Source organism: Balearica regulorum, chromosome 6 (genome assembly GCF_011004875.1).
Source record: "Balearica regulorum gibbericeps isolate bBalReg1 chromosome 6, bBalReg1.pri, whole genome shotgun sequence".
Lineage (NCBI taxonomy): Eukaryota > Metazoa > Chordata > Aves > Gruiformes > Gruidae > Balearica > Balearica regulorum.
The window spans coordinates 18,538,542-18,599,489 of NC_046189.1; the positions used below are offsets into that span (position 1 = coordinate 18,538,542).

Here is a 60,948-nt window from a genome sequence, read left to right on the forward strand (position 1 = left end):
TATTCTGCAACCACCTTGTGAGCTTCTTTTGAAGCAACGTATTGATTTTAAAATTGCTCTCTTGACTTCATCATCATTGTCCATTTTTATTTAATTGATTTTCTTTCTACATAAGCTTCTGGAGGTTCTGTGAAGTAAGAGGGGGAAAAAAGGCAAACAACAAACAGCTGGTTTCTTACTTCTGGTTAAAGATCCCATGGCATTTCTCAAGGATAAGCTGATAGTGCTAATTTTCTAATCAAATTCAGTTCAGTTAATACAGTTTTTATCTCCTGTATCTAAACTATGACTGGATCCATAGCATCAGTATTCTCCTGTGTCTTTATGGCGTATTGTATGATGCTGCTGTGTGTTGTTAAAACCTTTTATTGCTGTCCTCTTAGGGATTGTTTATGCCAGGCAGAAGGGCTAACATGCACATGTTTGTGTGTACAGCACCTACACATATTCTCACTCATACATAGTCAGTAGTCAGTAATAAAAGCACTTTGCTGTTAAATAAATTGAAAATAGTATTAATGCAATAAATGTCCAAGCAGGATTGATTCTGTGTATTTTATAGCATCTGCTATTGCTCTGTTTTCAAGCTACTAATATGTTCAAGTCTGCATAATATTGTTATTTCCAGATGCAATACTGGAGTTTGTCTGAGAGTGCCAATATTGGCTTGTTTTATTTAGTATTAAGTTTAGGCAGAGATTAACCACTCAGTATGTGAACAATATCTTGTAGTCTACGTTTCTAATGTATGTGTTATTTTCAGTCACTTGTATCCATTTTCTGTCAACTGCAGAAAAGGTCTGTTCCTTGAGTTTTGTAAAAACTACTGAAGCTCAACATCAAATATAAATGTAGGCGTTATGAGGACAGTGATGACTTTAAAATTATGAAAACCTACTAAACTAACTCTGTAGTAGGAGAAACACCTTCTTGTCTCTTTGATTTCTGTTACATTAGAGAAGCATAACATGCCATTATTCTGTGTTTACTCTTTGTATCTAGTTCATTTACAAACATAAGGCACAAAAAAGCAGTGATTAGCATCTATAGGTATGGAAAGACGTGTTACCAGTTAATGTAATGAAGCAGCATAATTCATTCCTTGCTGTCTACATTATGTAGAGGGAAGCAAATGTGCATTAATCATGCAGAAAGCAGGAAATTGAGATGTATGGAAGGGAAGAGTGATATGATACATGAACCCATCCCCCAGCCTCACAGAGCTGGCAACAGGTTCATTTTTGAATAATGTATACTTTGACAGACATGTCATTTGACAGGCAGGGCTGACCAGAAGGGATGTAAGGAAGCAGGTACTTATTAGCAAGAAAAAGGAGGGGACAAAGCATTATTACATCTAACACTAAGTAATACTGACCCAGTTAGCATCCACTAATGTGGAGGTGCTGCCTAACTGACAGGTTTCAGAGAGCAGCCATCCATGGGGAGTTGTCACTGAGAACCAACATTTCTGGTGAGCGGTACATCCCACAGGCTTTGCTACCAAGGCTAATGCTGCTCAACATAGTTCAGTCCCATCTTCCTGACAGCTCTGCTTCTGCACAATTCCAGCACAGAGAGACAGGGACGGGGAAAAGCGGAGGGGATCACCTGTCCCTTGAGAGAAGTGCGAGTCCCAGACTTGTAGCCTGCTTGCCATCTCAGGAGAAGCTGTTTGCAGGTTGTCCTGGGGCAGAAGCAAGGTTCAGCCAGCAAGATGCGACCTGTGTAAAAAGCAAGGGTGCAGGCTCAACAGCCTGTTCCTGCTGGGGCAGGGGCAGCCAAGGACAAAACTCATGCTGAGTGTAGAGAAGCACAGAGAGCTCCCAGCTCCTCCACTTGCTGTGCATGATGTGCACCCATGCTGCGCAAGCTCACAGAGGGAGACAAATTCATTTGAAATCAGCTGTGCCAAGCAGAACAGCACTTGCGTGTTTCTCCCTAAAACTCCTGCTCCTGGGGTGTAGGACCAGCTTGGCACTTGCTGTGCCAAGGCAAGCGAGACAAAAACCTGGAGTCTGTTCCACTGGTCCCCAGCAGAGCTGTATCTTGGCATCTTTCTTGTCACCCTTTCCCCAAGGCACAGCATCATGGCAAGGCCAGAGAGGCAGTATCTGGAGTGCTGCTCCCCTGCTGCACTCCAGGCTTCTCCAAGCAGGGGTGGCACATCCCGGAGAGCATTAGTGCTGCTTTGACAGGCCTGAACTCTCAATTCCTGAGATCTTTTGCAGGGCTGCAGTCCCTTCACTACACACTGCTTTGCAGAGGGAAAAGAGGAACTGAGTGGGAGCTGGTTCCCACCCTGGTATAGCTTCATTTTAACCCCTCTCTGGTTGCCAGTGGTGCAGGTTGGTGAAGGTGGGACATGGGAGCGACCTTTGCAATCACCGCACTGATTCATTGGCTCTGTTATTCTGCACTGGCCAAGGCAGATGTTGCTGAAGGGGCCCACCATATGCTCCTGCTTGATTAAATTTCAGTTCACAAAAATGCTGCATATGACATTTATACATACTTTTATATACTTATATACATACTTTGAATTGAATAAGGTCATAAAAATGATGAAGATTGAACATAAAAGGAAAATCACAGAAAATGCAACTCCATCTGATGTTCACCAGCCTAGCATGCTGAATGCTACTTTTTTAGCTGCTTCCTATTTTCCCACTAGTTGTCACTTAAGGAAAGTTAAAATAATTTTTCTTTACTATGAGTCTCATAAAAAATGATCCCTGTTTATTTCATTGCTGGTTTATTTCCTTTTCTCCTCTCAGCTCTGTTTTTTTATACTTGTCTTGATTTTAGATTTAGTTTGTGGGGATTTATCTTGCTTTCCTATTTCCCCAAATTCCAAGGTGCTTTATACTTAAAAGAAACTAGATAGATGCTTCCAAGGTAAAAGATACTTATCTTGCCTAGGTAGTCTTATACTCAGGCAAATAACGTGTAATAAAAATAAAGCCATATGGAGGAAAATTATGCTTATGAAATCGTAGGCATAAGTATTGGGTAGCTCTAAGCCCTTTTACTGGCTGTAGGTAACAGATTTTACATTTACTTTGTTATTAATTATTTTGGAGCTGTTAACTGAGAACACAAGACTAGGCTCTGTTACTTTCCTTGATTTTGATTGTTCTGCTCTCCTTTCTTTTTTCCCGTTCTCCCCATAGGTTCCCTCACACCAGGACAAAATCTGCAGGTCTGTAGTGTTTTGCTATGGAAAAAATATTTTTCAAGAGCCCTTGGATGATATTTCCAGTCACATTTTTGCCACGTCATTTTGTCTCCAGCTGCCAGAAGAAATTTGAAATGCATCATAGTCACTACTCAAACTGATAACATGTGAGAGGTCCAGAAAAAATTGTTTATAAAATTTCTGACACAGTATGTCTTGTAATGCTGCTCTGTGTCATGTTCCATAGTTTAATGTCCTAATCTGACATTATGAGATTACATAATGCATTCGATCTTTAAACACATATTCCTTTGAAATGTTTGACAGAGTTATGGCACTTCAGGTATTATTTCTTATTATGGACTGATAGGTCAAATCTGCAAACAATTTAATGGCCATACATCGCTACCCTTGTCAAATCAATCCTCCTAGCACATGTGCTATCGGCGGTAGGAACATTTAGAAGCCTAATCCTTCAAGGTGCTAAACATACTGGTCCTCTTAACTCCATGTGGAGCTGAAGGCTCTCAGCACCTCGCTAGAGAAGGGCTCCAATTAGCCTACCTTTATAGTAATCCTGAATGCATGGACTTCCTGCGTGTATATTAGGGTTCAAACTGCCCTTCAAATGTATTTCATTGAAACCTGAGAAGCAGCTATGCAACCATGGACTAAAATGGCTCCATATGCTTCTTGGCTCCAGTATGTGCTGAGGATTTCTTTTTTTCTTTCTCTCAGCTGAGAATGCTGCTGAGCTTCAGAGAAATGTGGTGTCCTCATTAACACTTTAACCCTGATCCCAAATAAATTACCTCACGCCACCATTTAGCTTAGTAGCAGCAGGCAAATTGAAAGGATTTCAGATGCCAAAAGGAGACCAAACTTGACCTCTGAATCCTAGGAAAGAAGTGTTTCCTTGTTTAAAGAGCTGGAGGAGAGAACAGTGTCTGAAGTGCACACAACCTCGTAGAGCAAACATTGATATGATTAATTCCTCAGACACGTTGTCCGAAGAAGGCTTGACAGATACGCTAGCTTCCTTTGTTGGAGCACTGACCTTGTGCATGTGTACATTAGCTGAAGTGCTATCTGTACAGGGAGACCAGTGGTCTCTCATTTTATCTGACTTGCTGTGTGGCTCAAGGGGACTTCCTCTCTGACTCATCCAAACAGACAAAAATCCTAAGGAAGAAAAGAAAGATTGCACTAAGAGCCAGATGCTGGACCTGTAAGATTTCCAGGGGGCACTTCTTCCACTTTTTTGAATGTATCATGGAAAGAGCAGCTTTCATTTCAGGGAACAGTAATGACTGCCGTATTCCTGCTTCTCCCCAAAGCTGCCACTTTTATATCTCCTCCCCGAAGACCTATCACAATATCTATCTTCTGATGTGCCATGAAAGTCATAAGGCACTTTCACCCCCTCTCTTCATAGTGCCCAGGCCAGGAAAGCACACCAAGGGGACAGCCAATGCAAATGGCAGCAGATTTCACCAGACCCAGCACAGGCATCCTTGCCCCATTTCCCCAGTGCTTAACTAACACCCTTTGGACATGTTTCTCCGTAAAACATTTCAGATATGCAATGCAGGGCTGATAGAGAAGGAGACAGGGTCACGACCAAGATGTCTGAGAGGGAATGTGTGCGCCTGGGAGGCAATGGGTGGTGCAGTATGTTCCCTCTAGCCTCATGCAGGTGCACTGAATAAATCAGCCCCAGATTGCTTTAAAATATGCACGAAATTTTTTGTAGCTAGGGGAGCCTGTAGTAAGGGTGTGAGGGAATGGAAGGAGGGTCAGCACCAGCTCTGTATCATTACGGAAATTAACAGTCTAAATCAGGGAGTATACAGTGAATGTAGAGAGTCTCAGATGGTCTTGGAGCACCAGCTGAAAGAGGAAGATGATCGAAATGCAGCTCTGGAATTGGACCTTCTTCTTAAGCCAGAGTTAATAGGAATAAGACCTCTGAATATGCTGGCTGCAAATGATGATTTGTTTCTGACTCTGCAGAGCCCTGCTGTGAAGAGCCCTGGAGCCACGACATATAAAAAAAAGGAAAAAAAGACTTTTAAATTGTCACAGAGAAAATAAATTCCATGCCCTAATGCTGACAGTTTAAATATGTAAATTGTTTTTCCAGAAGCCACTAAAGTAAATGCTGTAAATAAATAGTTTTAAATATTTTTTCACTGTAATATGGTGTCCCCACTTGCTAGGAAGGCATTTGTGTTCATGGAAGAGTCAAATCAATATGCACTTAATGCAATATAAATATTCTAATATTCTAATATAAAAGTTCATTTTATAATAACAGATTGCTGGTGAAGTAGCATTTAGCTGTAATACCACACTGGTGTTGAGTAGTGATGTCCAAGCTGATTTTACCATTTAATGAGAATGAATCAGCACTAAGTGAATAATGGGAAAATACCTTTTGTAGCACATTACATTTATGTAATTCCTCCCTATTTACCTCTTTGTTCTGAAATATTGTTCATTGTGTTTTCTTCTTGCTATTCTAGTTTATTACAGCAGTATGAACTCCTCATATATTGACAGAGTCTGTGTACAAACATGCATGTACACACATACTATCCTTAAGCTGATTTAAATAACTTTGGTTAATAAGTATCTCAGGAATGCTCAGTAAGTTTCAGTAAAGCACACTATAAAAACAGAGGAAGTTTCTTATTAAATATTTCCTAATTTGTTAAATAATTCTGGGTTCTTTTAGGAAGTTCATAAGAAGGAACATTTCAGAAATTAATGTAGTCAAATTAGAGCATTTTGATACTGTTTCTAATATACAGAAAGATATATCATCTTATTTCTGCTTTTCTCATATAGGTGTTGGCATGGTTAAAATCACCTCACATTTGTAATTATGAGACCGTGGTTTCAATTGTTTATTGTTCTCTAAAATCTTAATCAGAACAGCTGAGATTTGCTGTGTCTCAACAATACGTTCTTAATCAAATAAAAAATGTTTAATCATTTCTGATAACAAGTTGAGAGAAAAATAGGATGGTTTGTTCCTGTTAAAAATTATTAAGCAGATGTTGAAAAACTTTTCCGTGCATTGTCACATTGTCAGGATACTTGTTCTGCTGTTCTGCTAGTCTGTCTGCTTCTATTCTCATGAAAAAAATTTACTACACTCAGCAAAGCCTCCAGCAAAAGCAGGGTAGAGCAAACCACCACAGTAAACCAGTAAAGAAATTCAGTTTGTATAAGCTTAGAGATTCAGTAGTGTTTAGTAATGCAATCTCTGCAGATGCCGCTCCACTCACGGTACCTGTGTCTTGGCAAAAGCATCAACTCCACGACGCAAGCGAGCGCCTCTTGCACAGTGGCCACAGGGCCCAGACCCTGTGGTGCACCTGCATTTTATACAAGCTATAAATTATTTAGAAGAGTATACATTTTAATAAATAAATTGACTTGTTACAATAATTGGGGGATTTTTAATTTTTATTCTCAAAACTGAGGAACATGATATCATACTGTTTAAGGTTTAATCCTGTATAAATAGTACTCAAAACTGTGTGTACATATCATCTTCAACTAGCCGAGTGCTATAGCGTGTGCTTAATTTTAAGTGTGTAAGTAACTTCCATGGAAGTTAAAGGAAATTTTAAAAAGCGTACTTTGAATGTTTTGCCAAATATGAATAGATATCCAAGGAGTACCTCAGTCAAATTTACTTGCATTCCCTTAAATATAAACAAAGCGATTACTTTAAAGTTATGTACACAGGTACCATTTCTGCAATTGCAATGACCCATAACAGCAAGGTTATATCACTACAGGCTTGAGAAAATGTTTGGCAGTTGAGATTCTCTGCACATTACACAGTCAGACAGATTATTTTTGGCTATACAAATCACTGAGTCCTAAGCCTATGATGACTGTAAATGAGAAACAATTAAGTAAATGCTTTTCCACTCACAAATAACCAGAAATACCACTTCACAGATACTGAACCATGTGATTAAACTTTATCTTTCCTTTTTCTTTATATGATCTACTGGTTTAAATATTTAAATGACTGCTAACAGTTTAATATAGGTTATCTTGATCACACAGAAACGTGATATCATTAAGTTCCTCAGTGTACTTGTCTGTATGAGCTCTCACATATCCACTTACAAAGGCTATTGTCTGAATTCCTGAAAACAAGATCTCAATGAGGGGTTTGTATTGTTGGCTAAGTAGCTGTGTCTCTTCCTGGGGAAGTGTGGAAGTGCATGTGTATCCTAGGGAGAATTTCATGACTAAGAAGTTTGCCTTCTAAATTTCCAGATAGCTGAAGCAAAGAAGGACCAACAGAGAGTCCCAGCCTCAGAGCTGCTGGTAGGAGGCAACCACTGGGATCTCTAGTCCAGCCTCCTTCCAGATCAGGACTATTGCCATCTCCAGATCAGGCCAGCCATGGCTTTGTGTAAGTCAAGTTGCAAGACCTCCAAGGATAAAGATTTGACAACCTCCCTGGATGACCTGCTGTGGTGCCACACCACCTCCAGGGGCAATGTAATGGTGCTGGTATTCAGCAATGTGCTCAGCTACAGCCAAAGGCCCAAGGAGATCACTGCCAGGTGGTTTAATGGAGGGTTGTAATTTATTTATATTCGAATTGTCTACTGGCTCCCAAAGAGCAGTAGCAAATCGGAAACCAGGAACCAGGCTGGCTTGTCATTTTTGTTGCCTTAGTTTTGCCTTTTCTGAGACTTTCACTTACCTGTGGAGGTCTCCCAAAAGCAGAAAAGTTTGCCACAGAAGCAAACCTGGACAACTGCACTTAGAACAAGGTGAGACTGATGAGTTTCGCTTGTATTAGAGGGTCACACTGAAGTATCTCTACGGCTAGATCCAGCATTGCCTGGCAAGAGCTGATGTGAGCCACGTAGAGCAAATTGTAGTCTGGACTTAATTCCATTTAGCTAGAACTCTATTGTGATCCTGAAGAGCTTAGAAATGTAAGCATTACATTCAAATGTGATGTTGGAAGCAGGTTGTTGCTTGCAAATTTGTTACAGCCTGCAAGCTTGCTACAGCTTGTGAATTTAATTTTAGCTCTGGAACTTGCTCCAGTTTTGTAAGGTTACTGAAATCCTGAGAGAAGCCAGATTTCTTACACACAGCAAGAATAGCACGACAGTAGTTTTTTTAAGAAATAAGCCTGCCCCCCCCCCCCCAAAAAAAAAGTGCACCAAGGACTTGAACCAGGTTTTCCCACTTGTCAAACACATGCTGGACCATTACTATTTGATAGCAATTAGTCCCCACCCCTTTCCTCCCAGCAACTCCAGCTCAGCTGCAAGGATTTAATTAGTGAGTTTTTCCCAGCACCAGAAACCAGGAGACACAGACGACCAGGAGCCAAAGTTGCTTGGTGCTGTGGTTTATACTGTGCCCTGCTTTGCTTTGTCTTTGCCTCCTGTGTTGTCAGTAGAACAAAAAAACTGTTTTAAAAGTTAGAGCAGCATTGGTTTGACTAACAGCCTACTCCTTGCAAAGTATTTGTATTTGAGCTTATTGAACATTCATTATGTATCAGACATTCAGCCTTGTAAAATTGATCCAGGAGAGGCTCTCCGCATGAGCCAGGCTCCTGCCTTGCTGGTTGTGTGTTGAGGAGTGCATTGCTTTTGCTTCCACACTCAAGCAGATAGCATAGCAAAAGCTCTCTGAAGCAGCCTACCAGCACGGGCAAAATAATAGCTCTTTTCCTGGCCATTAATTCAGACATCATGCAATCAGTCAAATGAACCTGTCCTCCTTTGCGGCTCTTGTGGAGATTGCTGTCCTCTCAGCTCAATGAAAGGGACCCAGACTCGGTAGCCTGTGTCTTCCTTTAATTAGAGCCGGTGATAACCCACGGACGGGCTCATTTTGCCAATGGCCATATATCACACAGCCATTGCTGCCTGGCACCAACAGATTGCTGTCTATAAACTGAGCACCTTTGATATGAAGACAGCGAGCATGGGAACACCCCGTGAGACCACAAATACAGCTCTCATAGCCTTCCTCTCTGAGGCTGTCCCATTCAGTCTGGCTGCATTTTCATGTGACTCCCAAGCTTTAATTCTGGTCCCATGTCGGAGCTGAAAGTGGCACATCGGCCTTGAAAGAGCCCTTTGAAAATGCCTGTTGTAGGCAGTCTTGTCTCAGCGCCGATCTTAACTGCTCCAGAGCAATCTGTATTTTAAGGAGAAACAGCTTTGGCAGTCCATCAACTTTCCTCTGTTTGTTGCTGCTGCATATTTTATGTCACCACCATATTACAAAATGAATACTTCATATTACAAAATTAATATTGGAAATATTTCCTCTGAATTTTATGGACTTTATTTGTACTTTGTTTTCACATGATTGTCTTTCTTAGATCTCTAGAGAGTTAACAGTATTATTATCAAGGGCAAACAAGCCTGGAATTAATCTGATTTAATGTTTAATTATTACTTATGATGCTTTTTAGATTACATACCAGCATTGTAGAATGTCATTTTACAAGCTAGACCAGAGAGATGCACAGCAAGCTGGGACACTGGGATTACTCTGAGACCTCATCGGTGAGGTTTTTCAGCAGTAGCATCAACCATTGCATGGTGTGAGGTTTAGTTTAAATTGCCATTGCTCTAATCAAGGGAGCAGGCACAACACTTGGACAGGAAGCTGAAAAAATAATAAAAATTTTAAAGCTGAGCTGAGAGCACCCACCTGGATAATTTAGTATCGAGCACAGCTCAGGCGGCTCAGCCTTCCTCTTTGGCAGCAGCTGTTGTCTGGAAGGTTACACAGAGCGACTGCTATGAAAAGGAATAAAAAGGGAGCTGAAAGAAGATTACTGCACATGTGTTTAGTATCATCTATGTAAAGGCAATGGAGTATTTCTGTGGCTTCTTTTGAAAGCTGATAGGGTTGAGTTTCCCCTTGAGCGTACCTGGCTGCTTTGCCTGCAGAAATCCTGAACAATGCAGATGAAATTTTGGCCTCTCTGAAGTTCATGGATAAATTGCAGTTGGCGTCAGCAAGAGGGAGGGGGTGACACTCCGATTTTCCCCTAGTCTTTACTTTCTGCCTGCCCTGGGAGCACGGGCAGGGATCTGGCTATGTCAGAAATCCCCTTGGCAGGGGGCACCCACGCAGGCTTGGCAGCTACAACCCTGATGCCTGCCCTGCTCTGCAGCCGTGAATTTAGGAAAAGGCTGTGCTGAGGAGCCCTGTGTCAGCAAGATGGAGCCAGGGTGGCACACGGCAGTGCTGAGGTCTGCTCTGAACGCTGAGGATGACCTGAAGATGTTCAGTGCAGGCCTGTGAGCAATCCGTTCCTAGGACAGTAATAGTGTGAAGGAAGGCTGTCTTCATGGTGTAAGGCTCTGCAGTAGGGGAGTGGACACATGATACTCTTTTGAGATCATTTCCAGGCTTCCTAATTTGTCTGTGTGGTGAAACCCTGATGCTTACGCTGTGTAGGCATTAAAATCAATAGCAGGGCAGCACCATCCTGTTAAAGATAGGCTTGCAGGCCCTGGGGTAGTGCTGTCCTCAGTGGGGTTAAGTTGCCTGCGTTATTCCAGAGTGGGGAGGGAGCTGGAGCTGTGTCCTCAGGTCTAGCAGGGTTGGAAATACTCAGTTGCTACTCCCTTTATTTGGAAGAAAAAAAATTACTTTTATATTTCTCTTTTTCTCTTCTTCTTTGTGTAACTCGACGAGTAAGATGGTAGTAGTGGAGCTAAAGGGTGACTAAACATTGAATGCAAATTGTTTCATTTAAAATAGCGCTTATAACCTTCCAGCAAGTTCCAGACAAATTGCTCCTAAAACCTCCTTATTAAACATTGCTTATTGTTGTCCACATTTGAACTTTAGTTTACATAAAGATTTAGGGGTAGTGCTAAATAATTACATGGCAGGATAATCTGTACTTCTTATATATGGTTATAATAATTTAAAAAATCCATCCATGGAATAGTTCAGGAACAACTATTCTTCAGCAGCTATTTTGGGCCAACTCAGTGCATAGTCTATTAGAGGTATTACTTCTGCTGCAGAGTAATGAATCATATTTGCAGTCAGGAAGTCACTTGTGTAATTGTCACTAAATATAACGAATACAGGGCTATTTAAAGGATTTGGGGACTGTCTGATTTTCTGGAAGATGTTGTATCTCTGGAGAAGAAGGGTAGAAGCCCCTTATTCCAGCTGCTCTTAGTGGTTTAATGCGGAAGAAAGGGAGCTATCAGGATTTGGGCAATGGGATATTGTCATGCTTTTGCAATTCCTATATAAAGTGAAAAAGGAAGCTTCTTAATTTGGAAAAATGACTTGTAAGGTATAAAAGTATAGGAGAATTCCTCTGCATATTAAAGCCTAGCTTATCAGTTTTAAAACTGTTCCCTTTGATTATTTATTCTGAGTCCTGTGTTAACACAGGACTAAACCCCATATTGCAAATCAAAGCAGAGACTCTGAAAATACTCTGATTGTTGCAGACAAATTCCCTGGTGCTTCATTTGACAAAAAGATGGATTAGAACAAATTCTGGAGTGTTATTATTACCACCTACATGAAAGATTGTTTCTTTTATTTGTATTAATTACTGATTAGTGCTTTCTGTATCTTCAGCTCTTTCAGATGTTTTGAATGAGATGTATTGCTCTCCATAATTTCTTATCTAAAGGGAACCCTGACAGAAAACTGATATCTCAGCCACCGTGCACAAGAAGTCATTGATGTGCTCAGATGCTGTACTTCAGGGAAAACCCTGGGTGAGATTCTTGGAGAGGTAAAAATAAGTTCACGGATAATATTGCAGACAGCTAATTTTCTACCCAATGATAATGTCATGAGTAAATATACTAATTTATTTTAAATTGGAGCGCAGAAGGAAAAAGGACCTGAGTGTGCAGGCCATGCGGTGGTTGGGGAGCAGCCTGGAGCTTCAGCAGTCCCAGGCGTGGGAGGAGAGCAGGGCAGCCCCTCGCTGGTCAGGTGTCCTGCCCGGTGGGGCTGCCTGGACAGCACCTCCCAGCAAGCTGGCATCGCTGACATCCTCTGCCTGTGGTGATAGTCAGGGGCTTGTGTTTATTTGGAAAGAAACACAATGGAGTGGCTCCTACACCAGTGACTGCATGCTGACAGGGACAGAGAGGGTGTGGGACATGTCCTAGCTGAGAGCGTTGTAGACAGTGTGGCTTCCTACTGCCCAGTCAAACATTATGGGTCAGACAGCAACCCTTGGGCTTGCAGCTGCTAATATGGCTCTCGGTCGTTAACAGCCTGGTCATTGCAACAATCTCAGCCAGGAGGGCCTTCTCATACAAATCCTCTTGGTCTCACTGTTCAAGATGAGCAAAGGCCTTTTTCTGCCTGGGAAAAGGCACTAGAAGAAGCAGCAGTTAGGTAGGTGGAGGAGGTTGTGCTTAAGAACCTTAAAATGTTACTGAGCCCTCATTTAGCCTGTGAAGATCTCAAAACGGAAAAATCCAAGGCAGGTTGCCTAGAGTTGCACTTCAGCATCCTACCTGAGAATAAATAAAGAGGCTTCCTGAGGTTCAGGGGGTCTCACTTTCATACCTTTTGTACATAAAAATGATCACAACATCCTGGATGCGAGGAAGCGAGGCAGTTATTTAAGATATCAATTAACATGAGACCAATATTTTGTCAGGTGACCACATGAAATTCAGTGGTAAGCCTTTCATCGGCCAGGTTTTGTTAAAAAAGGTAGTTTTAAAATAGCATGTTGTACGTCATCAGCTGATCTATCATTTTCCATAATTCATGAGCACTGGGGCAAGATTAGACAATGGAGTCTTGGGTGAGAACTCATTAATTTCCTCCATGTTTTTAGAAATGTCAGAGGTGTAAAGCTGAGAATAATAAAAGTCAAACTCCTTAGATATATCTACTGTGCTAGGAAGAATATTACCCTGAGCATCTCTGATAGTATACAGTGTCTTAGTGTGCATGTGTCTTTAATTGGTATGCAAGGAGTTTATCTGCTTTACTGCCTGCACTTATCAGAAAAGATATAAAATGGGATGGTGATAATGGCTGCCTTCAAAGAAAAAGATATGTTCTTTCAAGGGTGTAAGTGCAATAAATCTTTCTAGTTTAAGGGCTCACTGGAAGCCAAAAGATTCTGTTCTGCTGACAACTGAATGTGGGGAACTTTCCCAGGGGAAAACAAATCATGTTTCTCTATTCAAAATACAGTAAAAAGTCACTGACATGTGATACTCCAGAATGCACATTACAATATTTCCTACTGACTCCTTTACCAATTAAGACACACTTACATACTAATACATTTCTCGAATAGTTATTATAAGGTATCTGGCACTGAATACACTTAGAATACACTTGTGAATGACTACTGCAGTAATCTGCAGTTCAAATTAAAAGAAAAAAAAAGACTAAATATAAGCAGGTGGCTTTAGGTCTTTTTTTAAACTATACCGCAGGAATTAATTTGCCTGGAGTAAAAAAAGACAGTGCTGAGTTCATTGCTCTTCCAGAATCATTCTGCATATCTATGAAAAGTAGAGTTAATACTACAGGCACCTACTGGGTCTTGAAGGGATCTTTTGTGAGTTGAAAAAAAAAAATAAGTGTATTTGCTTTAGAAAAACCCACATTATTCATAAGAGTCAAATGTTGTGCCTGACTGTTACGGAGAAACAAACCAGACAAGGGTGTGTTAAATTGATCTGTGAGTATGGTGCTTTCCAGTGCTCACTTTGTTCATGCAGCCAGCAATTGATGTTAGCATGAATTTAAATAATTCCTCTTGCCTTGAATAATGACCACGAAAGTTGAGTAATGGTATCTAGGAAATATCCTAAGTTTTGAGGAGCTGCCTCTTATCTAGGACTGTGTTTGCTCCTCATCCCCCCCCCCACCCCCACCCCTAATTGCAGGGAGATGCTCCGCACAGCATATGACTAAACATAATACAATTTGATTTGTGTTGCAGTGTTCCCCAAAGAACAAATCTGTAAAATTACAACATGTGAAAGCTTAACACAATGATATAAAATGGCAGTGGCATGGTTCATATCTTAAACTGACAGACTGATGGTGATTATTGCAAGGACAATGCCCTGCATATGTCAAACGATTTGCAAATAATTTATGTCACCTTATCCTCCATTATTGTTTTTGCAGAGGACATAAACTGTGTCACTAATATTAAACTGTCGGGGAAAAAAAGCCTACCTCAGCTTTTTCCTAGCTGAGAATGCAAAGACATCTGCACAGAGACAAACATGCATATGGCCATCATTTGTCCAACATCTTACACATTGTGAAGGTTTTTTACTTGAAATGCCAACCTATGTGGCAGATGATGTATGTGTTTCTTCAGTCCTGTGATTACCAGCACAGAGCTGCTCTGCAGTGCTCTTCACCTCATCAGTTCCACAAGCTGCACTCCAAGGTGTGTGAAACATTTGCAGGGAGATGGCATCTGACGTGCAGCAAGGCAAAAGCATTCTGGTGTGAATATTTGACTCCAGATTTTGTTCAAATCAGGGTCAGATTCTGACCTGGAGAAATTAGTGTGGGTAGAGATTTAGCACTACAAAATAGCAATTTGAAAACTGGAATGAATATATTTTAAAGATGGGGAAGCAGAGGAAAGTGGTGCTGTCTCCTGGGTGACTCCCAAGGGGCTGTAAAGGAGAGGGGAAGGGGGAAGGCTTTATAAATGACTTGGGCTTTATTCTTTTGGAAATAAGCAGAGGACGAGGCAATCTTAGTCATTTCTATTTGTTAAGTTGCATCATCTCAGCTGCTGGGTTCTTTGTTTAGGTTTTGATGGTTCATTTATTACTACCAAGAAATGCCTTTGAAGGGTGATTTTCAGAGGCCGTTGTGGTTAAAAAAGCAGCAAAGAATGTGGTGCAGTGGTTGGAGCATGGAGCTGGGAAACCAGCCTCCAGCCTCCTGCTCTAGATTTTGCCCAGCTCACATTTGGGACAAATTACTTGCAACTGCTGTGGTTTGACTTTTCTGTCAGGCAGGTTTTTCTGTCTGACTCATCCACTTGGCTACATTTGCCAAGTATTTCGTAATCTTTGGCTAGAAATCACTCATTTGATTGCAGATCAGTGACGTTTCAAATGGGATGCATCAAACAACGTCTGTTGGCTTCAGTGCAAGAGATGGCTCCAGTTCACTGCGGTGAGGAGGACAATATACTGAGAAACTCATTGAGCTGATTTAAGGATTGAAAGGGAACTCCATTCTCTTATTGCTACCAGTTTTTCTTCTTGTCGAAGCATCATTTAAGCATTTTGCACTTTTAACCCCCTCAGGAGTGACGAACCTGCTCCTTGCCCTTCCAAGCTTTTCCCAGCCTACTTCTCAGTAAATTACAGTTTATGACTACATTGATAAATTTTTGTTATTATAATACAAAAATGCCAAAGAAATTTGAGAGAACTGCATTATCGAAATGAGTTTTAATATTACTTTCCATTTTTCCAATGTTGAATTTGGTCAAACTTTAAAAAAAAAAAAACAACACCAATTACCTTGGTATTGGAATTGTTTGTGATTAGTGAGTTAGAAAAGCAGATTTTAGGCATCATAGTATGTGGAAACACAATGTGTTTCCTGTGGCAGTAGCATTTGGACTCACTACAGATACAGGGAGCAGAAGGTGGTAGGCTTGCAGGATGCTTCTCTCTGCCTGAACAAATCCTAGAAAGCATGCTGGTTTCTCTATTCATGCTAAGGTGATTTTACTGGCACGAGGAATCTCTTTCACAGCAGAAGGAGGAATGCAGTCCAGAGGCATGAGAAACTTTCCGAAGGGTGAGCCCCTTCCTTTTCCCCGTGCAGGAAGACCCTGAAGCGGCAGCAAAGGCAGGGGGACCACGAAAGGTTGTCAGGTAGAAGGGGCAGCAGGACGGGCCCCAGGAAGATGCACTGAACCAAATGAAAGCGCCTCCATAGAAACAGGTCCTATGTGTGTCAAACGCATTTCCATCAGACAACGGGCAGCGTTTTACACAGCAGTGTTTTCAGGCTTTGCTACAAGCGTGCTTTGGCACAACAGCAAGACTTTTGCACTCACACTTGCATGTAATACACGAGTCACAGTCAGGTCTGTGATCTTTACACACACATGCAGAAACCTACCTGCCTTTTACAAAACATTATAACCTACAACAAAATATGCTGGAGAGAAGTTTATTTTAGGTAAAAATGAACCTTTCCCATAATGCCCCCAAACTACTGATCTCCATCAACTGGTTCCTTAAACATGCCACAACACAGATTTAAAGCTGCAAATGAAAGAGATCTTGGAGATAGTCAGTAATCTCGGCTATATACTTCTTGGCTAGGAGGCACGGTAGATCAAGATGCTACACACTTCTGAGGGAAGAAGCTGACAAAAACTGCAAAGGAATTTTAGAGAGGAATTTACAGGAATCAAGCTAGAAACAGCAGTGGACATAAAGAGAAGTTTTTATTGTCTTGACAAGAAAAGAAAGTTGGCAGCTCTTAATCTAACAGTCCAAGTGATAACATCTGATGGATGAAGGATAAATTTCACAAAATATTCTCAAGCAATAATCCTATGCATCAGTGACAAAACTGTTGATCTCGCCAGTGAGAGAATGGTGTGACCAGCAACAAAGAGTTTCAAAGTCAGGAAAACATGGCCAAAATTGTACTTTCTAGCTAAAAGTAGAGAGGGAAGAGATGTCACCAGCCATGGGAGGATGGCAGAGACAACCTGAGACATATGACTAGGGAGGTGGACTTGCTGCTGACAAATCTTTGGCAGGAAAAAGTGGTAGAAAGTGTAAATTCATGCTGAGAGAAGACAAATTTAAAGAGGAAGATGCTCTGGGGACTGGGTCATGCCATAGTTTGACCAGACCAGCTGGGTGATGGTTGGTCGTCTTTCCAGCTCCACAGAATTTGTCATGGCTAAGCTGCACTCGTTCCTCCCCACAGTGTCTGCAACAAGGTTCGTTCAGATACTTTCTGCTGGCTGCCTGCTTAGCCTAGGAAAATGGTCTTCTGTTTTCAGCAAGCCCTTTGCTGCTGCTTTTACTTTCTATGAACAATCATCCTTTTTATTTCTTTTTTTCTTTTGTCACTGAACTGAGGTCACAAACCCTGGAAGACTGACGATTTGAGCAGTGCTTGTAGGGAAGGTGACAATCATGCTCTACATCCTCAAGATCTCTAATTTTCTTCTTAAATGCAGGATAAACTTTTAGGTTAAAAAAAAAGTATCTAGATGAGAGAGCATTTATGTGACATAAAGCTTGCTTACAAAAATGTCTTTATTGACAAACAGGGTTACTGTCAACATTAAGCCAAATAGGAGAGGCATGGGTTCATGTTCATCCTGCATGTCAGCTCACAATTGCAAGTCAGGCTCTGGGCACACTTAGTAGAGAGGAGTTACTTTGGCTGCCCCAGGTGTCAGCAGGGGCAGCCCATCTGTGTCAAGTTCTTCACCTCAAATAGTACCAAACTTGAAGTCTGCAGCAATAGACAGGAATGGTTGATGCTCTCTGTGGGAAAAGCCTGTGCCTGCTTTCCAGCAAATGAATTAGCTGGAGCCAGAAAGGGTCTCTCAAACTCTATTTTTCTTTTTTTTTTTTTTTTTTTTTTTTGGTAAGCCTCAGCAATAAAACAAAATTGCACCCAAAGTTTCTGCTTGCTTTCAGTGGTGGCAGTTCTCTCCTGGACTGAGTTCTTCAACCATAGTCAAGGCTAACAGTTTTTACATGTCATTTATGAATCCAGAAAATAGTGTTTCTGTGGGCATTGCTGTGTGGTCAGCTCCTCAGCTCCTCACAATGGTCTTGCAGGGAGAGGACATGGTGTGGCACGGTGACGTCATGGCTTAGGGTTCTAACAATACACACAGACCCCATTTCAACATATCCACTTCTGCATAGGCCAATGCTTTTTGTATTTATGTGTGAAATACTTCTGATCAGGCAGCTGGAATTTGTGGGCTCTTTTAATCCCATAGGTGACTAATGGCCCCAGTATGGATACAGTTACCTGGGTGTAAACTTCATTCTGCTGCCGCTGATTTTGTTTCCTGCACCCCTATTACTGCCTTCACACAATGGTGTTTTGCCAGGCTGGTAACTGTTCCTATGGCAAAACCTTCCAGCCTAGACAAGCCCTGGAAGGTTAAAGTCATTTCAACGTTTCTTTCCAGGCGCTTACACAATGCGCCTTGAGCTCCCTGACAAATGCCACTTTTTTTACAAAGTTGGCTATGGCGATGTGAGCCAAGCGTTGCAAACCTGTGAGGCAGATGAGCACATATTAGCAGTTAGTGAATGACAAAAGAGAGATCAGCCAGGAAAGTTTCAAACTACATCAGGGTATAGCCTGACTTTGCTAATGCTTTCTACTTCGAACTCCTACTTTTATCCTAAGATCAGATAACGAGTAGCACTTTTTCTTTGTAACAATTCATTAATCAGAGAAATGATCCTTGCTAGTGTTTAGATGTTTTACTTAATTTGGTACTTCTGGCCTGCTGCCCCAGTAGTGCCAAAATTATTATTTCTCACCCAGCAGGTGATAAATAACAACTTCAGTGATGATTAATACCATGAATTTCTCAACCTGACTAATGCAAAAAACTTTAAACCTGCAGAACAAGTGGGTGCTAATTGTTGTGAGAGCCATTGGAGCTGCACTCTGCTTGTAAAGCAAGCAAGCCACAGGAAATGAAGCGTTTTCTAGCAGCACAGCTGATCCTAAGAGGCATCATTAAGTGCATCTCAGCAGCATTCTCCATGTGCAGGGCTGTGCTAGGCTCTTTCTTTCCACAACACTGAGCTTTAAGTACATTTGAGAAGCAGGAGATTGCCAGGTTATTTTTCTTTCCTTGGGGAGGAGGAGGAGAAATATAATAAAAGGCAGAGAAAATAGCAGATTAATATCTCATTAACACCACTCAATACTATAATTTTTACTAACTGATATGTGAAGAGTGATGGATCCTAGCAAGGGCTGTGACCACCGAAGCGCCTTCACATAACGTCTGTCTTGAAATCTCATCAGAACATCATAAAATGTAGCATCAGACTCCCAGTCAAGGAGAGCTTTCTTCGGGGAGGGACAGGAGAACCAGGAGCTCAGGAAGGGCTGTCAGCTGGAAACAATGATCCAATAGAATAAATTAGCCTGTGGCTGAAGTCCTGGCTACTGTCAAATCACAAGGTGGTTTGCCACAGCCTGTGGTGGAGCAGGACAGTTGCTCCATTTTCCATGCTGTATGTGTGGTGGTGCAGGGTACGCAGGATCCATGGTTTTGCTACGCGTACAGTGCCGTGCTGGCCAGGCAAATGAGACCTTTGCAACATCTGGAACTGGCACCAGGTGTTTCTGATCAGAGCAGACACCAGAATCCAGCAAGGACACAAGCAGGTAACTGTCCTGAGTGGGGGGGTCTGTGCTGAGCACGATTAGTCCCTTCCGCAACCCCAAAAAAGCATCTTGGGAATGGAGGAGCAGTCCTGTTTTCACCAGGACTTTCCCGATTGTTTTAACTCCATCAGGCAAGGAAAGCATCTGCTACTTTCCAACTAGCATTTAGCTCAACTTGAGCATCTCCACATGAAGCTATTAATTCGTGGAACAAAAAGACTGCAAAGCAAACCACCATAGGCAAGTGATTTATACATTGCTCAGACTCAGTAATGTCTATTCACTTGTGGTTCTGAGTGCTTTCATGACTTTGGGTACTGTTCAGTTGAGTGACCCCTGCAGTGCCCGGTGGGGTGTGTTCAGAGTACGTATGTTAAGCCATGGTGCAGCTGCTCCTGACATTCTTTCTGTTAGAAATCTAATTTTTGTCTTAATTTTGAGAAACTTAAGGAGTTCCAGCTGTCTGCTTTCTTCACCCACAATAGCCTCTGGGAGCTTGGGATTTTTGTGCTTGAGAAGCTAGGAAAGAAAATCATCACCCACACTGTGCTGCTACATGAGACGGTCCATGGGCCTTCCTGGCCTGATTCCTGCCTCTGGTGCAGAAGTTGTACTTCAGTCATGGGAGATCTAGAAAAACACGAAACCTCAGAGTAGAATCCTCACAGACTGCACTTGCACAGCCTTTTCTACTAGAGGACTGCTCGGAGTAATAGAAATTCCTCTTTCCTTGGCCTTGGATAAGGTGGGTTGGTTGACTTGCTCAACTCCCTTGCTAGAAAGGTTATTGGGTTGGGGCTGGGGTTGATTTTTCCACCCTTAACTGGTTTTATTGCTGGTCTTGTTTCAATTTTTCATTTTTTTCTCTTGAGCTGTGCACAGCATTTCAGGCGCAATCAGCATCAGCATCCGTTATAGGACTGCAGCTTCGCAGAGTTAAAGCATGGCTTACAAGCCTTGAAACTCAGCACTCAGCTCGGTCTGCTCTGTAGCACTAGTCATGCTAGCAATGTAATTTAAAAGAAGCATAATGGTTTCTTGTATTTATGAAGCACAATGTCCTTTGCCTAGGATTGTATTAGCTATTTACAGCACTGGTAGCAAAGCCAAGATTTTCCTTGTAGTTTTAAGTTTAGATACCACCTAGAATGAGGTGCAGCCCGAACTACAAACCAGCCCTGTGGGAAACTCAACATGTAGAAAGTACACTTTTTAAAACTCCTTTAAATTTTTCCCATTTAAATTTTGTTTTACTAATTGAGTCACACAAGGAATGAGGGGTGGTTAAACTTTCAGAAATTATTCGGTTTAGCTTCCAGAGCTCAGTCTCTCCTTGTCCTCTCACTTCGGTATTGAAAACTCTGTGTAATTTGCCTCTGTATCATTAAGTGCAGTCTGAGCAGCTAAGATGGATTTACACAAACTTTGTTTGTAAGAGATCAGTGTCTTCTACCCAACCACTTCCACAGCATTTGAGTATATTTTTCTAGACGGAGACATTTAAAGTGGGTTAATGCATGTGGCTACCTCAGTGGGGTTTTTTTTATTCCCTGATGTTATAAAGTTTGCTGTATGTTACCACACAACATTTCCAGTAACTATCTGTTCAGCATTCAAAGTGTATTACCAGTGCTTGCTCCAGCTCATGAAAACCTTGCCAAAAATCTAAAGATATGGTTTAATTCAATGCTTTTTCAAAGCAATTGCTAAAATTTGGTTACAAGTCGGCTAATGGGCACTGCAGCCTTGAAAGAGGTGGCATACATACACGCCCACTTGCACTGCATATAAGTTAATGCCTGTGCATAGGTGGGTTTGGAAATCCATTAAGTAAATTACTCCTGTAGTTCAGTCTGCTGGTAGCAGAGGCACTGCCGAAACCTAGGTTAAAATCTTCACTCATGAATGGTGCTCTGTAAATAGCAGGAGGTAAAAGGCAAGTTCAATTGCTCTGGATTAAGATACTTCCGTTTTCACACAGGATTTCCCCATTGCTGTGGCACTGCTAGCTTTAGAGACTGTTAGTGTTTTTCAAAGTAGTGTATATCATCATATTCTCTCCAAACTAAGAAAAACTGCACAAACTCTTTTCCAGACTTTCCAGAAGCTTTAATGCAGAAAACGAGGGTCAAAAGAAAGATCTGGGTTCTCAGCTACTGACTACTTTGATGGCAGAAACCGTCACTAAGTAGTCAAGAGTGGATGGGGTTTAGTTTGACAAGGCAGTTACTCAACATACACGTGTGAAACGTTAAGACTGAAATGCAGGACGAGCAGTTTTCCTCTCCTGGCAAGAGTGATTTGACAAAAGGCCAAGACCCTCTTATGAATTGATACTTCTGTCAGTTTGACTCCAGTAGGACTCAGGTATCAAAAAGCAGGCAGTAAGAATTCAGCTCTGTTTTCCAGTTGAGCTGACACACTGGTGCCCCGCAGGGAATGAGTAAGCAGCAGTGGTTCATGAGCCACAGAGGCAAGAGAGGCCAGGCCCCGCCCGGCCAAGGTACGTAGCTGCCTTCTGCTTAGTTTTTAAGAGAGACAGAAATGGCAGCCAAAAATCTCATGACCACTGTGTAACCAGTTCCAGCCATTAAGTATTCCGACACTGCGGAGTATAGTCAAAAGAATGTCTTTTATAGTAAGAAAACACAATGGTTCCAACTAGCCAAATAGCCTGAGCTGGTTCCCAGTCATGCCCAGGACTTCCTGAGCACACGAGGACTGGTTTTGCACGTTCCTGGGGCTGTTGGCACTTTCTAAAAGTTCTAAAATGGACTAAGCAGAACAGCGTGGTGCCACTCAATGTGTTCAATGCAATACTACTCAGAGTCCTCGCCTACACACAGGAACTCTCTCCTGAAAAGTTCCACACTGCCAAGATTTTTGGAGCACCACGATGGTATTTGTTTACTGCTGTATTACTGTGCCTACACGCACCGTAGGATAATATGGAGGCAGAAGGACCAAGGCGTGTCAGCCACAGGCTCATACCACGTCCTTTTGCTACAAGAACCACCCCAGCAAGTATGTCAAAGTTCCGAAGCAACTTACCATACTAGCAGTGGAAATGGTGAGACAGATGCCTACCTAGACAAGCTGAGGATTAAAAGTAGGAAATCATAGGAAGGGAAAAAAAAAATTCAAATACTAAAGGTGAAGAAGAAATAAAAGCAGAGGCAGGACACACATAGGAAGAAGTAATGACAGCCAGGAGCTACTTTGACACAAAATGAGAAACAACTAAATAAAATCACACCATTTGTGTGCCGCAGAGCTCCGAGGCATTTTTGTCACCCGGTTCCTGAATGAATTTTGGCTGAGGCAGGCAAACTTAAGATCTGTAATGAGTCCTTTCATTCCCAGCTTAGTAATTCTAACTAGTTTACCATACAACTGTCTTCCAGGTGTCCTGTCAACAGGATCCCACTCATTAACTACACAGACATTAATTACATAGACATAAAACTTAGTAAGAAAGACATTTAGAAAGATCAGAGAGAAACCTTTTAAAGGATTTTATTTTTTTTTAATACAGATACAGTATTTTTACAAGGTCACTTTAGAGTAAATGGCATACAGGCTATTGAAATGGAAGTGCCCACACAGTCATTTCAGTCAAATGTGCACAGTATATGCTACAACACAAAAACTGCATTTAGAGATATTTTTTTTTTTTTCCAGAATCATTTGGCAGCTTCAAAAAGCTAACACATACTTCCATTCTCAAAATCAATTCATCAAACAACAAAACCCCAAACTGAAAAAGCCACTCCAACCACCATGCTTATCTCAGTAAGGACCTCTTAGCAGATCGGGCTGCAACAGTTGCAGAGCTGTCTTTATCATGACCCTCAAAGTACTGCTGCTCTATTCGCCGACAAAAGGCTGTGAGATTACTGTAGTTCTTCACTTTTTCAGAGAGTTCATCAGTGATTAGTTGAGTAGTAAGGATTGTGAACAGATGTCCAAACACCAGAGCATCTAATTCAGTTGGTCTGTAAAACAGAAAACAGGACAGGTATTTTGTCAGTCTAGTCCTGATCAAGAAAAAAAACCTGTTCTGAGTGTCTTTTAAATAGCCATGCAATCTAAGAATTGGGAAGAAATCAGGTAATGCTGAACTTACCAAATGCATGAAAACTGTGTATACGGTACATATAAGCATACTGCTAGTTCTCAGTGTAGCACCTTTCTTTACTTTTGGTAGCTTGGAAATGTGGAAATAACACTTAAGAGTTACTGATCCAATATCAAACCATGCTCCACTTTTTAGTTCTGTAACAAGGGCAAATGTTTATCAGGTCTTTTGGGGGTTTTTCTTTTTCCTCTACAGATGTATTTTTAAAAACAAAATCAACAGCTACTATGTCACAAATAAAAATTAAAAAAAAAAAGAGGAGGAGAGGAAAAAAGGCATAAACCCCCTATTCCCTTTTTGTCCTTTTCAATAGTCAGAAGCTATTCAACCAATAAGAAAAGGAGCTCTGGGGTGACAGCACCTGGAAACATCTCTTCTTTGAAAGGGGACTACACAGAAGAAAACAGGTATTTTGGGAAACAGTGGTCTATTGAATGTTTTCAGTCCCACCTTATAGGTACAAGCCTTCTGAATTGTCATCTTGGACCTTTGTATGCAAGTAGCCCATGTGCAAATAATTTATTTTTTTTCAAATATATTAATAACTTAAGAGTCCTCCTTTACTAGCATTCAAGGTAAGCAGCATGAGGGTTTTCTATTTGTGGATCTCCAGCAGAACTCTCCAGCAGAGATGTGGGCCCTTGTGTAATAAACTTAAATCTGTCAGCAACAGGCTGCTTTTCTTATTTACCTCCTACAGACTCCCAGAAGTAACAGACTGAAAAATACCGGACTACGAACACACACTTTCTTAGTAATATTTCGGACAGCTAAAAAGCTTAAAGGTTGAAACTGTACCAAGAAAGCCTGGTAACATAAAACGAAATCCCCAAACTACAATTCTTTACAAATACAGAAAGAAAATTTAGGAGATACTATGTTTAAGAATGATTTGAGAAGATGCAATTCAAACTTGTCTTCTATAAAGCTTACTTCTGTATCCACTCAATTCACACTACCCACCTAGTCTCAACTTGGAAAAGATTAAGGAGCAAAGACACACACAGAAAAGTAACCAAGACCATATGCTGCCATTTCAAGACATCTCTCTGTCCGCATGTAATTAACTGTAGCCCAGACCTGAGCATTTCTAGTCTGGTCTATGCACAGGAGACAAGAGGGAGCTAATGTGATGTTATTTAAATCTGTAACATTTCAAAAATATTGAATGATTGGAAAGAAAAAAAAAAAACAACAAATGTGTTTTGCAGTTGGAAGAAACAGGTGAAAGCAGAGGACATCCCGTGAAGGCCAGGTTGTTCCTTTTTTCTCCCTTGGGAATATGGATCTTAGTTGTCACTTTGCAACTGATCCTTTGTTGATGCAAGGCAAGCTTCTCCCCCAGTTCTTACGACTCACAGGCACCCTCACGCTAATTCAGTTCATTCAGAGCTGCCCCCAGCGTTAGGGCAAGAGAAGCTGTCCTGGTCAGCACAGCGTGATGTACACACACTTCCCTGTACCCAATAGAGAATGTTACCCAAGAAATACAAGTAAAGCTTTAAATGTATCATTTTTAATAAGAAACTAACTGCATAAAGGTGTATATTTGTAGCCTACGTAAGTTATGGAAGACTCTGTAGAGAAGACAAACAGAGTAAAACTAAATAATAAATAGAAAAAGAAAAACTTTCCTTTTAAGACCTTTAATTACTTATTTATGAAATTTCATGTTTATATTCCAGTCACACATTTGTATTTCCTCAACTAATTATGTAGCATTAAAATAAAACAGGAGTTTTCCATATATATATGTATATATGTGGATGTATATCTATATCTCACATTTCTAGACATAATATTTCAGTAAAGAGTAACTTACTGCTTATTGAAGAAATATGGTTGTGTTCCTAATCTCTGGGAGAGAGCCTGACAACATTGATCTACGTCTTCCAGCACCTATCAAACCACACAAAAGATCCGTGTTGTCAGAAAATACTAGCATTGCAAAAAATAATCAGCGCTGCAAAAAAATAACCTCCTTACTGTATTTGCACTGACAGTGGGAACAAGGAACATACAATGCTGGAACATCAGAAGCTGTTAAAGTCAAACCTATGCAGTAGGCAGGTAGCTAAGTGTTACTTAATCTAACATTGGATGTAAAGCAATTCTGATTAAGTGTTCCCATAACATTTATAACTCAGCTTAATTAAAGGTACTAACTTATAGTTCAAAACTGCTTTTTTTTTTTTTTTTTAAGACCTCTGACAAGGGAAGCTGCAACCCTGCAAAGCTTGCCTATTAACGCCGTGCAGGAAGTGGGGGCTGTAACTTACAACCTATTTGCAGGACTATGGCCTAAGCTAACACCACCAGAGATGCACACTCATGGTAAAACATCCTTCCTCCCACTCCATCGGCTTCCACATAATTTGAGATTTATTGGTGCTGAAGGCAAATACCTGACTCGAGATAACGTTTTAAGTACAGAATATATTTTTTTACTACATCTGTTTCAAGGAAGTGTTACTCTCCAAAGCCTTTAAATTTAAAAAAAAAAAAAAAGGGGGTGGAAGAAGGTAAAGAAATAAGCTTCACTTATCATGCTGACCTGTTCAAGTGTCTTGCCAGCCCATCCAATGGCTTTCATCTTTCGCCTTACCTCCCACTGCTTCTGATAGGACAAAATGCGGTTAAGAGGCCACGGGTAAGGGGAGCCATACCTCGGGTGAGTAATCTTTGTTTAGAAACAGAAAGGTTCTGTGTTATAAGAAAATACAGATACTTCAATGCACAAAATAGCTAATATTCACACATTTCTATCAGAAAGGGAGCTGTAAAAGAGACTGCGAGTTGTGTGATACGCTGTAATTATTTGCGCCGAATTTATAGTTTGCGCAATATATAACCATTTGAAACTATTACTTCAGAAACATATACAAAACCCGCATCTATTTTGCAGTCAGCTACCTCCAGTAATGACACAACTTCCCTAAAATGTATATGCAAGCGAAATTAAAGTGAAAAGACTGTATCATTAATGGTATAAACCTCAATGTTTCATTTATGAGTAGGGACTTGCGATTGTGAGCAAAAGTGTTTTCTCATTAAATTTTAATTAAGATAAATGCTGCAGAACCACTCACCTCCTCTACTGTAACATCATCACACCACTGGAGATAGAGCTAGGAACAAAAAGAACAGTTACTAAAACTTCCTAATAAAGGAGAATACAGAGACAATCATTTCTCACCAGTAGAATTTTCTTTTCTATATTAGATTAAATTTCTATTTCATTCCTTCTTTTAGACCTCTGAATGTAGAAAAGAAATTAAAACTGGAAGACAAAAGCCCAGTGGCTAGTCCTTACTTTGCCAGCACCAGGACCAAGCTGGGACCGAAGGCGCACGCTGCACAGGTCGCCAGCCCTCAGCCGAGGGCTTGCCAGCATTTCTAACACCGTTCCTACACCGGGGTTATATCATGTTAACTGGCAACAGACACGAACCACAGGATCCCAGCCTCCTACCAGGCGCATGAGCACGCACGCTGCGGAAGGTGCCAGCAGGGTGCCTGGCCAGCTCTGGGGTGGGGTAGGATCTCAGGAGCTGCTGACATTTTCCATCAGCGGAAATCGGTCACTTCTACAGCTACGTGACACACTTCAGGTAGGCTGGGGAACCATACCTGTTGCTTGTGTCTACAGGAACAATTCAGCAAGCTATCTCTAGGGTACAGAGAATTTATTCCTGCCTTTCACCTCAAAAGTTGGTGACCTAATCTATGAACGAGCAGTATTTCCAATACAGGGACAAATCCTGAAGCTTTCTTGCCTCTAGTCACTTATATAGGTGTGTGGAGTTACAATGGTTTGCTGTACCTCTGCTGTCAAGAGCATATTATTGACTAATTCCATGTAGGCTTTCATCTCAGCTTTTTGGACTTCATCCAACCCATCACTGAGAGAATGGCCCTAATGGGGAAAGGAAAAGAAGAAAAAAAAAGAAAAAAAAAAGGGAAAAAAGAGACACATATGTAAGAAAGGATATTGCAATATTCAGCAATGCCTGACCCAAGGACCTCTAAAGTCAATGAGCTTTGGCTCAGATCCTAATCTCTTACATAGTTCAATAACAAATTACATGTGCAATTTTTACATACAGTGTCCTTTAGAATTAAAAAAAAAATAATTATTATTATGTAAAAAGGCTAATCCACAAGAAATATGGACTATTATCAGTTATTGGTGAACACTGTTTGAGTACACAGCATCCTGGTTACTGTTATCTCTGTGGCAAGAAGTAAACAGAAATTTACATCTGTGACACAGCTTTATCAACTGCTCAGTGAAAAAACAATGTTTTTAAAAATTGGGGATGGGAGGAGCAAAGGCAAATTTAAACAGTATCTGAGACTTCAAGATTTAAACCAGTCAGTTCTGGGTTTCAGAGCTCTGAGACCCAGAGACAGGGCACGTAGAAAAACAGTCTCAGAACCTGGCACTGCTCTGCAGCTATCCTACACAGAAGTTACTTCCAGAATTTGAGTAAATGTCAAAGAAAAACATTTCCACCTCAACAAACTCCGATTTCAAAATATCTTTCTTTTAAAATGGAATTAGATTTCTACATTGCTTTAACAAATTAAGTAACATTCCAGAAGAGCATACCAAATCAACACAGTGCTAAGCAGAATTAACATGCTATTCAGTAATTATGAAAACAATGTCCTGTTATTACCTTGGCTTTTACAAACTGGACTATGGGCCCAAGTTCAGATACTACTTGATTTCCCACATGAATAAAGGGTACTTTGCCTGTAAAATGAGAAATGTATTTGAGTAAGAGGTTTTCATACATGTAAAACATAATTTCCAATTTTCAAAGCAATTAGATATTGCAGGTAGACCTGAACATCAGTGGATTTTTTCAAATGAGCACAGGTAACACACAGCTCACCCACCGAACGTTTGTACTAAGAAACGTCTTCTTCCTCCTGAACCTCTTCTACATGCAATCCTTGCAATTGTGTATTTCAAATTTATTGAGATCTATTGACTTGTATTTTAATAATGGATTTTGCTTTGCTTGAAAGACTTAATTCAATATTTCTCTGAAGTACAGCTGGGAAATCCCAGGAAAGCAGACAGAGCCCTTGGCTAGTTTTACGACACAACGCATTCCCACCCTCCCTTCTAACCCACTGGCAGGGAAAGGGCTGCTGAAAGGACGATGGGAGATGTGGCCCTGTGCCCAGAAAAGCAAGCAGGGGGAAGTGCAAACGCACACTCAGCAAGGCAGGGTCTTGACTCTCCCTCCTCCAGTCCTTCAGAGTTCCAACGACTGGGCCAGCCGGCTCCTGTTGGCTGCCCCAGTCGTCACCCCTCTAGTCACGAGCTGGCATTTTCGAGCCCCCGTGGTCCTGGGGTAAGGAACAGGTTCTCAGTATGAAACCCACAGCTTCAGGATCTGGGGGGCTGGCAGGGAGAAGGAGCTGCTTCATCATCATGGAAGCAAAATGGGGTTAAAGCTTAACACTACAAAAGCTCGACATTTAGTCTATGAAGCTGAGCCCTGAGGGCCCACCATGGAGTAGGGTTAAAAATGGCCAGTCCTCAAAAGGAAACTGGGAAATGACTGTGTCACTGGTGGAACTTGTGGGGGTGTGAAGGGCTCCCGAGTCCATACGCACCGCATTCTCTGCTTGGTCACTTTTCTTACATGCAGAACTGAGCCAAAGCTCTAAGGCAGGCAGAGATACAAGAGGAAGCCCTGTTACACACAGCAAGCCACAAAGAATGACAGAATTTGCCTTCTATCCCTTTTTCCCTGTTCTCAACATGTGAAGCTGAGGGCTCCTGCTCGAATCCACCCTAACCACATTGGTCATTCTGAAAATCATCATCCAAAAGCAACTGACAAACATCAACCTCAAATTTAAGAGTGAATCCTTTAAGATTACTTACATGACTGAAAACGTCCATCAAATGGAGATAAATGCTGGATGTTTTGTATTACTGAGCACATCCTCATACCCAAAGGCAGTAAATGAGCCTGCCCAGTGTAGGGGGCACAGCACTCTTACATTCACGCCTCTCGCAGTGGGCAAACTCTGCTCTCGATAGACAGCCCAAAGAGCACGATCAGTACCTGCCCAATTCCAAATTATTAGCAATACATTCACCCTTTTCACTGAAACACAAAAACCTACTGTTCAGTCTAGCTCAAACACAGATCATGCTAACAGTAGATTCCGTCATGTTTTTTATCATGAAATTCACTTCTCACTGGCTTGATCAGCCTAAGAGTAATAAATGAAGTGCATCACACCAACAAAGGCTTCATCTGCATCCATACGCTGCAGGCTGCAGAAGGAAACGCAGCCACAGAATTCAGCAGTTTCAGTCAGACACACACCAAGACAATCCTTTGGTATTCCGCTTTTGACTCCCTCAGAACAGGTTTCATCATTATGATGACTATGAGATAAATAACCATCCCCCAAAAACGATGCCTGCTGCTGCTGTGAGACAGGGGGAGGTGGGGAGGGAGAAGGGAGCAAATGAAAACCTTCTCTGAATTATCATTAAACATTGAAATATTATAAAGAAAGGAAATGGGGAAAGTAAATAAAAATAACAAGGACTCCAGGAGTAAGGGCAAAAAGAACACGTGTATTTCCACCTATATTTAAAACTGAAGCAGTATCATTTTTCCTCTTGTGCTCCTTGTTTTCAGCAGAAGGAAAGAAGGGTTCAGATCCACATTATCACATCAGATGCCAGCAAGTATGGACATAGCGTGCTGGTGGCAGCGAATAGAGTATGCAGCTGTCACCAGCCCTACTCCTGGGTGCGCAAGATGCTCCTCTGTGCAAGGATCCAGCATCTCAAAGTTACCTTTATTTACTAAGGAATAATTTATATACCTTCGTATTTTGCTGTATTTTCACTGCTGCCCAGCAACTGGTTCTTTGTGTTGGGTTTGCTTTTTTTTTTAATAGCATAATTCCAGCTGCTTTGACCAATATAGCAGCAGCAGAATCCATGCAGTTGGCAGACATATACTCACAAGCACTTCCATGTGGCAGGCATCAGCCAAAGCCAAGTAATTGGTAAATAAGTATCTTCTCACACAACAAAAATCTGAGGAGTGCAAGGATTACCAGACTTTTATGCCCTGCATCCAGCAATTCTTTCTGATTTTTAGACAACCTTCTGGAGCCAGCCTCTGGAGGTTTTTGGGCAACCAGTCACCTCCAGCAGAAGGCAGACTCTGTACCCTTCCAATACTTAATTATTGGTGGGTTTGGACTTTTTTCCAGACAGTCTCGTGGATCAGAGGAAAATTTAAAACCACCTGTCACCCTTACAGTGACAATGCACCCTTCAATCTTCTCCTGTATCAACATCCTGGCAATCATCTTCCAGACAGGGTAACAAAAGATACTCCACCAGTGTTGTCTCAGCCCAGCAATGGGAAACATAACAGCATTCACTGGAATATTCCCTGGATGTGGCATAAAGCCACTTTTGGAAACATAAGTCTTTCTGCTTCAAGACACAACTGAGGCAGTTTAGAGATTTCCGCCAGACATTTGAACTCTCTGAACGCTATATGTAGGTACTGCAGTCATGGTTACACATTGTGCCAATGTTACTTTGCATCTGACTGTTTTAATTGTTTACAGAGGAGAAATTGCACTGGAGAGGAGGGGGGAAGGCAACCCACACACAGTAGCACTGACTGACTGTTATCAGCAAGACAAGGCGCAGTTGCCATGGTATCGAAATGGAGGTATAACGTAGTAATCTAAATGAAGGCCACACTTACCAGATGGGGACATGTACTCGGCATTTGCCCTGCAAACCACCCGGATTGGCAGATTGCACATTTGCAAAAAGGCCTGGAAACAAAGAGTCACATTTAAAAAGCATTAATACACCAGTGACAAATAAGCGTGTTCTTCTCAATACATTTGACTATGTTTTAGCTAGTTTTTAGCACACGATTATGAAGTATAACTCCTTGCATACGGCTTTTAGGAAGAAAGAAGGGTAGGTTAAAGAAAAACAAGGTTTTCTTACTTCCTTAGATCATCCAGTCATTGACTGGAATTCTTCTAATGAAATTTCATCTACTTTTACTGGTTTCCTTCAAGATGAGCAAAGAAGTATCTGACAGACACAATTAGTGCTGTGGCTGTACAAAATTAAGTGACATTTTGCCCCTCCTGAAAATCATAGTACTTACTTCTGGCTAAAGCTGGTTAACCAAGTTCACGCTGTGTAACACAACACACACATATAGCACCTTCCCACACCGTATTTACAATACCTGACCGAAGTTTTGCTCTGTGATACTGTCAGAGCACAAGTCTGCTTTGGGATGAAGTATTTATTATCTGTAATTTATGTGAATCGTGGAGAACGTAAGTGATCAATTTACTGTTTCTTTCTACCCGTAACCTTAGATTCAAAGCATTCTCAGTAGGATACTGATTTTTGTCAGCACCTGTCATCACCACAATATCCTTAGTGTGTTTCTGTTGAAATAGCAAAGTATCAAGAAAAATACTTGCAATCTGGACAGAGCATGGCAAATAAGGAACTTCTTAAACCTCTAGAGTCTCTCACAACTGAGCTGAAGTCCTATTATTCATTTTGTCTTTGCAATTAGACAGGTCAGAATTCCAGATTCCAACATTACATCTATTTATTATTTTACCACGCAGTGGCTTGAGGTTAAGAAAGCCTACATCAAGAAGGCTACCACCATGAACAAAAATGCTGCTGTAACTTGGCACTTTCTACATGAGCCTCCTCCTAGCTCTTCAGATTGCTGGATCTGGCGGTAAGCTGCACACTCACAGCCTTACGTGCTCAAACCCTAATCGTAGACATCAAAGTAATGCAAACCTTAACCTTGAGATTGCTCTTCTCTGCACTAAATGAGAGCATAAGGCATGAACTAACGCTGGCCATCAGCCCTGCTCCTAATTTTGTGGCTTCTGTAGTACCCATCAAGCAAACAAAAATAAGCCAAACAGCCCCTCTCCTTTCCAAACCCTAATCCAAGTGCTGATACAAACTGTATCTAGGGGAAAAAAAGCCAAAAACTTTGGTCCTTTTCCAACCAAATCCAAGAACTGCACAGTCCATTACACCACTTGGCTCTTGCAGGTTTAGACGACCTAACTAAATCCCAAATCCCAATTTAAAGCAAGGAACTATGGTCACAAGCTGCTAGGCAAGACATTGATTACAGCTGATGAGAGCCTGCCACATTTGACACCACCCCACTTTCTACGTCTATGCGTCCACCAGAGTCCACCAAAAATCAATGCTCTTGTCATAGCATCCAAACGCCATGCAAACAGTAATACCCAAAGGACTAACTATCAAACAGGAATTTAAGACATTTGTCTACCTCGGTCCTGGATCTCTTCCTTTGGCTGCTGGCTCTGTGGGATCTAGCAATGTCCAGGCTTTTCCAACTACTGCTATATGCATCATGCCTTCTGCCCAAACTGAGGCATCATATGCAACTTTTTTAGAAATAGCTAAGAGACAAGAATGCAGAGATTTTGGTTTAGATTAAATACGTACTCCTATGCCATTGCTGGATACAGTGTAACCCACCAAAAACATACTAATTCAACTGGTACACAGACTTGGGTTTTCTGAAAGCTCTAGCTAACACCTCCTTAACAGTACCATGCTGCAGTGGAATTGATGGCATCAAACAACAGCTTCAAAGAACTTCATCTATGGGTGGTAGGAGTGGAATGAACTTGTACCATACTACTTAATCAATCCTTAGCTGTTGAATTTCATCTCAAAAATACGTGAAGTTTCATTTGCTCTAGGCTTACCAAATGAATTTCCTTCGCAGTAAGGCACTAAATTTGCAATTCTGCATTAAGCTAGAGATTAATTTTCTAACTGCCATGTAGTATTCTCCCTGCAAGTTCAGAATAAAAAAAGTCTAAATTGCACTGGAGTTAGGGTAACACATGAATAACTGAAAAGCTTGTAAGTGCAGAGACACATTTAAGCAAAAAGGTAAATCAGAGAACTACTTTTACTTTCTCATATCAGTGCGTTAAAAAAGAGACGTGTTGGCAGAGAACACTTAGGTTACATGAGCTGCTTCAGCAAATTATTGCCTACTGTATGTCGTATGGTACGTTGGCTCCTAAGTAGTACAAGATTTCTACTAAAACCACAGTTTGTGACTATGAAAAACAGTCAGCATAGAGGCTAAACCATAAATAATTTTTTTTTCAGTGTAAAGAGTTCAGCCAAGTTTCCATTAAAAATCTGAATCTGACCTTTCTCTCTCTCCTTCTCCTCAATAAACATCCACAGAACAAGGAATATCCACCTTTATTACATTTGGCAGGGAAATTCTACCTCAGTCCCTGGCCTAGCGCAAAGCGGATTGAGAATACGTTGCCATTTCAGCATCTTGGAAATGCAAACACACTGGGTCTGTGTGCCTCTTCTGCACTTCGTAAAGAAAAGAGGAGAGACGAAGTTGAACTAGAATTGAGCTCTAACGTGGGAACAAACATTAACTAAATAAAAACGTTCACTACTCTGCATAATAAAGAGCAGATTCTAGAAAGCTTAGAAATAAGTTGGTCTACCCTCAGTGAAGTTAAAAAAAAAAAATAGAGGCCCTAAAGTAAACACCAAACCAAAAACCTGAGAAAAATTCCTTGGAATAGTTATCTCCAGTTCTGATGAACATTTTGTAGAGTTTGAGAAACTGAACAGTGATTCAAGATTAAAATTGGGCAAATGCATCTGGTTCTGCATTCACTCCAGCAGTCCTGCGAGGTTCAGAAACACTGATCACTGGAGCTGCCTCTCCAGCAGCCTTACAAGGCCTGTTCCAGCAACACCCTTCAGCATCCACGTGCCAACACCTATTCCTCTTCAGCCTTCATCTATAATTAGGATCAGCTTTAATACCAGTGGTGAAATACTAATGAAATACAAAAACAAGAGAAAACAGAACAGTGAAAGAGTTGAAGACAAAATCATTTAATGCCATACAATAAACCTAAAAATAAAAAAATCAAAAATAAAAATTAAAAAAAAAAAATGCTATTATGTCTTTAAAAAGATAGAAGCCCAGGCAATTAAAAGACCAGTATGCTGAGCTGTAATTTGTACTGAAAGCATGACCTATTCAATATTAAGTGCTCCTTAAACATTGCTCTGCAGGAAAATGAAGGAAAGCTCCACAATATGAGAGAAGTTTAATCCTTATCGGATCTACACTGCTGAACTAATCATTACCTAAAGTAGACGACCAGTATCCATTTCTTGATCCAGCTTAAACTAATGGTCCACTGGATTGCCTTCAAGCTGACTAAAAACACATGTCAACTGGTAAGAGGGGACAGTACTATCACAAACTATGAGGGCTCAGCCTAAGAAATAAGCCTTACAATTTGCATTCCTATGAGAGTACTCACATTCTTTCATTGATGTGACTGACAAGCTTTGGGAATTATTAGTACTAACAACACAGGTGGTTTTGACTTTTCCAGCACAGTGAATGCATTTCATATTTATGGAAATTATGGTTTCTTTTAGAAAAAGAGACAGACAAAGATCATGACCAATGCATTCTTATAAATATCCACTGCCAGAAAAACTTTTTTTTTTCTGATGCATTCAATTAGATAAATTAGATTTTAGACAATAACTGATACTAGACAGTAAGTGGCATGAACTATTACCAACATAGTTGAAATCGACACAGAGCAAAGAAATCCTACAGAGAGAATATAGGACAAAGCAGCAATTTTTGTAAGTCTTTATCTCATTTAATGCTTTAGCCTAGTGATCAAGGGAGGATTTGTTCCCTTTTTGACCACTCATGGAGAATGTCAAGAACTAGCACATTTGGTGTGCAGATGGTATCAGACTGCCATGGCTTCCAACTCTCATAAAAGATGCAGTGGAACACTGACTATTCCAGCTCAGAGCATCTCATTTCCCTTCGGGTACCTCACATGTATAATTTGAGCAGGCAAGTAAACCCTTGCTTTTCTTGTGAGAGAAACCATCAGCAAAAGGAAGCGAGCTCTGCTCCTCTGAGTGCTTTTGGAGTGAAGGGCGAGAGATTGAAGGTTGAAACCACCCCAGTGCAGTTCCGCTGAGATTTATGAAGATATCAACACCCCTTCAAAGACACAGCATCAAAAGCTGAGCAATCTGAAAGATCAAGGGCCCAGGCTTATTCTAGTACATCAGAGATTATTGTTAACATCATAAATTTGGCTGATCAACTTAAAAAGGGACTGAAAGGGGCCAACTGAATTCCAAGTGACACATAAGCTAGTTAATCAAGCTGTAGTGAAAATTCACCTAAAAATGGTAAGCTAGACGGTAACAGCAAAACTAGAAACAAGACACTTAGCTGAGCACAGTCTGTCATACCTTGCAAAAATGCTTGTAATTCCAAAGAACAGCATTAAATTCCCTGTTCTCTTCTCTGGGAAAAAAATGTACTAGTACAGAATAAACAGGGTGACTATTGTAGGTGACAACCTGGATCTCCTCCAGCACCTAGGATTCTCATGCAATAATGCTACAGCAGTTGCAGTCCTTCAGAAGACGCGGGGGAAGGGGAAAGCTCTCACGTGTAGTAAAACTGGTACATGTTACTTCATCTAAAGTTTTCTGGTCCAAAGTAATTGTAAAGATGTACACTGAAAAAGTTTACTGATACTTTGAGAACAACTCTTCCAAACAAACTCTAAGCAGGGAAAGGAGAACTGAATTCCTGCTGGAAAGGATAATGCTTAACACCTACCCAAAGATTTAACTATTTGGATCAATTCATCAAGAGGAGGGCTTAACATTCTTATTTCCCCTTGCCCATGTTACAGAAGATCAAGAGATGAGTGCCCAATAGACTTTACACAAATTAAGGAAACTTCATTGAAGCATAAATATACAGAATTCACTACAACTGATGGACATCAAACCAAAACACTCAGGCTTTTAAAAGAAATTAATAATTTCATGGCTCATACTAGTTAATGCAGCATAAAACAAGGGTAATGAAATCTCAGATTGGCAAGAACTGAGTTTAATTCCCCTGGCATCAGCAGGAGTACGCACTTTATCCATACGTTCCACTGATTATTTGCATTTCTGTGATTTTAAAAACAGGGGCCCGATTTCTTGTGCACCATAGGCATTGATCAATTATTGAAGCAGACACCTCAAAAACTGTCCAGTTAGTAACTTATCTTCAATATAATGTCTGCTGCAAAAAATTTTCTCTAAGTTATTTCTGGAACAAAGTGTGCCCTTTCTTTGGATGAGGTTAATGTGAGAAACAGATAAAGGTATTAAAAAATAAAGATTTGGCTTAATAGGGCCTGTCAGCTTCTCTCCCACACATGCTCTGTCTCTCTTCCCCGCAGGCTAACACTCTCCTCTTCTCACACTCTTCCAGCCTCTCTACCTGTAGCATCACTACTCTTCCAGCACCTGGGAAGGGAAGGGAGAAATATGAACAATATCTTTTTAGCAATGCTATCTCTCTTCTTCCAGACTGAGAGCACCAAGTCTACAAAGTTGCTACTGCTTCTGTGCACCTTGTTTTTAATGGGAGACTTTGCTATAGACAGGGAGGTAGAGAGCTGCTGCAAGACCACGAGGAGAAACAGAGGAGAGGGAGGAAAAAAGGTGCCACCATACGAATTATGTCTGTCATTCCCTGCCCTCACAATATTTACTGTTATAGACTAGGGAAGAAAGAGTGTGGGAGTGAGGACAACGAATGGAGAAGCCTCTGGGTGCCTTTCCTGCCCTACCACACGTTGATCCACACAGGACTACAGTTTACATTGCACTGCATTCTCCTCCCAGAGAGCAGTAGCGTGAGCCACTCTGTTTTCCAAGTCAGCACAGAACAAGCCACTTCATATTTTTGCTGTGAGAGAATGAAGTATCAGCAGCTATGTGAAAAGGGCTGATAGGAAGCCTTGAGGTGACACTTGTTACAAAATTAATCAACAATCTTATGCCTATCATTCATTTCAATCATGGCAGAAGCCAACTCCTGTCAAAATTATGGAGTACATTTACAACAGCAGCGTTGCTTAAAGGACACAATCAACTTACGGCTTGTTTTGTTTTCTTATAGTCTGCCCAATTTCAAATTCAAAATGTAGGTAGTATATTAGATTTCAATTATCTAAAAAAAAATAATCAGAGCAATCACCTTTGTGCTGCTTTAGCACAGTTCAAAAGCCCAGAGACCAGAAACCACAGCCAGCCACAGGGCAACCCACCCCACCCTCCCCTTCCTCCTGTTTTCACACAACACATTCTCATCTCCGCTGCTGCTGCCGCCCTCGAAACAATGCAAGAAAGTGATGCCATTGTGTCTTCCTATGATGACAAGGATGGAAAATGACTGTGCATGAAACACAATGGGAAGGAATAAGAGAAGGGAGGAGGGAGATTTGTACTTGTTCCCACAGTTAATTGTTTCAGGTACCATTTTTACTCCTGCTCTCCTTTCCTCTTTGCCCTCTCCAGCTAAGGAAGGGCTGTTTGGACACCGTCAGCTGGAAACATAACACACATTGGGCAGTGAATCACCCTGTCAGAGCTCCATCACAACACTCTCCTCTTCCCCTGCAGTCCCCTCGCAGAATAATACGTATGAGCAAACACATATACTCATTAAAAATGAGCTACAACTTGATGTAAATCATATCCAGATTGCAGTTTCTGAGATCAGAGGCAGGAATGAAATTACTTATGCCAAGACTCAAATAGTTCACAAGTTACATCCACACATGAGGAACACCATTTTCAGATGGCACACTCCAGGCTTCATTTGAAGAAGATATATTTGTGATTAGTTTTTAATAAAGAACAAGCCATTCCAAGCCATCTCTTATTCAACAGCACTTCTAAAAGCACTCGCACAATACTGTTGTGAGAAAAAAGTGAAAGGCGTTTTCTGTTTTCATTTTTACATTATTTCATGAGCATACAAAGGACAATAGGTGATGACAACTAAAGAGTTATTCTCTACTTTATTGCAAGAACACATTTTAAAGTTAAAAACCATGAACAAATCTACAGAATAATTCAGTTTTCATATCAAACAGCTGCAGATGCTGTAACTGAAATAGTGTGTCTAAGGTTATAAATGAAAACTGTTCAGTATCATTCTTTGAGTGACAGATTAAATTCCTAATCCAGTTATGGTAATGGCCACATTTGTAGTTTAACATAAATTAAGAGCTTAATTATATTTGTGACTATTTTAAACAAAATAACAAATTCCTTTGTACCTGTAAACGTAATTTATAGCAAAGCCACGTTCATTCTCCAAAACAATCTATTTTACACTGCAGCACAACACTACTCTAATGGTATAATGTAATTCTTGTTGTAGAATGCGGAAAGAGTAGATTCATTGGTGGCACAGAGGTTTTGAAGATAAATGAAGATGCTATTCATTCAGGGGTAATTTCATCTTAGAACTATATGAAAGATGTTTCACTCACAAACAGTACCTGTATGGCTTGGGATTTAAGCATGTTTTCAGCTACAACACAATGCTGCTAGATTGATTATGTTGATACTGCACTTCTCATCATGAAGAATTCTAGCTTTTATTCTCTTTAAAAAAAAGAGATTGTCAGATTTTCATTTCACTACTAAGCCTTTGTTCAAGCATCAGCAACAAGTTCAAATTTCTGCTAATGTTTTGTCTAGAGAAAAAACAAACCACAATTCATATATACACACACACAAAATCACAAATCTGTTGAGGGCAATTAATCATGCGTGATTTACACATTTATTTCATTACTTGTTGAAGTAAATAAGCAGTTGGTCTGTGTAACACAATTTTAAATTGCCCAAACATCCTTCTGTCATTCAGGACTAAGAACAGACAATTCTAAATGCACTTTCCTGGAATATATTAAGACCATTTACAAGACATCAATTGCACAAGCAATTAATACATATCTTAACATAATGAGCTGCAGGCTCTATAACCTCAGGATAGCTATGAGAATTTCCACAATCCTGAGCATTTTAGACAGCCTTCTAAGCAAGACACCAAGACTACCTGGGTAAAGATTTCAGAAGAACCTGTAATAACAGAGGCAGTCTCAATATCCACATTCCTCCTCCTGACAAGTTGAAACAGTGCACAGAGATGCTCCACGCTGCCATTTGAGGCAAGAGGCCTGGCACAGCACAGCTGTATTAACCCCCTCCCTCCTCCTCAGCCACACTTCCACCCAGGCGCTAAACAAAAAAGCTTTACCTGCACCAGGTACAATAGGGAGACAGGGCCTGGACAGCCTCTCTGCTTCAGACTGAAATATACTCTCCTGTGGTATTTCAGTTTAATCTATTTATAACTCCATTTTTCCCTCCTTGAAGTTGTGGAGTTGTTTTGTTATTGAAATATAGTTGTGTATTCGCTTCTGGTTTTTCAGGGCTTTTTTTTACTATGATAAGCCTGATAAGCAGGAATGTTGTGTAATGGAAGCTGTACAATAAATAAGCGGAGAATGGTTTTAACCACAAGTCATGTCACCCAGGAGGTGTATGTGTTTTCATTAACTTTAATGGGAACAAGACTGAACACCTCACAAAAAGAAGAGAGCCATCATTCCACATACAACATTCTCTTTCCTGTAGCTGGATAATCATTACTGGTTAGTATTTTCCCTTGATTTTCATTCCATTGCAGTGAAAATAAAACTTCATTCAATATAAAGACTTTGCAGCCCATGATGAAATGGGCTTCACTTTCAACAGACCGTATAATACACTACTTCAAGTTAATAAACAAGGAATGCAAACACCAAGATGTACCAGAGATAATCCACTAGCTCCTTTGAAGTTATGTTGCATTTTCAGCAAATATAAAGAATCTGAACCCAGTAAAAGACAAAGGAATTGTTAATTTACAATTAATTAACAATTGTTAATTGTTTCCAAGAACAACAATGGGCAGAAGAGGAACTAAAAATTAAACACCACCACCACCACACAAAAAAACCCTACCAGAATCAGCAGAGAGGTTCCACAAGATGAGAGGGACTTTGGTGGTGGTGGTTTGGTTGGGTTTTAACTATTAAAGGCACCACGACAATACTTAGTAATTTGCAGAAGACTCTGTCCTCCTCTCTCAACTGACATGTAGCTATAGTCAGGAGTCCAGATTTCATTGCACAATGAGAAGTCGTAAGTCCAATCATTATTAAAACAGCAAGACTCAACCAATGTCCTATGTTCAATCTGCAGCCCTCGCCACTCATTAATTCAAACAAAATGCCTGCAACAGTCTTTTACACCTACACTGAGTAACTTGCTCTGCTGTCTGCTTGATCTGCTCTGTTGACAAGAGGTACATGAAATGCCATCTGCACTGCAAGGTCGTCAATTTTTAAACAGTCAACTTTTACTCTCACTAATTACTTACTATGGCATTGGATTTTATTCTTTCTTTTATATGTAGCTATCTGCATATACGTCCTCTGAGAGCTATCCCACAGCAGCATTATGAAGAGGTGCTGTAAGGAGATGTTGAGAAAGATCTGAAAGACCAGTTGCAGCACATTTAGCGTCTTGTTGTGAACCATGTTCCTTAAAGATCTGATGGCGGCTGACTCCACATGCTCTTTTGATCAGAGGGACTCAAAATTCAGATGCGTTTTTACCACATGGAAGTTCAACAAGCCATGAACAAGCTATGTATCTGTTCTGGTGATATTCATATGCCCCAAATCAGTAACAGAGGAAAAAGAAATGGCAATAGTGGGGAAAAAAGTCCCAAGTATCAGCTCCTATTTCTCCTCATATCCCCCATTCTCATTTCTTCCTCGGGAAAAGACACACACACACCCTGACCCCACCCTTCCCCCCCCCCCCCCAAAAAAAAAAACCCACCATCAAAAAGATATCCACTAAAAAGATAAAGAGCCTCTCATCAGAATAAAAAGTAAATTCTAAAACAGAGGAACTCAGCAATTTCCTTACGCAAAACACACTGGTATATTTAAAGCTTTCTGATCACTAAGCTAGTAATACATAACTACAGATCCTAGTATCATTTCAAAATGGATCAAAGACACCAAGGATAGCTATTCTTTCGCAGTCACAACCAAGTTACACAGATTCTTCAAAATAGATATGATCCCCAATACAAAATTGTTCTATAAAGTTTAAGATCAGATATCTACCAGAGTCATATTTATAGTCATGGCTACTATCAGCTGTCCAGCTAGAGAATATTGAAGAAAAACAAACATTTTTAATATATTACAGTTAATTTATCATCTAAGTGACATGTGTAGGATAACAATGGACTGGAAACAGTAAAGCAAAATGATGCATTAGAAAAGGAAATTTTAGGGTTATGTTGTTGTTTCTTTTCTTTGTGTTTTAAATACAAGCCACGCCTATACATATTGTTAGATGGTAAGAAAATTCATGAGAACCACAAAAAATAGAGTTGCTGGAATAAAAAGGAACACCGATATGAAGTGAGCAACAAAAACGCTTATTTGCATTACTGTGAGGCGCAATATAAAACACACTCCCCAAACAAACAAACACTGCCTTATTTATTTGGCATATCAAGGATGAGTCTTCTTTCCAGCAAAGGATAAAGGTACCTTCTTGCTGTGATAGAATTTAATCTTAGAGGTATTTCCTAGATTGCCATACGAGGAAGAAAAAAGTTAGAGATCCTGGAAATAGTTACCATGATCAAATGTCCTTCATCTTTTTACCGGTAATGTCAGTTACAGTCTCCAAGTGTCCCACTTTGGCTAAATGAGATGTGACCTTTTTTGGATAGCCTTCAAAGGCTGCTGCTCTGAGCTAGACCACACACAAAAAGCAAGAAGCAGGGGAACAGTCCAACTCCCTACCACACAAAGCAGCAGCAAAGTTGCTTTGAAGAACAGGAACCTTACAGACATCCTGCTCACCACCCCTTCTGACAGCCAGGCCCTCTCTGCTAATGGGGAAAACATCCCCTTGAGATTTGGGGTTACTGAACCTAACAGGTTAATGGAGTTTACGCAGACTTCACAGCCACAGACGTGCTTTTAAGTCAATCAGAGATGCAAGTTTGTCAATTATATGGACTCTTTCTAAAAACTACATTGGATCTTAACTCTGTATACATGATGAAATTGAGAAAACCTATCAGAGACATACAGAGATTTGATGTCCACAGCAGGAAGCAAATATGCCTCGAGTTTGGGGCAGTACTAGCTTTGAGAATTAAATAACCAGCAAGCATCATGCAAGATGTTACAAGACAAACTAGCATACCAAGTGACAAAAGATGGGAACCATGCACAGTTCCCAGAATAGGTAGACAATCAGATACTGTACAAACATAGACCAATAAAAATACGAGTACAAGCAGCAGCAGTCTATATAGGACTCTCAAAATCCTCATGTCCTTTAGGCTCTGGCACTTCAATGACAATGTAAAGCACATCAGATGCAGGAAATAAGTCATTGATTTTGACAGAAATAATTCTTAAATTATTAATTTAGCTAAATATAGTTACTTTAGCTAGATAATAATTAAAAAAATAAAATGGAATTAACATCTTTGGTTTAGAAAAGATGACATTTTACCTGAACAGCAAGAGAAGATGCATTATCAGAAAGTAAAATTTGTTCCTCTGTTGAAAGAAACAAAAAACAAAAAACAAAAAACACAATTACAAAAAACATTCAGCCCATTTAGCTACTGACCTGTAACTGTAAGCCATTCTGGGTTGCATTTCTTACGCATAAAACAAGGAGCACATATATAATTATTATATAGCTGGACTAGAAAACCTGTGATATGAATATTAAAAAAAGAAAGAGGATTAAAAAAAAAAAGAATACCAGGAATATTTCTCCTGCAAATGCAATTGCATTTATCATACATTACCACCAATGTACAATAAAAAAATGCTCACAACTAAAAACCAAATGCTTGTATTTTATGCCAATTACTCTTCTTCTAATCAAAGTTAAATAAAACCGCATCTTCATAACTCCTCTGGCTAAAAAGTAAAAGCATTCAGAAACCTATAAAAGCAGCTTGCAGTTAATATTGCACACTGTGTCTAGGTCTGTCACACAAAAGAAAGATGACAAGTTCACTGCAATAAAAATTCCATGCTTAGAAGACTAGGGCTGCTACCTATTAGTCTTCATTACTTTGCAGTCTTCTGACAACTGTAGCAGGCTGCTGAGCCCCAAATGGGGGCCATAATGTGATCTGATGATATATGAAGAGCTGCTAAAGGGAGCCTGAACCATCCTAGCCTATACATTTTAACAGTTCCTTTTTACTGAGAGCCCACTTTACCACAAGACTTCAAAAATCTGCTGCCTCAGCTATTGGTGCAGTAAATCTGCCAACTGTGCCTGCAACCACATCATTTTACACTGCCTACAGCAGCCAATATAATGAGTCAATAATAAACCAAGGACCTTATAGGCCATGAATAGCTGGTTTATATTGGCAGATGCAAGCGTAGCTAAAACCTCTGACCAGACAAACAACACAAAGGACTCTCTTAACAGTTTCTGTTCTTCCTTGCAGTTAATTATCTTAGTGCATATTTAATGTGTTTTCTAAAAATAAAGTAATTATTAATTGCAAAAACCAGCGTACCCACCCTTCAGTTGCTGATACAACGCAGCATTTTCAGGCCAAGGCTCTGCGGCTGTGGAAAGAAGAAGAATTAATTAAGCAAGCCAAACAACAATGTGCTTGCAGATGCTAACTGAACACAAACGTTACCTAGAGCAGAAACTCAAACTGCAAAGATGCTGATGCAAGATTTAACCTGCCCTAAAAACATCCTGCTGCCACTCTCTTCTCCCGTACTTCTCTCCTGCTCACAGAGCGACAACACAGAGCAGAAAACTAAGTCCCAAAATGTAATGTTGCAAGAAAAGCTAAAATTCAAGCTACATTATAGGATGGCCTTGTAATTCTCAAGCAGCTAAAGCAGCTATTTTCTCTCTACCATAAAGACATCCTTGTGCACATTCCCATCACAATTCTGGCCACTCTCAAGAGCAACTATTTATTAAGGTACTAAACAAAGAATTCTGGAAAGAACAGAACAAGACACAGAGGAGAGAGGCACAAACCTTCAAACCAAGTATGAAGAATGCTTTGGGGAAATGGAAAAGCTTCCTGCCTTTTAAAGCTGTGCCCTCACTGGTCCTATATAATAACCACAAAGCCAGGTGCCTGGGCATGTCAGAAACCTACCCACCAGGACAACTGGGACTACCTATTGCTTTAGAAGACATACTGGTCAACCCTAAAATGGGAATGTCAATATGCATTAAAAAACCTGCGTCATCAGTTGTTCGAAACAGTTGAACAGTTGTTTAAAAAAAAAAAAAAAAAGGCAAGCAAATAAAAGACAATCACATTTTCCAGTTGAGAACCATTGCACTTAATCAATCATACACCACTTGAATCTATGGGAAGGCAAAATAATAATCAGTACTGATTTACTGTTAATAGTAACATCTAGGTAACAGGTCATCACATTGTTTCGTCTCCATTAAATTCCTTGTTAATGTCGATTAACAATCTATTTTTAAATACCAATTCAAACCTTGCGTTCTACTCTATCTATTTGTAAGCAAAATTAATGCTCTAATCACATAAATTTTTTTTAAGCAATAATGTCTATAAATAACTATGGTTCAAACAGAAATATGCCACTGGCTTCAGTAAGGTCATTCTTTGTGTCTTTGCCCTCAGAACTCAAAGGAAAAAAATGCATGATTTTCTAACTATCATTCCTTTTGGATACTCCTGAATTACTAACTTTTATGGAAGTCACATAGAACTGTAAAGCCTGTAACACTGTACACAGTTTTGCAAAGGTCACTGCTTCTAACATTAAGGCACAGAGCCTATCCAAGCTATACTAGTATGGGCATGAGAAAGCAACTAATCACATTTAAGTGTCATGAAAAAATGTTTTATGTTTTATTGTAGCAGTTATTGGTTTTACACCCCTCCATTAAAGTTTTGCCCTGGAGTAAAAATTCTTGAGGTGGAAGTACATTTACTTCTTTAAATAAAAAGAGACTAAGATAATGTCTGTACAGCCTTAACTGTTTAAAATAATTTATCTAACATACATTTCTTGAGATCCACTGAAGTATTATTGTAAGAGCAAATGGAATTAGTAAAGTAAGAATGTTATTACCATACTTTAGCAAACTTATCAGTGCTGGACTCCAAGATACTTAACAGAAGTAACCAAGTCACAAAAGTACATTGATCTTGTAAATACTCCAGCCACCCAGGGAAAACATACCTTTTACATGCCCAAAATGGTACAGAGAACTTCAAGTTGCATGGGCCCATTTCTACTGAAAATTTTTGCCTGACCCTCTTCAGACTGAAATGTCAGATTTATATCTAATTCTTGGATTCCAGCCCAAACTGGAAGTGGCTTATTTTTACATAAGCATGTGGCTGAAATATTTCAGGCACACGAAAAATCAAGCAAACTTTTTATTTTCCAACAAAAGAGCTAGGTATATTTCAAGAAATTCAAACACTAATCCCAGTCTGATCTTGGCACTAAGCTATATGCAGCCATGGAGACATATATATATATAAAAACCAGCTTCTTGGCACACAGAATCCAAAACTACACCGCTGCTGAGGGATGCCATATACATGCTATAAACTAAAACACAAGTAGAATACTTTTTGTAACTTGTTTGCCCTTATCAGCTTAAACTTAACTTTACATTCTACTGATCACATACAGATTTTCATGAACCGTATCTGCTGACCCTAATTTTGTTCTTTATGATATGACATCTTTATCCCACAGTCCTAATACTTAGGTACACACGCCCAACTTGAGGGAAGGAAAGGACAAGGGTAGTTTAAAATCTTTGCACTCACTCATTCACAGTTTAGTTGTGTACTAATATATGTCTTTTGACAAGTAAATGAAACGAGGACAAACAGCCACATGAAGATCTCAGTTTTCATTATTAATACACCTTAAACTCCAAATTTCAGCAGTTCTAAGAAAAATGAATGAATAATACCCCCTGCATTTGGCACCTGACAATCTCCAGAGGGAGGTCACGATTCTGACCGTGTTTGGATGAGGTGAACACACGCTCAAGAGCCTTGAACCGAGGTGTTCAATTGTTTGTATGCAGACCAGATAAAAGAGAATTGATTTTGCTATCACTGTACAGACTGGATTTTAAAACAATCAACTTCATGTTAAGATTCACGTGTTATTACTCATATCCTACCAAAAATATTCTGCAGCATGCATTCAAATTGCATGCAGCAGATCATGTTCAACAATACTGGTGGTACATATACAAAGACTGTGCAATCCTCTGGAATCTTCCAATTTCCACTCTCTTCCACGATGTTTAGAGTATGAAATATTTTTTTCTGATGGAGCAAAAAGTTTAAATACACATTGCTACATGAGGTGTCCAGGTTCGTAAGGTGCAAGCTAAATTCAAATATCAGCTCTCAAGCTGCCTTCAATTAGTTGTAAGGTGCGAACATGCAGCTAAGGGAGACCAGAACCCCGTTGGGGGAAAAGAGGAGGAGGAATCGCTTGAAGGGATGTCATATGCCACCACAAGAGGAGAAAGTGTGTAACATCTTTAACGTACAGCAATGACTGTTGCCTTATGAATGTAGGTGAAGACATAATTTGTAGAATAATAGGCACTAATATTACACGCTGCTTCAGTTCTGTCATATTTCTAATCCATCAAGTTGATTAATGCTATAATAACTCCTCACAAACTTATCATTTGTGCACTAATGAAGTCAAATCCAGTTTATCCTTCGGCAACTATAATCTTCTGGTCTGTAGATGTTCGTTTCCCTGCTAACCATGGCTAGTGGTGCTAGGTATATAAAGAGAAAATTAACAAATGTGATGTCAAGCTTTCAACACAGAATCACATTTACGTGTTAGATCCTACGCAACAGACATTTTTATCATTATCTGCTCACAGGATGAAATAACTGCCTGGAAGTATGCCTTACAGGAACAGCTTCTCTACATATCTTAAGAATAAGGAACTATTTGGTTCTTCCTTCTGCCTCCATAATCAGAGGAATTACTATTGTGTGGTTTTCAATGGGTCTGTCTCTCAGGCTTGCAGTCTTTAGTAAAAGTTGTTTTCCCACCCTACTGAAACTTTTCCCATGCTTAACAAATTCAAATATTTAGTCTTTGATGTGGATTGTCTGCTGTTTGTTCAGGATAAGCAAACCTCATACTGCTGTCTTTCACTACTTCTCCTCTACATACTGCTTGTTTTAATGCCAGTTACAGGAAAAAAAACATTTGTGGGAACAGTCCTCCATGTTAAATTTGGCTGAAATGAGCTTTGAGTTCAAAAGTTACTGGAAAGTGAGAATTAAAGGGAGATGGACACAGAAACCATCACTGCATAAGCCTTGTGATCCCAGGAGCTGAGAGAATTCAGCAGAAGCATCATAACAACCAGAGAAGTCAAATGGCAAGTAGACCACTTACATAAAATCTTCTTTGGTTTTGCGGATGACTAAAAATGCATGAAAATTTCATTAAGCTCAATGTGTTTGTTAGTCAAAGTGTTTTACTTATTAATAGTTTAGCATAGAAGATGCAGATTTCAAAGTGTTAACAGGGTTCTTAGTTGTCAAATTAGACTTTTAGAAGAAAATTCTGTGAACTGGTGTGTTGCATGTTCCCAGTGGAGTTTTAATTACTTAGGTTTGTAACTATCTGTTAAAACAGATTCCTAGACTCCTCACCTGTCATGTCAGAGAATTACTTAAAAAAATACATTTCTCCACAAAAACTACCAAAACACAGAATAAGTCATGACAGTCATGTCAAATTCTTTGCCACTAAAAATGTTTTGCATTAGGTGCATTTTTCAGATTTTGTAGTGAAATGCTTTACTTGAGCAACATTAAGGCCAGAGGCAGATATTCAAATAGCATTTTGATTTCAAGGTTTCCAGCTGTTTCAGACTGTCATTTCAATAATAAGACTTTATCCACCCAAATACTTTTGGGACAGCAAAGAGAGAAGAATGAAAGACAGAGAGAAGAATGCACATATGCTGTAAGAAGAGATACTTAAGAGCACTCTCAGCAGGGGACCAGCAGCTCAAGTGAGGCCTACACACATCTCGACTCCAACTAATGCTCTCAAAACAGGACATATTATACTTGCGCAGAGGTAAATTTTAATTCAAAGAATGAAAGGCTGCAATAACATTCGCCCAGTGAAATCTGTGCAAGAGGAAGCAGCACATTCCCAAGATGCCCTACAGTGCCTCAGCCCCACCAATTCCTTGTACAGGCTGTTCAGAGTACCTTTATGAGTGTACAAAACTCTGTTTCAACTCCTACACTCTAAACTACTGGGAGACTATTCATTCTGTGTCAGTGCTGCCTGCATGGATGGGGGAAACAGACATTTTTATCCACCCTCCCCAAGCAGCTTCACAATGATGAGAGACACATAATGAAATAAATGGTTTACAGTTATGCCTTTAATCCTGTTACTTAAAAAAAATAAGACTCTGACTGTGAAAATGAGAAGACACAAAGTACTTTGCATGTTAAATTGTGGAATATGCTAAACCACAATTTAGCTGGTTCAGCGGTCTAGTATGAATAGCCAGTTTGAAGCAGTAGAGTATGCAGCATGGTTTGCCCTACTAGTCGGCCACTCATTTAGCACACTTGTTGTCAAGCTGCAGCATAGCATACTTGAGTATCAGACACAAATGCCAGAGACCTCTGGATCCAGGCATCAAGATGTTCCCTTCTGCATGGGAAATGAAGTTATCAACAGGTTAAAAGTTTTTGTAAGAAAACACTGAACTTGAAATTAGGTTGTTCCCACGTGTTGGTAATACCATAGAATTTCAGTGGGGCCAAAACATTTTTGGAAGGCAATGCAGACAGAAATAATTTTCTGTTATAAAGCTAGCCTATGCCTAATAAGAATCAATGTTAAAGAATTAACACTAAATGTTACTACCCTGTTGATTAAGTACTGAAACTGTAGAGTGAGAAGTAAATCAAGACAACCTCTGCCTCAAATCTCCTATAAACTAAAACTTACTGAATTCTCCAGTATGCCAGTAATTTATCCTTTGATATCTTTTTTCTGCTTCTGTAAATGAAGCACTCAGTCAACTAACAATCTCTCCCATACAGTTCACTGTATGCTGTTGTATAGGTGAGGCTAGGACCTGGCCCGAGAACATTTGGTCTTCTAGACAGAGCAATTTCCTGAAATGTTAAGAAGTAGTTTATGGGTCATATAGAAATAAAGACTACTCCTGTTCTAAAGTCACCACATTTGCATGGATCAGTCTCCTTTCTGTTACATTCTTCTTAAACACTTTGATATTAAACTTGCATAAAAAGGAGGAAAGCTAAAACATCTGTATTTACCAGTTTGGTTCACATGGCATTAAAGGCCTGTTAAAACAACCAGGAGGCAAGATATCATCTATTAAAAAACAAAAAACAAAAAAAAAAAAAACCACAAAAAACAAAAAAAAAAAAAAAAGTTGGCATTAATTTGAATCACTGCATTGCAATATTACAGCTGGAGAGATTAACTTACACATTATTTCTACATAGTTTCCTTTAGCCTCTCCCTAGGTACAAATTTGATTAAATTATAATGAGATACCTCAAAACTGTTTTCTCACAAGAGTAAACACTAAAAAGAAATTTAGTCTTACATCTGGGCAGCATCCACATCCAACAACATTACTTACAAGTCTCCAAACATTATGCAGCAAACATCATAACAATCAGCAGGAAAACAGTTACCCTTTCTGTTTTCCCAAGACTGGTGCTACAGGGGGACCTCCTGCTCACTATGTTGTAGATGTAGTAACCCAAAGAAAACCACATGGAAAGCTATCCCACAGACTCCAGAATGAAAGAGGGTTATTAGCTGCTTGATGTTACAATGCATCAAAAAAAAGCAGATGATCACTTCATTCTCTTTTCATAATGCAAATCAGTCATATTTTCAAGTACCAATACCTTGTTTAAAAAGAAAACGCCAGGAATTTATGTGTTTCTATATCCTTATTACAGGGGTATAAGTGGAGGGGTATATTTTGATTAATACAGTGAAGCTGCAGCCACTTTGGAACCAAAGCAGTTAAAAATACACATCTTGTACATAAATGGTGATCAATAAAGGAAGTATGAGAAAGTTGTGAATTAGCTGCCTTAAGACCCCCCCAGTTCAACCCACCCACACCAAGTACAGACCAATTTCATGTAATTGGCCTGATCCTGTAAACTAACAAGGGCCAAGAAAAAAATGAAAGCATCAGCAACTCCCTGGCTCTGCTGATAAAGGACCAAAAAGTGTTTCATAGTGCCTTGCCAAATGAAAACCAACTTTCAAAAAAGTTAGACAGTGTGCATTAAATCATGTATCAAATAATGACATCATTTGCTTAAATCCATCCCAGGTCTCCTTCGTAGAGATAGTACAGTTCAGATAAATCATGACTGTTCAGTAATTATTGATCAAGGAGCCTGTCAACGTAAAGACTCAATCTCAGCAGCAATTCTCAAACTTGAGTTTCCTGTGGCTGCACCACTAAGAGAGTCAGCATGTGACATTACTGCAACAGCTATTTAGCATGACACAATCTGTTTCTTCACCCTCCAAGAAAGCTATTAATTGCATGTATTTAAGTCCAATTCTGTTACTGTCTTTGAGTTGACTTTCCAGAGCATACACATCTGCGGTTCAATCCTCCAGGGTGCTCAGCACTCTCACTGCTGGGGGGATCACTCGGCATCTCCGCGCTTGCAGAATCACACCTCCCATCAGGAGACAAGGCCAAAAAATCTCAACAAAATCAAATCCATAAATAAAAGTTGTTGTTAAATCAACATCTGGATTTCTTCAGAAAAATCAGAGAGTGTGCCAGATAAATGATCTCAAAAGATTTATTTATAAAGTCCTGACAAGCTGGAGCTATTTTACTTACTCCCGATATTCAGCATAAATGTTCCATCTCGAAGAAGCTTTGTAATTCTTAATTATAGCTTTATACAGATCTCTAAATCAATCCCTTCCCTTTGTGCTACTTAAGTCCCTTACCCCTCTTTGGCCCTCACTCAAGAAGTGAAACTTCAAGTACAGGTGCTGTGAAGAGTAGGACAGTGAAGGTATGATACTCACGAATGCCTTAAGTGCCTTACTGGACTAGGACATTTTCTTAGCCATGTTATCTACGTTTGTATAGTTCAAATCAGTCCTTTGAGAGCTCTCCTAGATTGAGATCCCCTCTTCTCTGTGGAAGTCTGAACTCCTTCTCCCCTAAGGACGTTTGGCAGGCAGTCTGAATGCTACTTCTGCAAAGTGCCCTAAGGAGCTCCCTGCTTTCTCATCCACAGCACCTCTTCTCTGATCCACAACAGAGATCCTACACATCTGTCCCACCAGACAGGACCTCAGCATCTCATACCTGCTCCAAAAGCTGCTACACACACACAATTCCCGCTTACCCAGTCCTGGCCCCTCTGGCCTTTTGTTAAGGCTCCCCTTCCTTCTCTCTTTCCTATCTTGCCCACGGCCCTAAACGCAGCAGTACCAGAAGATACAAAGTGATGACAACAGAGACTGTCTGTGCCTGAGTCTTGCAAAGGGGCAAGACGAACTGAGATCTCTAGGCAGGAGAGCTCCGTGGGGTAGAAATGCAAACAGTTAGTGGTGCAGTCAGCCAGCCAAGCACTGCCACTGGCAAGGGGGAAGATAGTGCTTTAGGGCTCACAATCTTTAAGTCAGCCCAAAGCAGACAATGGTATTTGCAATAGCACCTCTCAGGCTCTTCCTCACATCTGGGAAACGTTGCAGACCTCTTATTTCAGAATCTGAAAATGTTTATCCTGTTCTCTTAATCATATCCTCACAGTCTTCCTCATTTCTTTTCCAAGGCTTTCAGTGAACACTCTAATGCATCCAGAGTTTCTCCAATATGGCATTCAAATGCAAAAAAAAATACACATGCAGTTGGACTCTGAAAGTTCTTGCGAAGGAGGCAAGCATTATATTGGCTTCAATTTCATTATACAACAGCTAGAAGGCAGAACTGTTAAAAATTCCCATCTCTCAGCACTTTTACTTTCCAATTCAGTACGCACATTCCAGTTTTTTGGTTGGGCTCATTTGGGCCCCCACAAATGAGACTGGTATCAATTTTTCCTGCATTCTTTACAGCACCATTGTAATTTCTTCCTTTGATATTTCCAATCCTTCCTATGCATTTCATAGGTTTTACTAATATATGTACCTTCTTCCAGTTTGTATTAAAACATCCATGTCATCATCTTAATAACTAAAGAACAGAATTTAAAAATAATAATAATAAAAATTTCAGAACCTGGTGTGGACTTTCTCTGTCCTCTCCATGGCTTCCATGCAGCTGCAGTTTTTCACTCACTTTCAAAAGAGACAGCTGAAAATGCGCAGCAATATGCAACACCTGTTCAACTACAGCAAAGAAGTACAGCAACCAAGCTTTTTCATTCATTCTTGTTTTGAAAAGGAAGCAGCTCATAGGGTCCAAACCTACAGGAAGAGACCAGTTTAGTGCCTAGGGACAGTCAGAGAACAGAGCATCCAAGGTCCAGATAGAAAAAAAGTGTGAGAAAGAGAAGAAAGATCTGGTTCCTTTGTAAAGTTCTCCTATGACCTCTTGTGTGCTGAACAGTTAGGCTCCTAAAAAGCAGTCATACCCAAATCATTCTACAACTGATGAAAACTCCCTTGCAAATCAAACTGGACAATATCAAAATACATGTTACTTTCCATTTACTAATTTTCTTACCGTTATTTCTAGAGCAATCTCATTTCTGGCACGAGAAAATAAGATGTCACTTCAGCAGAAAACATGTAACAATAAAACGCTGATTAGAGAAAGACTGCTTTGTCTTAATGGAGCCAGAAACAACTACAGAAGTATACTATATTATACATGGTAATTATATTGCTTCCTAAAAACAAGAAATAATAATATCTCAAAATGAAATATGTACTGTACTATAATAATTGTGAAAGAAAGTAATTTTTTTCCCCTGACCTAAAAAAAGATTAGATAGGCAATCTACCCAAAGGATTGGTACAAGTCAAGTCATAAAACATATGTGTCTGAGTACAAATTGGCAAGAGCAGCCTAAGAGACTTGTTTATTGAAACTGAACAAGAGTTAAAGAGTTTCCTTTTAGTTTGATTACCAAAAAAAAGCAAACAAACAAAAAAAAAAAAGTAAAAGAACACTGTAAGAAAATCGTTCAGCCTGACAAATTTGGTATTTTCAAATCACATCTTTTTGACTACAAGCACCGCTGCAGCAGGCTTAAATGATCTGTGCTACAGCCAACCTATTATTAAGCAAGAACAACTATTTTTTCACCTTGCACATGCAGGAAATGTTAGCATTTACCTGTGCACATTTTGATGCACAAAATGCATACTCAGTTTAAATGTTATGTCTTTATGTGCAGGAACAATTTAGGTGGTAAGGTTTCATAACCTATGTGTTTGTTCTAAGCCAAACTGCAGCTTGTCTCAATACATAAAACATGCACGTCAGAGATTTATTTTTGCTCTGGCATGTCACATTGGAGGTAGACTCACTCAGAATGTAAAATATCTAAAGGCAGAAGGGCATCTGTTTTTCAAACTGCATTCATTTCCCTTAGTATTAAAACTAGCCTAAGACCCTTGGACGTAAACTCAAAGACAATAAACAGAAGTAATTTTCCAGAGATCAAAGGACAAACAAGGATATTATTTTCTCTCTTTTGATCACTGATCTAAAACCAATGGTTTTGGGGGAAAAAAAGTAAAGCATATTGAGTAATTTAATGATCAATTAAACATCTTTTCAAAAATCTTTTACAGATTATTTGAGCAGTCAGCTTCTCAAAACTACTAGAGTTAGAAAGATTAATGTTCTGGACCACTTGAAAGCTGGCACTCTAATTCTTCTTACAGTATAAGCACTCATTTCCTATCCTGTTAATATGTGATTGATGCTGAGCTACTCTAAACAAATTCTCTACCATATTATCCAATTAATATTTTCTACAGTTCAGAAATAGATGATTTAAAAGGTGACATAACATGCTTGCAATTCATGAAGCTATGGAAATATTTGTTTATTATTCCCTGAGACACAGCATCAACGTCTTTAAATTTCTGAATAAGTGAACAGTTGAATGGCACTAAAGCAAGTGGTTTACTCCACGTAAGTGATTTAGTCATCATTTTGTGTTTAATCATTAATGCATTACAGCAGCAGGCTATGCTCAGCATGTTCAGGTGAATGCATGCTGCACAGAGAGGGTGCTGAATTACTGCATCAGTGCAAGTGGACTGAGCACCTGATGGTGACAGAACAGCTGAGGTTGGAAGGCACTTCTGGAGGTCCAGGGTCAGCTGCAGCAGGTTGCCCAGGGCCATCTCCAGTTCGGTGCTGAGCATCTCCAAGGATGGAGACTCCACAACTGCCCTAAACAACCTGCTCCAACGTTAAACCATCCTCACAGTAAAAGAAGTTTTTCTTCTGTTCAGATGGTATTTTCTGTGTTTCAATTTTCAATTTCTGCCGAGACAGTGAATAGCCACGTCAGAAGTGAATGCCTAAGGTGCAGGAAAGGTGAAGATAGGGAGTGCTTTAAAAAAAAATAAATCTAATACATACACAAACAAGTCAGTTTGTAAAAGAGAGTTACGATCCTCTTCTCTACTAAAACCCTCCCCTCAGCTTATAAAACATTTCTAGAAAACAAACTATGCTGGGATGATTGTCTTTAAACACCTGCATGCAAAGACCCATGCTTTATAGCTGTTACATGTGAAAGCAGCAGTAGTTCATTGCAACTGCCAGGACAAAGCAATCATCTTCATGAACAGGACCCTCGATGACAAGCTAATAAAATTTCATTTCTGTGGACATGGAAAAATTCCCAATCATTCTTAAATTTCCATACATACATAACAGAAAGACAGTATTCACAATGACAGATATGGGGATAAGACGCTATTAAAACAAGTGTCATTGTTAAGTGGTATTTTTTCCTTGCAGATACACCATTTTTCTTTCTCACGAATATTCTTACATTTGCAGGACATCTCTATCTTCTTAGTACCAGAATGAAATATTCTCTGTGCCTATGTAACATCTCAGGAAATCTACAAGTGTGCTGGGTACTGGCCAAGATCCCAGCTAACTATTTTTTTTTCCCCTAGAAAAATCTTCCATATGAACAAATTGAGTGATTTTGCCATTATGTACTTTCAGTCTGGGACTGGTACATAATACAGACAAGCTAGGAAGGCCACGACCCACTGGCAAAGGTATTTTTTATTTTCAAGGCACATAATTGCTTTTGACACTAATTTGCTTTTGGGAAAGCAAAGGTAACGTCATAATTTTGTTTTAAAGAATGATTCAATGGACAGGTCTGCAACAAAAATTTGTACCGTACCTTGAGTCACAGTAAGGAGCTGCATATCCAGCAGAAGTACAAGATTAATAAAATAAGCACCAACCATTTCTGCTGTGCAAAAATAGAGGAGCATTGGACGTATTTTTCTATTAGATGCCTACATATTACTTTACCTATAAAAAGAAAATGAGCATCACTTAATCTGTGACTGACAGGTAAAAGATGAGGTGCTATTTTTTTAAGTTTATTAAATTGTAGGAGGATCCAGAAGTACTTGAGCAGCTCTGATGCCCTCAAAGCACCACCTTATAGTACAGTTGTTAAGGTGAGAATCTGAGACTAGTATAAGTAGCACGCAACGACCCCAAAAGGGAAGGCAAGAATCTCTCTAGGAACAGGGGAAGAACACTTCAACAAGTGGGGAAGAGCTAGTTGTTGCAGAACTTTGTCTTCATGTTTCCAGCTTATCAAACATGCATTTTCCTTCCCCTGTACTTAATTTGGATCTGTCACTGCTGTATTCCACAACAATTTCCTTGTTTAGCGGGAAGTTGTTGCGAAAAACAACAGCACTTTCAACAAGAAAGCAATGAGATGCCTACATACAGTACCCTTTTGAGTTTGTATTTGTAATTCCAGAAAAAGTAAATATCAGCAAGCTGTCACTTTAGAATATCTGTAAAGGTCACAGAGCAGAGGAACACAACAGAATCAACACCTGCTCACACATGTCATTATCCTTGTGTTTCACAATATAAATAAAATATACTAAAGAGATCTTAAAGGCTAGTAAAGGGCATGAAGCAATGTTGATCATGACCGTATTCTCCACATCCTGAGGATCAGGGCTCTGGCCCTTAGAATGTAAGCATGGCTTGTGCTTACGTCTACGAATTAATGAATGTAAACCCAAGAGCTCAGTGTAACTTTCAAGCTTGTCTATGGGTACCTCTGCACACCCAGATTCAAGATCTACCACCTCTGTTTTAGCTACCAGTCAGGGGCAAGTCTGCGCTGGAAACTGTACATTCATAGTAGAGAATCCAACTCGGACTCTTACACTGGGGTCTCTACCAAGTGACAGAAGACGCAGCTCCTGGGACAAAACATTGGCTTCCTCCTCAACAGGTCAGTAGCAGTTAAAATGTTGTTTCCTTGCAGTATTTATTGTTTGTGAGCTTGTGTAGCAGCAAGAGATCAGGAATAGAGAATAAGGAAGGAGAAACTGGCCAATGCACTGATTTTCAGTGTGCAACATACTGAATGTATTTTCAACTTCCTAGCCAGGAATTATGTGAGGTGCATGTTTTCTTTTTCCTTGAGAGCAGATTAATATCAATTTTTGCTAAATAACTCCACAGCAATACACATTTCTGTTTTATGACAAGGCTCATGTCCCAGCTGCAGTAGATGACAGAGCACTAACAAGTAGCAAAGGTACTGTTACATTTCTCAGCTTCACAGGAGCAATATAGGAAACACAGCACATGCTCATGGGGAGCAGGGAATGGATGGCACCACACGGAGCCCTCCTACATAGCGGGACTCAACTCCAACTGCTGAAATTCTAAATACAATGCAGGTTTTGGACCACTGAAGAAAAGTAAATGGTTTTAAAGACAGCAAAGTTATTAAACCAAAGTAAAGATGCACCCTGGCATAGCTAAGGGTTAGGGACCCCATAAAGGTGGCGACTTGGTGAACCTGCTCCGCTGTGCTCTGCGGGCAGCTGTGCAGGGTGACCTGCCCTCGCCTCAGAGCACCAGGCAGGCGACGTGAGGGGAAAGGCGCCCAGGGCCCAGCTCTGCACAGCAGCCCTGCCTCCCGCGGCCCGCCGTTAGCCTTCCACAGCCGCCCCTGCGACTCCCACGGCGCCCCAGTCCCGTCCTGAGGGGTCACCCAGGGGACCGAGGCCGCGAGGGTTTGGCTCCGCACCCCAGCGGGGCGGCTCCAGCTTCGCCGCCACCCTCAGGCCGCCACCCAGAGCGCAGCGCCTGACACGACGTGGGGCCCGGCCCGAGGCCTCCCGCCCGCCCGCGGCTCTCGGGGCCGCCACCCAACCGCCTCCACCCCTCACCGGCCAGCTGAGTCACGAAGGCCTCCGCTACCAGCGACATGTCGCGGAAGGAAGGAGGGCGGGCGGGCGGTGGCAGGCCGAGGTCACGCACAGGAACCGGGCGCCGCGCCGCCGCGGCCGCAACTGCATCCGGGGCCCGCCCCGCCCCCGCCGCCCGGGGCGGAGCCCCGCGCCCCCACTCTTCCCCCCCCCGGTCAGCGGGACTGCAGGCGGAGAGGCGGGGTCCTGCCGCTTGTGCGGGTTCGCAACAGCCTTTCCTCAGCTAAGGCGGGTAGCGGGTACAGGAGGGAAATTGAAGGATAATGACGAGTAAACCGGTACGTGGGAGCTACTCCCACTCTCCTCAGTTAATCCAGGCTGAGGAAAAGCTCCTTGGAACTCACGTCCCATGGAAACGGTCCTGAGGTACAACTGCATGTAGTAACTCTTACTGCGGAAATGGAATCACAGAGGAGTGAAAACAAAACTCCAGTCTGTCAAATGGTAGGAAGAAACCCCGGCCAACGTGCTGATGGATGAGAATATTTATCATAATCCTGCGCATTGGGATGGGTGCTTGGCCTGACTTGGGCACAGCTCCCAGCAGCAAGCAGTGGTAAAACCCGTGCTGGGGGAGCAGTGGCATTTGTTATGGAATATTACGTGTTGTGGTATATTACACATGAGGCTATGGTCCTGCAGAGAGGAGTCAGGGGCAAGGATGCACTGGATCAGTAGGGCAACATCAAAAAAAAAAAAAAAAAGTACTGTAGCTCAAAGCCCCCAGTCCCAGGGAATCTCTGCTATTGGTGGGAAACCAGCTTTACATGCTCCACACAACACGTAGAGGCAATATCTTAAGCAGCTGAAAGGTGCAACTTCAGACTATCAGACATTTCTTTTTTATGAATGAATCCCCACAGGGGGTTTTATGGATTGTTTGGGTTTGGTTGGTTGGTTTTTAAATTCAGTGTAGAAAGAGCTATTGGGAATGCTGTAACCAGCTCTAGGGTCTCCTGAGAAAGCTGACTCAAGCCATCTTCAGTTCTTCTGCCACTCCTCTATGTGGAGCTCTGTCACATGAGGGTTTAATCCCATTAGTTCTCTGAAGATAACAGAAATGGCTGGATGTGGTTTAGAGCCTTAAAGCAGAAAAAAGGCCAGCCTGTAACTGCCTGAAAGTGCCATACTAATTGCAAGTTAGTACTCTTCCCCAATGTAAATATGAACAAAAGTGTTAGTTCTGGCTATACAACTTTGGGATATGTTGCTTCTCTGGATTGGTTCAGAACAGTGTATCAGACGATTAATTTTTTACCTTTAAAGCACAAATAACAGAGGAGGGGGGCATAAAATGATCTGAATCTGACAGGAGGCTGTTCTGAGAATCTTAGGTGCTTCCTGTACTGACCATACTGACTATTTTCTTTTCAACATCCTGGTACCAAAATACTTCCTGAAGAGTCTTGGGAACAATAAGTCATAACTAAAGAGACTCAGTAAAGGGTACAGCTGTCTTTTCTTCATCTCAAGTTAAGATGCCAGAAGACAAACTCTGCATGTAGAGATGTACATCTTGCCTTTAAACAACCACTAATTTCTTAGTCTTAATTCTGTAATATAAAGACTATCCAAAGTTTGGAAAAATGCCATAAAAGTAAATTATGCATCCAATATGTAGATCGCAGAGAAGATAGTGGATATGTGAAAGACTTGTTCCATTATTCAACAGTGCCTCTTGATCCTTATTTCTTTAGCCACACATTATTAAGAATATCTCATTTTATCAAATAAGACTATTCTGCTGTGAAGGACAGATAACACAAAAATATTTCAGTCTTGTACAGTAAGATCTTAAATCTTGTAAGTACTGGAAGATATGGAACAAATGTAGAAATGTATTAATGTTTGCAAAGTATGTCAAAGTCCTCTGGTGACACTTACTATTCAATCATTAAGCATCATCTTCACATGGTAGTGGAAGTATGCTATTAGAGCAGTAGCAAAAGCAGAAAAGCCAGTAAATACATTGGAATAATGGAATGAGAATTGAAAACAGTGAGGTGGAAGGGGACTGATTTTAAAGTGCTGAAGAAAGCTACATTTCTAGTTACAGTTGTAAATTGAACAGCACCAAATTACAGAAACTGAGCAGTCTTGAGAAGTTGAGTGCCTTTGTATTAGGAGAATACAGTCTAAATTAAGATAGTGTCCTATTTGAGTCCTTTCATCACCAACAGTACTTAGGCTAAAAACAGAAGACATGGTGCAAAAGTTGACCTGATAAGGCTGAGCGTGAACTAGGTATGAGCTAAGCTAAATCCACGTTACCACCCAATTAAAGAGGAAAGTTTTTCTGTAGAGCTCAGTTTGATACAAAGAGCTCATCCCCAGAAATGGAGGTGGATGATGCAAACTAAGTCTGGGAACAGAAATCAGGAAGTAATCCAGCAAGTATCAACAAATACATACCAACAGAAATGTGCCAACAAATCTAAACAGCCAAAACAGGAGGAAAACTGTGTGGAGCTAAGCCCATGCCTTCAACATGTGGCAGGACACATGCTCAGGCTCCCTTCTCTGGGACAGGACATCAGGGCGGTGTTTTCTGTTTCTGCAT

The 60,948-nt window shown here is 40.4% G+C and overlaps 1 protein-coding gene across 3 annotated transcripts; it reads right to left on the reverse strand.

The window, feature by feature from the left end:
* Positions 1-23,115: 23,115 nt before the first annotated feature.
* Positions 23,116-58,512, reverse strand: MTX2 (metaxin 2). 3 transcript variants are annotated; one of them, XM_075756521.1, is made up of 10 exons: positions 58,350-58,512; positions 44,412-44,459; positions 43,372-43,418; positions 31,529-31,601; positions 28,436-28,512; positions 27,577-27,669; positions 26,843-26,881; positions 26,308-26,433; positions 25,576-25,652; positions 23,116-23,610 (listed from the first exon to the last, which is right to left on the reverse strand). In XM_075756521.1, exons 1-10 carry the CDS (start codon positions 58,387-58,389, stop codon positions 23,400-23,402), a joined length of 831 nt encoding a protein of 276 aa, XP_075612636.1. In that variant the 5' UTR covers positions 58,390-58,512; the 3' UTR covers positions 23,116-23,399. The 3 variants fall into 3 exon arrangements, with proteins under 3 accessions (XP_075612636.1, XP_075612637.1, XP_075612638.1); XM_075756522.1 differs by lacking the exons at positions 43,372-43,418; positions 44,412-44,459; positions 58,350-58,512 and adding exons at positions 39,264-39,369; positions 40,028-40,251; XM_075756523.1 differs by lacking the exons at positions 43,372-43,418; positions 44,412-44,459 and having other exon boundaries at positions 58,350-58,493.
* Positions 58,513-60,948: the final 2,436 nt, after the last annotated feature.

Coding starts and splice junctions, on each gene's coding strand:
- MTX2 (XM_075756521.1), bottom strand. CDS start 58,389: ATGTCGCTGGTAGCGGAGGCCTTCGTGACTCAGCTGGCCG. Junction 31,602..43,371: donor CATCTTCTCTTGCTGTTCAG/GTAAAATGTCAT, acceptor CTTTGTTTCCAG/GCCTTTTTGCAAATGTGCAA. Junction 26,434..26,842: donor ATGATGTTACAGTAGAGGAG/GTGAGTGGTTCT, acceptor TTCTAAACAAAG/ATTACTCACCCGAGGTATGG.